Here is a 72,089-nt window from a genome sequence, read left to right on the forward strand (position 1 = left end):
CCTGTACGACCAGAGCTCCACCACCAGATCCACCTCCTCCTCCATTAGACGGCCCTGGCTCGTGGTTTGAGGGTTATAACCGACCCTAGCGCATCCCCTAACCCTAACCCTCACGTCTCTCCCTTCCTAGCGCCGTCGGGGCGAGTCCCAGAGCTCCACCGTGCCATGGCCGGCTCCGGTAAGAAGCCGATGCTGTGGTGATCCGTCGCCCTCTCCTTCCCCGTCTGGACCAGGAGCACGCGGAGTGTTCTGCGATTCCATTTTCTTGGACTATCAGCGCCAGGAGCTGCTTCCTCGATGCCCCCGACGTCCTCTTCTTCGGCTACCTCCGGCGAGCACCTCTGCAGCACATCGTCGACGCGATGTTCTTCTCCATCACCGTCCAACCTCTTCTTCGACCCTAGGTGAGCAACGCCTCGCTTCCCTTGCCCTCTCTCCGTGTAGTCTCGCCGTTCCGGCAGCTGTCGTCGTCGTCCTGTGCAAGCAGAGCAGCCGCATCTTTGCGCAGTTTCAACAGCCGCGGCTTTGCGCAGTTTCAGCGGCAAGGCCTCGCAGTTTCAGCAGCAGCAACATAGTTCCAGCGCGCAACCTCTCCGCTAGCCGTGTGCCCGTGTAGTGCGTTCGTGTGCGTGCGTGTGTTGCACCGGCGAGCTACCGCCGGCGTCTCTGTGCTCTAGCAGGGGAAGACACCCTTTTATTAGACATCTGCGGTGAATCCCGACTTAGTGCAGACACCCCCTCCTAGCCTACTGGTTGAACAAGCGCGCCTTGACCGATAGGTCGTGGGTCGTGGGTTCTATTCTCCACTCGCGCAGTGATTTTTTTGGTGATTTGTTCTCTGTTACGGTAGGTAATAGGATCAGTACCTATCCCGTTAGCACCCCAGTAGTAGCAACTACACCTGTGTAGCCCACTGGTGCGGTGCTGTCACCAGGGGTTGTGGGTTCGATTCCAGCCGTGACCCTTTTATTTCTTTGTGTATATTTTACTCTGTGTGTGTAGGTGCCACCTCACAGGTGGGCCACAGGGCCCACATGTCATACTAGGTGGCTCTGGTGCCTACTACCAGTGGGACCCCCTCTTTATTTATGTGTTTATTATTGTTTGTGATTTATTTTCCAAATCTGGAATATTGCAGAAGAGGAATATGCCAAATCTGGTATATGCAAAATCAACCTGTGTGGTTGGTATATAGTGTTTATGATTCCGCCTAGATTTTCTTTACAATTTTGTGTTGTTGTAGATTTTCTTTACAATTTTGTGTTGTTTTTATGCATGCAAGTATGACAGTATGATATATGGATTTGGGGTAGAAAAACCCAAGGAATCTAATGGTTGCACTCGGTTTAAGTTTTGAGCAATTCTGCAAAAGTGGCCCACATGTCATACTAGGTCGCTCTCGTGCCTACTACCAGTGGGACCCCGTGTTTATTTATGTGTTCCAAAAGAGGAATATGCCAAATCTGGCATATGCAAAATCAGCTTGTGTGGTTGGTATATAGTGTTTATGATTCCGCCTAGATTTTCGTTACAATTTTGTGTTGTTTTAGATTTTCTTTACAATTTTGTGTTGTTTTTATGCATGCAAGTATGACAGTATGATATATGGATTTGGGGTAGAAAAACCCAAGGAATCTAATGGTTGCACTGGGTTTAAGTTTTGAGCAATTCTGCAAAAGTGCCATTTGTGATGAGGTGGCACTTTGTTATTTGTGTAGGATTATTTGTGTGTGTTCTTTGAAGTGTGTGCCATGCATGCATCATATTGTCTGTTGCATTATCATTTGCTGGTGTTTATTTGTTGTTTATATCTTTAGGTAGCATCGGGTGCGGGAAACGAGTTCGAGGAGTCCGGTGAGTTCATTCTGGAAGATCAGGAGCAGTCCCACTCTGGAGATTTCACTCGCAAGATGATTGTGACCTTGACACCGTTTCTAGCTTTGTTATGCTTAGTTGATTTGTTTTCATCGTTATACTCCGCTGCCTACCACCTGATATATAGGCCATCAAACATTGCCATGAAACCTCTAACACTTCCCTCCTAACAAATATTGTTTGGCTAGGTTAGGCTTGCTGAAACCATTTTATTAGCGTTGCTAGTTGCATGTGCAAGCTAGTCCATGTGATAACATGTGCAATTGATATCATCGTATGTTAAATGCTATTTAACTAATGCACCTATCTACTTGGTAAAGGGCGGAAGGCGTGGCCTTTTGCCGGGTAATTTGTTCCCCTTTTGTCGCCTTACTTTCGGCTACCGGTGTTTTATTCCATAACTGAGCGCTCCTAGCACGTTCGGGGTTGTTAGGGGGACCCCCTTGGTAAATCGTTTAGCGTTAAGGCTTGTCTAGCAAGACCCAACTTTGGTGTTAAATTTGCTAACAACGTAATAAAAAAGTATAGGGAATAGCTACCCCAAGTAATTAGTCAACAACCCGGGCTAGTGCTCCTCATGAGTGTTGATCCAAACTAGAGTCGTGTGCGGGGCCAACCCGGGGCAAATCGGGATATCTCTATCATGCCACTGTACGTTGCGCTCATACGGTCGTGTCCTGAGAACAAGATACACGACTCTTATCATGTTTGTCAACACGTCAGGTTGTCTTGCTGGATTTGTCTTACCTTAACGATATATCTTGTGCGTTGCGATTCCGGTGAGACTTTGGGTCTTCTCAGAGTTGAGGCTTTCCTCTAAGGAATCCAACGAGATCCCAAGCTTCGTGGTCAAGTATTTCTATGCGGCCTGTGGTAATTTGTGATGGATTAGTTGGAGCACCCCTGTAGGGTTAAATCTTTCGGAAAGTCGTGCCCGCGGTTATGTGGCAAACATGGATATTTTTGTTAACATCTGGTTCTAGATAACTTAAAGTAACTTAACTAAAACCTGCCAACTGTGTGCGTAACCGTGACTGTCTTCTTCAGAGTTCCTTCTCTGATCGAGAACATGGTGGGCTTATGACTGACGTAGGTAGGGGTTCAGGATCACTTAGTCATTATTATTAGTTAACGAACGTCTTGCATAGACCACTATATCTTTAATTCTTGTTTAACGTAAGTTAGCCACCATAAATGCTTAGGTTGCTGCAAACTCAAACACGTACCCCAACCTCACCTAATAACTTAGTTAGATTTGATACCAAGGTCGTGAGATTGTTGAGTCCTTCTGTCTCACAGATTACTACAACCAGCCACAGGTACAAGTACCCCAGATACAGATGCTTCTGAGGATACGCAACTGAAGTGGGAGTTCGATGAGGACAGTGGGAGGCTGTACGTGACGGAGCCCGAGGACTAGAGGCACTTGGTCGTGATCATGGGCCTAGCAAGGCGGGATAGCATTAGCTTTTGTTGTTTATCTTGTCTGTAGGCGGACCCTGTTTTCCATTTGATTAATGTATGACTGTGTGACTCTGTAATCTAGCTTGTGGCGAGTGTAAGCCAAATATTATTACTCTTCCATCTATTATGTATTGCAATGTTTATCGTACTTGTGAAACTCTTAGATGCGCCTCTTTCCCCTTTTGTGGCCTCGCCCCCAAATAAGGAAAGTGCCGCACCTTAGTAATCATAGGTTGGTATTAGAGCCAACCCTTGCGGTTACACGGATATTTGCAGACAGGTGTGCAGTCATGTTGTTCATGACATTTGTGACCCGTCGTGGCACACGACATGGCACATGTACTGGACTGAATGCATAGACATTTGTGCCAAGTGGGAACGGTCATGTGGCACGACGAGGACGTTGGTTCCTCTGAGTGGTGGTGTATGTCATAGCCTGGCTTATTAGGGATGATAGACTACTCATATCAATAAGGATTTCCTTCTTTTCCGGGAGCCCATTCAAACTGAACTCCCAGGTTAAGCATGCTTGGCTTGGAGTAGTTCTAGGATGGGTGACCGACCGGGAAGTTGGTCCCGGGTGTGCATGAGTGAGGACAAAGTGCACATAAAAGACTAGTATTGATCTATGGTGCCAGTCTAGATCTCTCAAGGAGTAATGACCACCGATGGGTGTGACCGGGGTGTTACACATACGTCCATGTTGATGGAGACTTCAACCCATGAAGGGTAACGCCCATGAGAGTCAATGGAGGGCTCCACCCACGAAGGGTCCACGAAGAAGCAACCTTGTCCATTCCACTATGGCTTACATCCACCAAGGACAAGCCTCACTCACGATAGATCTGCAAGAAGTAGGTGATCTCCTTGCCCTTACAAACTTCTTGGTTCAACTCCGCACGAAGCCGGAGGCTCCCACGAGACACCTAACCAATCTAGAAGACACCACTCTCCAAAAGGCAATAGATGTGGTAAGTACGATGAACTCCTTGCTCTTGTTCTTCAAAAGGTAGTATCCTTAACACTCAATCGCTATCTCAAATATTTGGCTTGGTTAGAAGAGATTGATTGGGTGCAAAGCAACTTGAGGAGGCTAGAAATCAAGATCCATATGGTTGGAGTGGAGTATCTTGACGTCAACACGCGAGTAGGTGGTTCTATCTTAGAAAATGAATGGGGCAAGTGTTTGTATGTTCTGAGTGCTTCCTCTACGAATGAGAGGTAGGTGGAGGGGTATATATGGGCATCTCCAAAATCCCAACCGTTACAACATTATTGCCCAACTCGGTGAAACCGAAGCAAACACTAGGTTGTACCGACTAGTGCCAAATTTGGCAATTTTTGGCGTTTCAGTGAGACCGATATATAAATCTGGGTGAGTCTGATTTGGCTGATGTAGGGAGTTACCAAACTCGGTGGCACCGATTTGCAAAAATCAGAAATTCCAATTTGCAACAAATGGTAATTACGAAGTTGGCCATTGGTTTTCGGTTGCACCAAAATCAGAACTTGGTAATACCGAGATTGCCGAGTTGTGTGTGGATTCTGTGTAGGGTAAAAGTCGGTAGGCCCGATTTGGAAATATAGTTGGCACCATATTTTTGTGTTTAGGCTTTGGATAGAATATTTGTGGGTGAATTTGATGAGTGTTTTGGTGGATAACTCTAAGCACTTGAGCAACCAGATAATCATAGCTACCTCATCCCCTTTTAATAGTATTGGCTTTCCTATGGACTCAATATAATTGTGATTTCTCACATAAAATAAAAATGTAGAGTCTTGAAGCTTGTTGCCAATAGATGTTCCTTGCATCTATGGAGACTCCTTACAATCCTTGGCCAATCCATTCATTGATCTTTTGCTCAAATATACCTGGTAGAATCATTAGTACAATGAAATATATGTTGTTATTAATTACCAAAACCACCTGGGGAGAAGTTGTGCTTTCATTCTGCGAACTATCTATATAGGTCATCACCAAAAACATCAACCTTTAGGCGAACCTGTAACACCTCGCAGGCTGCTAGTGTTGCTGCCGCAATTCCTACGTCAACTTCAAACCAGTTTGATGATGTAGTTCCTAGAGATCCTCCTAGGTCAATTACAAAAGGAGGGATAAATATAGGCGGTACCCGATGACCCACTAGTATAGGGGATCAATCGTAGTCCTTTCGATAAGTAAGAGTGTCGAACCCAATGGGGGGCAGAAGGAAATGACAAGCAGTTTCTAGCAAGGTAATTTCTGCAAGCACAGAAATAGCGGTAACAAGATGTTTGATAGCAAGATAATTGTAACAAGTAACGAGTAGCAATAGTAACAATAAGTGCATCAAGGTAGCCCAATCCTTTTGTGGCAAAGGACAGGTCAAAACAGTTTCTAATAATAGGCAAAGCATTCTTGAGGGCACACATGGATTTCATCTAGTCACTTTCATCAGTTGGATTGATTCGTGTTCGGTACTTTGATAATTTGATATGTGGCTGGACCGGTGCTTGGGTGCAGTTCTTACTTGAATAAACCCCCCACCTATGATTACCCCCGTCACAAGCATCTGCAACTACGAGAAAAGTATCAAGAATAAATTCTAACCATAACATTAAACATAGGGATCCAAATCAGCCCCTTACGGAATAGCACATAAACTAGGGTTTAAGTTTCTGTCACTTTCGCAACCCATCATCTAATAACTACTCCACAATGCATCCCCTTAGGCCCAAAGATGGTGAAGTGTCATGTAGTAGATGTTCACATAACACCAATAAGGGAATCATGACACTTATACCATCAAAATATCAAACGAATATCAACTTCACATGACTACTTGCAACCTCACTTCTCACTTGTACTCAAGAACAAAAGTAACTACTCACAAGTGATGAACATCCTCATGACCAGTAGGGTATTAAATATCATATTGGATCGGAACATATGATCTTCCACCAAATAAACTATAAAGCATCAACTACAAGATGTAATCAACACTACTAGTCATCCCAGGTACCAATCTGAGGTTCCGATACAAGATTGAGCACAAGAGATGAACTAGGGTTTTGAGAGGAGATGATTCTCTTGAAGATGTAGATGAAGATTGGTCTCCCCAAGATGAGAGGGTTGTTGGTGATGACGATGTCCTCGATTTCCCCCTCCACGAGGGAAGTTCCCCCGACGGAATCGCTCCCCTAGAGGGCAAAAGTGCTCCTGCCCAAGTTCCGCCTCGAGACGACAATGCTCCATCCCGAAAGTCATCTCCTTATTTTTTCTAGGTCAAAACTGAATATGTACCAGAAGGTGGTTGCCACAAGTGGGCCAGGTGGCCCACTACCCACCATGGCACGCTAGGGGGCTGGCACGCCCTGGTGCCTATTGGGCACCTGGCAGCCCCCCTCTCATACTTCTTTCTTCTAGTATTATTTTATTTATTACAAAAATATCCTCCGTGAAGTTTCAGCCCATTTAGAGATATGCAAAATATGTATCTCTGACGTAGCTTTTTCAGGTCCAGAATTCCATCTATCGGCATTCTCCCTCTTTGTGTAAACCTTGCATATTATGAGTGAAAAGACATTAGAATTACTCCATAAAGTGATATAATGCATAAAAAAATATAAATAACAGTAGAAAAACATGATGCAAAATGGATGTATCAACCCCCCAAGCTTAGACCTCACTTGTCCTCAAGCAAAAGCCGATATCGAAAATCATGACCACATGTTTTGAGGGATAGGTGTCGATAAAACAAAATACGAACATAGTAGCATCATGCTCATTATTATAACATCAATTGAACTTCATCAAATACTTCATCACAAAGCTTTATCATATAAATTTCATCATATATGTTCTCATAAACAAGTAACAATTCATCACGACGTTGAAGTATGAAGCATAAACTCTATTGAAAACTAAGAACTATGTTCTTAGTCAACTTTGCAACACAATTCATCACATTTTCTGGAAGGGTCTTCTATCAGAGCCTTTAGGCAAGTCTATATACTCAACCATAATTTAAGCTTCTATGATTGCTAACATTCACTGCATACATATGAGCAAAAGGTTTTAGCCAAACACATAGAAAGATAGGGGCTTATTGTTTCGCCTCCCAACATATTCACCTCAAGGGTGATGTCAACAATAATAAGTCAGGACCACCCACATTCAACTGGATATATATGCCTAGATCTTTCCCCACCACATGATGCTTGCAAATTAGAAAATAAAAAGGAAGAGAGAAGAATACTTTGACACTTGCATAAAAGTAAATACATAGAAGTAAAACATAGGCCCTTCACGGAGGGAAACAGAGGTTTTCATGCGCTTTTTGGCTGTATGCCAAATCCCTTAGTGCAAAGGAACGGTACGTTATATTGCCCCTTATGATTGCAACCTTTATTATGCGGTCTGTCGCTTTTATGATCACCATCACAAGTTCGTACAATGATTAATTTCCCTTACACTAAATGATCAAACACATTTAGAAACAATTTTTATTGCCTTTTTGCATCGATGACAAGTTACTTGAAGGATCTTACTCAATCCATATGTAGGTATGGTTGACTCTTAAAACATGGATTTGACTTTAAGGTTTTGGATGCACAAGTAGTATCTCTACTTAGTGCGAAATTTTGGCTAGCAAAGATATTTGGCAAGCACCAGATCTCAGAGGATCTATAACAATATATATCTTCCATGTCCAACGTCAACAGTTTTGGCATATTATAATTAATAGGGGCTCACAAGCATAAAAGATGTCAAGGATAGTGTATTTGCATGTAAATCTTCTCTTTCCTTATTAATTCTTTCATGTGTTGCATCACTGACCAATGCTATGTTTGTCAACCTTCAACAAATTTTACCACTTATACTTTTCCTTATGTGATGTCACTACTTACTATAAGATTGGCATATGAGGTTTTTCATTATTTTACTCTAGTTTGATTGCAGCAAGAAAGTAAAGAAGCAAAACTCAAACTAAACTTTATTATATAACTCTCACTTGATTACATAGATAAATAGATCATGAAACTAGCACTCAAAATATGGATCGAACTAACCTTTTATTTGACTAAATCATGAAATAACTAGGGATCGAACAAAGATGGAGAAGTATAATAGAGAGGTGATGGTGATACGATACTCGGGCAACTCCCCCAAGCTTGGCATAAGCCAAGGGTAGTTCCTATACCCGTGTACTCAAGTTTCCCTTTTTGGTGACGATGATGGTGGTGGTGGTGGTGAGGTAGCTCCACAATGTAGCCTCAAGAGGTTCTCCAGTCGTCGAATGATGCTCCGGAGGCCGATGATGTGCTCCTTTAACAAAATATTTTCACGATTAAGATATTTATTCTAAACACGAATCGTTTGAAGGCACTAAAGGCTTCGATTTCAGTAGGGATGAGGTGCCCGTAGTAGGATTGGAGGTAACCTTCTTCCTCCTCTTCTCCTGTTGACATGGCTTGCCCTCCTTATAGAGCTTGATCTCCCTTGACCTCCTCACCCTTGTCTTCCTTGGTGGCTTCTTTTGGTTCCTCTCTCTTCAGTTCCATCTTCATCAGCCAAGCATCTTCTTTTACATGGTTGGATGAGGGAGACGACATGATGCCCGACTTGATAAACTTGACAGTAAAACATCATGGAACAGGAACAAAAAATTTCTCTGTGGTACAGACATCAAATCATCTGGGGGTATATACAAAGATTTTTTATACAAGGAAATACGTATCCCACAAGAAAACGGAGTCAGGAAATACGTATCCGAACTTTAGCTTTGTCCACCTCAATACCTCGCTCAGAAATTTTATGACCCAAGACAATACCTTCATTTACCATAAAGTGACACTTCTCCCAATTCAAGACAAAATTAGTTTTCTTACATCTCTACAAAACTCGATCAAGGTTTCTTAAGCAATCATTAAAAGAAGTTCCATAAATAGAGAAATCATCCATGAAAACCTCAACAATCTTTTCACAAAAATCAGAGAATATAGCAGTCATACATCTTTGAAAGGTAGCAGGTGCATTGCATAAACCAAAAGGTATACGTCTATAAGTATATGTTCCAAAAAGGACAAGTAGAAGTCATTTTCTCTTGATCAGGTTGTGACAGAGGTATTTGAGAAAAACCAGAATATCCATCTAGAAAGCAAAAGTGTGCGTGCTTCGATAGTTTTTTGTAGTATTTGATCTATGAAAGGTAGAGGGTAATTATCTTTTCTAGTAGCTTTATTTAATTTTCTAAATCAATTACCATTCTATAGCCAGTCAAAATTCTTTGTGAAATGAGTTTATTTTATCATTAGGAACAATAGTAATACCTCCTTTCTTAGGAACACAATGAACATAACTTACCCATCTACTATCAGCTATAGGATAAATTATGCCTACTTCTAGAAGCTTTAATATTTCATTTCTTACCACTTCTTTCAGTTTTGGATTCGGTCTTCATCCGTGATCAACAACTAGTTTAGCATCTGGTTCCATATTAATCTTGTGCTGACAAAGAGTGGGACTAATGCCCTTAAGATCACCAAGAGTATACCCAATAGCAACTCAGTGCTTCCTTAGAGTTTTCAACAATCTTATTTCTTCATGCTCTCTAAGGTTAGCACTGATAATAACATGATATATCTTCTTTTAATCAAGATAGGCACAATTCAAAGTGTCAGGTAATTGCTTTAATTCAAACACATGATCAATCTTTGGTGGATGGGGACCTCCCAGAGTTTCAACATGCAAGTTGTGTTTAAGGATAGGTTGTTGTTCAAAGAACATTTTATCTATTTCATTTCTTTCACGCCTATGCGTGTCATTTTCATTGTCTAGAAAATATTGTTCTAATGGATCAGTAGGAGGAAAGGCAATAGAAGCAAGACCAATTATTTCATCTTTACTAGGAAATTCTTTATCATGGGGTTGCCTACTGAACTTCGAGAAATCAAACTCATGAGACATACCACCAAAATTAACACTGATAGTTTCCCTTTTGCAATCTATTTTAGCATTGACAGTGCTCAAGAAGGGTCTACCAAATATTATGGGACAAAAATCATCTTATGGTGAACCAAGAACTAGAAAATCAGTAGGGTATTTTACCTTTCCACACAAGACTTCAACATCTCTAACAATCCCAAGTGGCATGATGGTGTCCCTATTATCAAGTTCAATAGTAACATCTATGTCTTCCATTTCAGCGGGTGATATCTCATGCATAATTTCTTGATATAAGGTAAAATGAATAGCACTAACACTAGCACCCATATCACATAAACCATGATAACAATGACTTCCTATTATCTATGTCTTCCATTTCAGCGGGTGATATCTCATGCATAATTTCTGGATATAAGGTAAAAGGAATATCACTAACACTAGCACCCATATCACATAAACCATGATAACAATGACTTCCCATTTTAACCGAGACGACAGGCATGCCAACAACAAGTTTATTTTTATCTATAGTATTAGGTTTGCCAATTCTAGCAGTTTCATCACAAAAATAAACAACATTCCCATCAATATTATCGACCAAGAGATCTTTAACCATAGCAATACTAGGTTCTACTTTGATTTGCTAAGAGGATTTAGTTTCTCTAACATAAATTTTGTTAACCACTGTTGAAGCTTTAGCATGTTCCTTTATCCTAACACGGAAAGGTGGTTTCTCGATAGAAGGAGTGGGAACAATTGGGTCAATATTGTAAATGATAGTTTCATCTTCAACTTTAATTAGTGCTTCAACTATTTATTTGGTAGGTGGAGGATATTGGAACCATTTCTCTTTAGGGAGATCGACATGAGTAGCAAAGGATACACAAAATGAGGCTACTATCTCAGAGTCAAGTCCATATTTAGTTCTAAAATCATTGAAATCATCAATTTTCATAAAAGATTTAACACAATCAAAGTCCAGTTTTATATGTGACTCTTTACCTCCGTCGAGTTCCCAATCTTCAGAGTTGCGTTTAATTCTTTTCAAAAGATCCCATCTGAATCCAATAGTCTTCTTCATAAAAGAACCATAACAAGAAGTATCGACCATGGTTTGATCATTACGAGGAAGCCTAGCATAAAAATTATGAATAATAATTTCTTTCTGGAGCTCATGATTGGGGCATGAATATAACACCGACTCAATCCTCCCCCAAGCTAGAGCGATACTTTCTCCTTCACGAGGCTAAAAAATAGATATAATTCCGATGACAATGGACAACATGCATAGGATAATTATTTTCGTGAAACTCCAAGTTCAATCGATTCTAATTCCAAGATCGTGTACCATCACATAGCCTGTACCATGTCAATGATTTTCCCGCTAAAGATAAAGGGAAAACCTTTCTTCTTGACTTCATCTGGGATAAGCCTGCAAGCTTTAAAAATCCAGAAACTTCATACACATAGATTAGGTGCATATCGGGATGTGTTGTTCCATCTCCTGCATAGGGAATAGCTAGCAGTTTCTGTATCATACCCGAAGGTATTTTATAATAAATATTTCAGTAGTTTCAGTAGGTTGAGGGACAACTCTTTGTGTTTCCAGTCGAGGTGAATATACCCCAAACAAACCCCTCAAAGGATTACTTTCCATAGTGACAAGTGACAGTAAATTTCAGCACGTAATATAAATTTTTCTTACCAAATGTGCTTCACTCCCCGACAATGGTGTTAGAAAAGAGTCTTGATGACTCACAAGTATAGGGGTTCAATTCTAGTCCTTTTGATAGGTAATACTGTCGAGCCAAACGAGGAGCAGAACGAAATGACAAGCAGTTTCTAGCAAGGTAATTTCTGCAAGCACTGAAATAGGGGTAACAAGTTGTTTGATAGCAAGATAACTATGACAAGTAACAAGTAGAAATAGTAAAAATAAGTGCAGGAAGTTAGCCCAATCCTTTTGTGGAAAAGGACATGCCGGAATGGTTTCTTATAATAGGCAAAGTGTTCCTGAGGGCACACGGGAATTTCATCTAGTCAGTTTCGTCATGTTGGATTGATTCGCGTTTGATACTTTGATAATTTAGTATGTGGATGGACCTGTGCTTGAGTGATGTTATTACTTAAACAAACCTCCCACTTATGATTAGCTTCCTCGCAAGCATACACAACTACGAGAAAAGTATTAAGAATAAATTCTAACCATAGTACTAAACATAGGTGTCGGGTGACACCTATGGGAACCTCCACGGATCCCTTGATCGTTCGGCGGGGAGAGGGGTGGAACCAAGAGAAGAGCTAGCGATCGGCACCGGGAACATTTTTACCCAGGTTCGGGCCGCTTAATGCATAAAACACTACTCCTGCTTTGTGTGTTGTATTCGATGTTTGCTGCAGGATTGCTTGCTATAGTGTTTGCCTACTGGACAAGGCCCAAAGTGTCTAACCCCTTAAAACTAAGCCTTGTGCCTCCTTTTATAGGCAAATGTGTCACTAACAGTGATCAACAGTGGATTCACGAGCTATACAGTGAACAAAGTTTATTATTATCCATCTACCGCGGTGTTAGATGAAGTAAATGCTTCGTCAGTCTCCTGACCTGCATCAGGACGGTACCGACACATACCCAGGTGTTTCGACACCTTGGTGTTGTGCTGGCGCATAAGGGATGCGCTGGCGCTGTGGTAGTCGGTGGCACTATGGCAGGAGGGAACACGTGGCGAGCGAAGTGGGGCTTGCCGGGCTGGTGCCCTCGCCAGTGGCCTAGTCTGCCTTCCCGGCAACGAAAGCTTGCCGGGGCCTTGTCTACCTTGCCGGCAAGGAGGATTTGCCGGGGCCTTGTCTATCTTCCCGGCAAGGAGGACTTGCCGTGGCCTTGGATGTCTTCTCGGCAAGAAAGGCTTTCCGGGGCCTTGTCTGATCTTCCTGGCAAGGACTTGCCGGGGCCTTGGATGCCTTCCCGACAAGAAAGGCTTGCCGATGCCTTGTAGCTTAGACTTGTTCCTCACACCCTTGGGGGTGTGGCCCTGGTGAGCTTGGGGAATAATCTTCCTGCCAGCCTTCGTCATGCCTTGCCATCAAAGGGGTTGCTGGCGTGTGATGACCGGTATCCAAATAAAAGAATTAATTGGAAAGCAACCATCGACAAGAAAGAATTAATTGGAATTGCCATCAGAGAAGAAAAAAGTTTCTCACTGATAAAGCCATCTTGATACAGAAAACCAGTAGTACTTAATATTATACAAGCAGAGCAAGGTTTGCTCTACAATAATCACAACATATCCAAGTCTTAGGAAAAATGGAATGTTAGAGTGGTCTTAGGGTGACTCTACTGCTTGTGAAAATAAATGGGGCACATCATGTCAGAGTAATGTGACATGACAAGTACTACTATACGTTAAGCATCAGAGTGGAGCTCAACGATTTATTCGAGGTGGCGGAACCGTTGGAATAAAACAGCGGAGAACTCCAGGATCGCAAGACTGACTGGGACTCCTGTGGACAGCGGACTCACTATTGAACTCTTCATCCATGAGATCTCCTTCGTCCATATCTGGCCACAACAACAAGCCAGTGAGTACTTCAAAAAGTACTCGCAAACAGTTTGCACAAAAGATGAGATGCATGCGGTTGATTTTAATATGCATGGTTATATTCAGGTTATATATAAAATATAAATGCTGAAAGTAAATTAAGTTAGTGGATAAATCAGGTGGTAGTCCTCCCGAGATATCCTTAACAGAAAAGTAAAATACACCGATCGGGTGTCTGGAGCGACACCTCGAAAGGTTAACAGGGGATAGTAAAACCACCGTCGAGCGTCTGAGCGATACCACATACAGGGCATAACATAAATGAAATAAATAACAAGCCACAAACGGGCGTCTCTACGACACCACAGTAAGGGCAAAAATAAATAACAGGCCACAGTCGGGCGTCTCAGCGACACCACAGAAAGGGCATAATAAATAAATAACAGGCCACAGTCGGGCGTCTCAGCGACACCACATACAGGGCATAATAAATAAATAACAAGCTGTAGTTGGGCATCTCAGCGACACGACAGAAAGGGCATAATAAATAAATAACAAGAAGTATCCAGGCGGTACAACCAACCTTTAGGATAATTCTTGAACCAATAATAATATTTGATCATGTTCCACAGTTTAATATAGTACTCCACAACCATTATTATCATCATTACTTATACTCCAAAGACCGACTCTAGGACCGACACTGGACTCGTCAAACAACATCCTTGACCGGGGACATGACTACTCAAATAGTTTTGACTCTGCAGAGGGTGTACTCTTTACCCATAGCTCACGGTTTTCGATAGTCATCATGACTAATCCCGCGTACGACAATTTAGAACTGGACACTCAGAACGAACACACACCCATTTTACCTCCGCGAAGCCCGGCTTCACCCAGACTACACTGCCAAGGCAAAACAATAAGACGGGGAGGCTCCGACCTCGACTAGCAAGGGATCAAAAATAATTTATACCGCGCGCTCACGGGGAGTGCCCTCCCTTCCGGTCCCAGACCGGAAACACCATGCCCCCTGATCGGATGACTGGATTTAGTCCACGACCATGGATGCCTTCATACCGGCCCCTCTAATGGTGTGTGACTCATAATAGGTCTACAACTGACTATAGCGAATCCATTATCCAGGAAACTCTGGTAGCACGATATAGAAGCATGACACGGACAAGACTCGGTCTAGGTCGATACTGGAGTTTAACCAAGTTTTTACCAGCACCATCGTGCAAATGTCATGACCAGGCCATAACCTATCATGTTCCACGTGACTAGGCTATTCCACGACCTTTCATAACTACCACTTGCCATCATCATATTTTACCATTGTTGAAATACATGTAGCATGTATGAAATATGCAAGGTGATGAATAATAAATATGAGTTAGTTAGCAAACAACACATCTTCAAACATGCTTGCCTAGTTCCACATAGTCGGGATCAAGCTCGATGCAGTTAATGTCGGTGTTCTCGGTGTCGGGATCTATGGTATGAAGAAAACAATGGCATAAGTGGTACTGCCAAGATACTGGTTCCAAAATATCTTTAGAAAAATCATAAAATAAACTAGGCATTACCAGGATCATTTTGTAAAAAGAATCACCGGAAAAAAAGTTGTGGATCAAAAGTTATAGCTAAAACAGTTTCAGGGACTAATCTATAATAAGAAATATTAGAAACAGGGGCTAGCTTGAGATATGTCAAAGCGCCCGAGGGGAAAGACGTTTCCCCGCAAGGAAAACAACTTTTAGCCGAATACGCTTCCTACGAAACGCTTCGGAGGAGAGCGGGACACTGACAAGGGGGGGGGTCCCCCTGTCAGGTTCCAAGGCCTCACCGGTGCTAGAAGCACACGGTGATCGCCGGCGATGATAGGAGGGAGGAGAGAGCCAACTGAGGGTGCGGCAGCACTCACCGTAGACTCGCCCATTCGATGGAAGAGGATTTGTCTGAGGGTGAAGTGATGACCCACAAGTATAGGGGATCAATCGTAGTCCTTTCGATAAGTAAGAGTGTCGAACCCAACGAGGAGAAGAAGGCTGTGATAAACGGATTTCAGCAAGGTAATAACTGCAAGCACTGAAAGTAGCGGTAATAGGTGATTGTGTAGCGAGGTGAAACATAGCAAGCAAAGAGTAACAAGTAACAAGTAATAGCAACGGTGCAGCTAGTGGCCCAATCCCTTTTGTAGCAAGGGACAAGCTTGAACAAAGTCTTATAGGAGGAAAAACGCTCCCAAGGACACACAGGAATTTTTGTCATGCTAGTTTCATCATGTTCATATGATTCGCGTTTGTTACTTTGATAGTTTGATATGTGTGTGAACCGGCGCTTGGGTACTGCCCTTACTTGGACAAGCATCCCACTTATGATTAACCTCTCTCGCAAGCATCCGCAACTACAAAAGAAGAATTAAGACAAAGTCTAACCATAGCATTAAACTAGTGGATCCAAATCAGCCCCTCACGAAGCAACGCATAGACTGGGGTTTAAGCTTCTGTCACTCCAGCAACCCATCATCTACTTACTACTTCCCAATTGCTTCCTCTAGGCCCAAATATGGTGAAGTGTTATGTAGTCGACGTTGACATAACACCACTAGAGGAAAAACAACATACAACATACCAAAATACCGAACGAATATCAAATTCACATGACTATTATTAACATGACTTATCCCATGTCCAAAGGAACAAAAGTAACTACTCACAAGACATAATCATAATCATGACCAGAGGTGTAATGAATAGCATCAAGGATCTGAACATAAACTCTTCCACCAAGTAATCCAACAAGCATCAACTACAAGGAGTAATCAACACTACTAGCAACCTTACAAGTACCAATCGGAGTCACGAGACGAAGATTGATTACAAGAGATGAACTAGGGATTGGAGAGGAGATGGTGCTGATGAATATGTTGATGAAGATGCCTCCCCTCCGACGAGAGGAGTGTTGGTGATGACGATGGCGATGATTTCCCCCTCCGGGAGGAAAGTTTCCCCGGCAGGATCGTCCTGCCGGAGCTCTAGATTGGATCTGCTCAAGTTCCGCCTCATGGCGGTGGCGAAACCACGAAAATGCTCCCCCTTGATTTTTCCAGACCATGAGGCTTCATATAGCAAAAGAGGGGGGCTAGTGGGCCTTCAGGCAGCCCACAAGCTTGCCCACCGCCACCAGGGAGGGTGGTGGCGGAGTGGGGGCTTGTGGGGCCCTGGTGGCCCCCCTCCGGTAGTTCTTTCGCCCATTATTTTTAATATATTCCGGAAGAAATCCACGTAAATTTTCAGGGAATTTGGAGATGTGCAGAATAGTGGACTAGGATTTTCTCCGTTTCCACTCCAGAATTCCAGCTGCCTGAATTCTCCCTCTTCAAATAAACCTTGCAAAATAAGAGAGAAAAGGCATAAATATGGTACCACAAGTAATATAACAGCCCAAAAAGAAATACATATCAACATGAAAGCATGATGCAAAATGGACGTATCAACTCCCCCAAGCTTAGACCTCGCTTGTCCTCAAGCGAAAACCAAGTTCCATAAACATGTCCACATGTTGAGGGACGAAGGTGTCGATAAAACATAATACGGACATGAGGGCATCATGATCGCACATAGAACATCAATATATCATAAATATTCTTATGGGAAAGTAACAATTCCTTCACAAAGCAAAGCATGAAGCAAAAACCTTACCGATAAGTAACCAACAATAGTCCATAGTCATTGAAGCAATTGCAATTTATCACAACATCAGAAAGAGTCAAATAAGAGCTTGTAAGGCAAACCCACATACTCAATCATCTCTTTTGTTTTCCACAATTTTACAACTCACGTGGTACTCATGATGTCAAAGTTTCAGCTGGACACAGAGGAAGATAGGGGCTTATTGTTTTGCCTCCCAACGATTTACCTCAAGGGTAAAGTCAACAACAATAAAGCATGAGTACTCAACTCCAAGTTGATATATGAATATAGATCTTTCCCAAGCATGTGACGGTAGCCAAGACAAAGGCAAAAAGGGAATTGGTGATGATCACCATGACTCTTACAAGGGTAAAAAGTAAAGGTACAAGATAGGCCCTTCGTAGAGGGAAGCAGAGGTTGTCATGCGCTTTGAGGTTTGAGTGCATGTCCTCTTAGTGCGGAGGAACATCACTTTATATTGCCTCCTGTGACAAAGAACTTTATTATGCAGTCTGTCGCTTTTATGTCTTCCTCATCACAGGTTCATACAAAGCTTATTTTCCACACACTAATTGATCATACATATTAGAGAGCAATTTTATTGCTTGCACCGATGACAACTTACTTGAAGGATCTTATTCAATCCATAGGTAGGTATGGTGGACTCTCATGGCAAAACTGGTTGGAGGTTTAAGGATGCACAAGTAGTATCTCTACTTGGTGCGGGAGTTTTGGCTAATATGAGGTGGAAGCAATCGTCACATGCTAAGGGATCTCTAATCATATAACATTGTTTGGAACCAAGCAAACACAATTCATTATGTTGTCTTCCTTGTCCAACATCTACTCCTAGGCATGTAATAGTTTGGTGAGTGCTCACAATTGTAAAAAATGTCTAAGATGATATATTTATATGTGAACCTCTCTTTCCTTATTACTTCTTATTAATTGCAAGAATGACTGAGGTCTATGTTGATTTATTCTCAACAAGTTTCAATCATCATACGTGTCATAAGTGAAGTTATCACTTTCCATAAGATCGTCTCATGATCTTTCATGCTATCGTTCTTTTCATAATTTTGATCATGGCACAAAGCAAAGCCCTTTGACTAAGAAACTCTTTACTATATAGCTCGTAAGCTTGAATACAATGGGGGAGAGATAAAAGCAAAAGACTCAAACTAAAAACTAAAGACTTATTCCTCTAAAAGAAGAAATAAAAACTGAAAAGGAAAGAACTAAAACAAAGGTAAACGCAAAAGATATAAAGGTGATACGATACCAGGGCAAATCCCCCAACCTTGGCATAAGCCAAGGGGATTTCCCATACCAATGCTTAGTTGTCTTCCTTTGGTGGTGATGGTGGTGTTGTTGTCGCCTTTGATTCCAAGAGAGCTATCAATCTTTGATTTATACCTTTGAGATCTGTGACATGGTTTTCCAGCAAAACAACTTCACGAGAAAGAGAAATATTGCGAGCACGAGTTATTTCGCAAAACCTCAAGAGTTCAATCAAGGATGGAGACATCACATGGAGGAAGGGTTGGAGAAAATCTACTCCTTCAACGTCTTCAATGTTGAACATAGGTTGAACTTCCTCCCCAGCTTGGGTTTTCTCCTTAGATTGGTCCCTGGCTTCCGTGACTTCTACTCTTTTCAGATCAGCATCTACTTCCTCATGAACTTGGTGAAGATCATTCTCCCCAACAGATTCCTGAGACATCTTTGCTCTAAATCTGCGGCAGACAACAAGCTCGAAACGAAAACAGAGGAAAACTACGCGATACGGAGATCAAAACCTTCGGGCGACTATATATTGATTTTTTCTGGGCCAGAAGGAGTCTTCCACAAGAAAACGGAGTCCGGGAGGCACACGAGGTGCCCACAAGCTTGCCCACCGCCACAAGGGGTGGTGGTGGCGGAGTGGGCCCTTGTGGCTGCCTCGTTCGCTCTCCGGACTACTTTTTATTTTTCTAATTTTCCAAAAATTCCAAAACTGAGAAAATTTCCTGTTGGAAAAGTATCGGAGTCCAATTTCTTGCTGAAACAGATACATCTTCATTTTCAAGGTCTGAAACAGGCTGATAAACATCCCTTATGTAGTCCTCTGGAGTTATGACATTGATGATATTGGTCTCAACATTTATGGGAGTATCGGAGATGTAATGCTTGATTCTTTGCCCATTTACCACTCTAGGAAAATTTCCTTCCGTGTTATTGATTTTGATGGCACCGGAACGATATACTTTCTCGACAACATAGGGACCTTGCCATTTAGAGAGAAGCTTGCCTGCAAAGAATCTCAAACGAGAATTGTATATCAAGACATAATCACTTACATTGAACTCTCGTTTCTGTATTCGTTTGTCGTGCGATCTCTTAACCTTTTCCTTGAACAACCTGGAATTTTCATATGCCTAGGCTCTCCATTCATCCAACGAGCTGATATCAAACAACCGCTTCTCATCGGCAAGTTTGAAATCAAAGTTGAGCTCTTTGATTGCCCAATAAGTTTGTGTTCCAGCTCAAGAGGTAAATGACAGGCCTTACTGTAAACCATTTTATACGGTGACATGCCCACGGATTCTTATAAGCAGTCCTATAAGCCCGTAGTGCATCGTCAAGTTTGCTAGACCAGTTCTTTCGAGATCTATTGACGGTCTTTTGTAGGATCAACTTGATCTCCCTATTACTCAACTCCACTTGACCACTAGACTGAGGATGATAAGGAGATGCAACTCTATGGTTGACATCATACTTAGCTAGCATCTTGCGGAAAACACCATGAATGAAGTGTGAACCGCCATCAGTCATCAAGTATCTAGGGACTCAAAATCTTGGGAATATGACTTATTTAAGCATCTTAATAGAGGTGTGGTGATCAACATTTTTAGTGGGGATAGCTTCTACCCACTTAGTAACGTAATCCACAACAACTAAGATGTGAGTGTACCCATTGGAACTCGGGAAGGGTCCCATATAATCAAAGCCCCAGACATAAAATGGTTCAATGACAAGTGAATAGTTCATAGGCATTTCCTGATGCTTACTGATGTTCCCTATCCTTTGGCATTCGTCACAAGACAAGACAAACTTATGGGCATCCTTGAAGAGAGTGGGCCAATAGAAACGTGATTGCAATACCTTATGGGCAGTTCTATCTCCAGCATGGTGTCCTCTATAGGCTTCAGAATCACACTTCTGCAGGATCTGTGCCTGTTCATGTTCGGGCACACAACGTCTAATAACACCATCTACTCCTTCCTTATAAAGGTGAGGATCATCCCAAAAGTAGTGTCTCAAATCAAAGAAGAATTTCTTCTTTCGTTGATAGGTGAAACTGGGTGGTATGTATTTGGCTACGATGTAGTTTGCATAATCGGCATACCACGGTGCACTATGTGAAGTGCGGATGACAATTAATTGCTCATCAGGAAAGCTGTCATCAATAGGTAGTGGGTCATCAAGGACATTCTCTAGCCTAGACAAGTTATCTTCTACAGGGTTATCAGCACCCTTTCGGTCAACGACGTGCAAATGAAATTCCTGTAGCAGGAGAACCCATCTGATCAGCCTAGGCTTAGCGTCCTTCTTCTCCATGAGGTACTTAATAGAAGCATGGTCAGAGTGAATAGTGACTTTAGAGTCAACTATGTAAGATCTAAACTTTTCACATGCAAACACGACTGCTAAAAATTCCTTCTCTGTGGTGGCATAGTTTCTTTGGGCATTGTCTAGAGTTTTACTAGCGTAGTGAATGACATTCAACTTCTTGTCAACTCTTTGTCCTAGAACAGCACCAACAACATAATCACTAGCGTCACACATGATTTCAAAGGGCAAGTTCCAGTCAGGTGGTTGAACAATAGGTGCGGTTATCAAAGCCTTCTTAAGTATTTCAAAGGCTTCCCCACAATCCTCATCAAAAATAAAAGGAACCTCCTTCTGCAAGAGGTTAGTAAGAGGCCTAGAAATCTTAGAGAAGTCTATAATGAACCTTCTATAGAAACCAGCATGACCTAGGAAACTTCGTATACCTCTGATATCTATGGGGCAAGGCATTTTGTCAATTGCATCAACCTTAGCCTTATCAACTTCAATGCCTCTTTCAGAGATTTTTTGTCCTAAGACGATACCTTCATTAACCATAAAGTGGCACTTCTCCCAATTCAAGACGAGGTTGGTTTCTTCACATCTCTGTAAGACTCGATCAAGGTTGCTGAGGCAATCATCAAAGGAAGACCCGTAAACGGAGAAGTCATCCATGAAAACCTCGACAATCTTTTCACAAAAGTCAGATAATATAGCGATCATACATCTTTGGAAGGTGGCACGTGCATTACATAAGCCAAAATGCATACGTCTATAGGCAAAGGTACCGAAAGGGCACGTGAAAGTGGTTTTCTCTTGATCAGATTGTGCAACAGGTATTTGCGAGAAACCTGAATAATCGTCTAGAAAGCAGAAGTGTGTGTGTTTTGATAGCCTTTCTAGCATTTGGTCGATGAACGACAAAGGATAATGATCTTTCCTGGTTGCCTTGTTCAGTTTCCGGAAGTCTATCACCATTCTATAGCCGGTAATAATCCTTTGTGGGATTAGTTCATCTTATCATTAGGAACGACGATGATACCTCCCTTCTTAGGTACGCAATATACTGGACTTACCCAATCACTATGAGCAACAGGATAAATGATTCCTGCTTCCAGAAGCTTTAATATTTCTTTTCTAACGACCTCTTTCATCTTAGGATTTAATCTCCTTTGATGATCAGCAACTGGTTTAAAGTCAGGATCGGTTTTAATCTTGTGCTGACATAGAGTAGGACTAATACCCTTAAGATCATCAAGAGTATATCCAATAGCAGCGCGGTGCTTCCTCAGAGTTTTTAGTAACTTCTTCTCTTCGCACTCTGAGAGGAGAGCACTAATAATGACAGGATATATCTCCTTCTCATCAAGATAGGCATACTTAATAGTATCAGGCAACTGTTTAAGCTCGAACACAGGATCACCCTTTGGTGGGGGAGGATCCCCAAGAAGTTCAACATGCAGATTATTCTTGAGAATAGGATATTGTTCTAAGATAATTCTATCTATCTCATCTCTCTCCTCCATATGCATATCATTTTCATGCTCAAGCAGATATTGCTCTAAAGGATCCGTAGGAGGTACGGCAATAGAGGCAAGAGCAATGATTTCATCTCTACCAGACGACTCTCTTTCATGGGTTTGTCTTCCAAACTTGGAGAAGTTAAATTCATGAGACACTCCCTCGAAACTTACTGTGCAGTCTGCTTAATGCAATCAATGTGAGCATTGACAGTGTTGAGAAAGGGTCTACCAAATATGATGGGACAAAAGCTATCTTGTGCAGTACCAAGGACGAGGAAATCAGTAGGATATTTCGTCTTACCACACAGGACTTCTACGTCTCTCACAATTCCAAGAGGGTAGATAGTGTCTCTATTGGCTAGCGTAATAGTGACATCAATGGGTTCTAACTCAGCAGGTGCAATCTCATCTTTGATTTAATCATATAGAGAACGGGGTATTGCACTAACACTAGCTCCCATATCACATAAACCATGGTAACAGTGATCTCCTATCTTAACAGAAACAACGGGCAGGCCAACTACAGGTCCGTGTTTGTCTTTCGCGTGAGGTTTAGCAATTCTAGCGGAGTCCTCACAGAATTTGATAACATGCACGTCTATGTCTTCGGCTAAGAGGTATTTGATAATAGCAACACTAGGTTCAACTCTAATCTCCTCAGGGGGTGCTAGTGGTCTAATGTAACCCCTACGTATCACAGTTGGAGCTGTAGAATAATCCTTCATCCTAGGAGGGTATGGTGGTTTCTCAGTGTAAGCACAAGGAACAACAGGATCACTAAAAGCTATGATTTTCTCCTCAACTAGATTGGTTTTGGCTATGTTGCTTTCTACAGGAGGATGATATTTAAACCACTTCTCTTTGGGAAGATCAACATGAGCAACAAAAGATTCACATAGAGAAGCTACTATCTCAGAGTCAAGTCCATACTTAGTGCTAAAATCTCTAGAAGTGTTTGTCTCAACAAAAGATTTAACACAATCAAACTGGAAATTCATACCTGACTCCTTACCTTCCTCCAGCTCCCAATCTTCAGAGTTGCGTTTAATTCTCTCCAATAAATTCCACTTGTGATCAATATCCCTCTTCATAAAAGAACCGGCACAAGAAGTGTCGAGCATGGTACGATCTTCATGAGAAAGCCGAGCATAAAAGTTTTGAGTGATGATTTCTCTCGAGAGCTCATGATTGGGGCATGAATATAGCATTGATTTAAGCCTCCCCAAGCTTGAGCTATGCTTTCCCTGTCACGAGGCCAAAAGTTATAAATAAAGTTCCGATCACGATGTACTAAATGCATAGGATAGAACTTTTGATGAAATTCCAATTTCAACCGATTGTAGCCCCATGATCCAGTATCATCACATAGCCTATACCATGTCAACGCCTTATCCTTCAAAGATAAATGAAAGAATTTCTTATTTACCTCATCCTCGAGCAAACCTGCAAGCTTAAATAAACCACAAACTTCATCTACATAGATTAGATGCAAGTCTGGATGCGAAGATCCATCTCCTGTGAAAGGATTAGCTAGTAGTTTCTCAAGCATACCCGAAGGAATTTCATAAAACATATTTTCAGTAGGTACCTCAGGTTGAGGAGCAACTCCTCGTGCTTCCGTTCATGGTGAAGATACCCCGAACAAACTCCTCAAAGGAAGAGTTTCCATAGTGACAAGTGACAATAAATTTCAGCACAATATATAAATGTTTCCTTACCAATTTCCACTTACCAAAGGCGCTTCACTCCCCGGCAACGGCGCCAGAAAAGAGTCTTGATGACCCACAAGTATAGGGGATCAATCATAGTCCTTTCGATAAGTAAGAATGTCGAACCCAACGAGGAGTAGAAGGCTCTGATAAACGGATTTCAGCAAGGTAATAACTGCAAGCACTGAAAGTAGCAGTAGTAGGTGATTGTGTAGCGAGGTGAAACATAGCAAGCAAAGAGTAACAAGTAATAGCAACGGTGCATCAAATGGCCCAATCCCTTTTGTAGCAAGGGAAAAGCCTGAACAAAGTCTTATAGGAGGAAAAACGCTCCCGAGGGCACACGGGAATTTCTGTCATGCTAGTCTCATCATGTTCATATGATTCGCGTTCGTTACTTTGATAGTTTGATATGTGGGTGGACCGGCTCTTGAGTACTGCCCTTACTTGGACAAGCATCCCACTTATGATTAACCTCTCTCGCAAGCATCCGCAACTACAAAAGAAGAATTAAGACAAAGTCTAACCATAGCATTAAACTAGTGGATCCAAATCAGCCCCTCACGAAGCAACACATAGACTGGGGTTTAAGCTTCTGTCACTCCAGCAACCCATCACCTACTTACTTCTTCCCAATGCCTTCCTCTAGGCCCAAATATGGTGAAGTTTTATGTAGTCGACGTTCACATAACACCACTAGAGGAAAAACAACATACAACATATCAAAATACCGAACGAATATCAAATTCACATGACTATTATTAACATGACTTATCCCATGTCCTCAGGAACAAAAGTAACTACTCACAAGACATAATCATAATCATGACCAGAGGTGTAATGAATAGCATCAAGGATCTGAACATAAACTCTTCCACCAAGTAATCCAACAAGCATCAACTACAAGGAATAATCAACACTACTAGCAACCTTACAAGTACCAATCGGAGTCACGAGACGAAGATTGATTACAAGAGATGAACTAGGGATTGGAGAGGAGATGGTGCTGATGAATATGTTGATGAAGATGCCTCCCCTCCGACGAGAGGAGTGTTGGTGATGACGATGGCGACGATTTCCCCTTGCGGGAGGAAAGTTTCCCCGGCAGGATCGTCCTACCGGAGCTCTAGATTGGATCTGCTCAAGTTCCGCCTCGTGGCGGCAGCGAAACCACGAAAAAGCTCCCCCTTGATTTTTTCCAGACCAGGACGCTTCATATAGCAAAAGAGGGGGGCTAGTGGCCCTTCAGGCATCCCACAAGCTTGCCCACCGCCACGGGGGGGGGGGGGGGGGGTTGGTGGCGGAGTGGGGGCGTGTGGGGCCCTGGTGGCCCCCCTCTGGTAGTTCTTTTGCCCAGTATTTTTAATATATTCTATAAAGAATCCACGTAAATTTTCAGGGCATTTGGAGATGTGCAGAATAGTGGACTAGGATTTGCTCCTTTTCGAGTCTAGAATTCTAGCTGCCTGAATTCTCCCTCTTCAAATAAACCTTGCAAAATAAGAGAGAAAAATGCATAAATATGGTACCACAAGTAATATAACAGCCCAAAAAGCAATAAATATCAACATGAAAGCATGATGCAAAATGGACGTATCAGGAAGTTCCACGTCGACGACAGCAAGTCTCCGGCGGACAGCAACTCCGGTGAGATGCGGGGATCAACGACAAAGAGCTCTTGTGATCAAATTGAGCGATGGGTAAGAAGGGGAGGAGCTCGTGGACGCGAATGTGAGTCTCTGGAGGTCCTACCGATCCTTACACGGCTCGGAAATGGTCGGATTCCGAAGCGGATTGGGGCGGCCGGAGCTGGGAATGAAGGTCCCTCGAGGGCCTCCTCCTGGATCGGATGGTGCCGAGGAGTGAAGGTGGAGTGTGGAGAGGTGCGAGATGGGTTCCGAAGCTCGGGGGAGGGACTCTACTTATAGGCGCCACGGGGGGAGCTTCGGCATTAATTCCGGCGAGCAATTTCGGTAAAGCAGAGGCTCGGGTAGGCGATTAGGTGGCGTGGTTCGAACGAGGGTATCATTTTTGACCAAAGGGGAGCTGGTCATCGAATGAGACAACACGGCGACAACAGGACCATTGCTGAGCTCTGCGGCGGCAGAAACTGCACTCTGAGCAGCTAGGTGCATGGCGATGGCTTTCACGGCGTGCACTGGTGATGGGGACATGCGGAGGCTGCATAGGCGATGGATGGTGCCGAGCGGCACGGGGTTGCAGCAGGGAGATGCTGCAGCTGTTGCAGAGCCGCTGCCGAAGGTTGGCCGGCTCTGTCAACTAGCCACCGACGAGGAGAAGAGTCCAGGGCGATGCACGACGCGGGGATAAGCTCTACGCACAGGATCGACGGCTAAGGCGACGACACTCACGAGTTTGACGAGGGGGAGAGGACTGCGGCTTTGACTGAAGTTGGTCTGAATTAAATGCAGACAAGCATAGTTCGGAGTGCAGGTGAGGTGCTCGACGATATGAAAAAGATAGCTGCTGGATGAATTTGGAGCTGAAATTTTTTGGGGAGCACTCTCATTTGAAGGCAAAGCATTGGACAATTTTTCAGAATTTTTGGAGAAGTTTGGGACAGGTTTGTAGAGAAAATAATTTTCTAGGGTCAAACGTCAGACAAATAGAATTTGAAAATTTTAAATTTGGCAGCTCAAGGTTTCTGGTGGAAATGATAGAAGACACTAAGGGCTTCAAACTGCAAGGGTTTGGGGTCAAGACTTCAAAGGAATAGAGGAGTTCCTTTGTAAAATGGTAGGGATTCAAACTAATTACAGAAAATCCCTTTTATTCAAATAAAATAATTAAGGGTGATCCATCCCTTCTAATTTTTTTGGAAAGCATTCAAAGTAAAACCCTAGGGCTAGGGATGGTAAAAAAGATTTAAAACAGAAAGGTGATGAGCAAATGTTTTTGAAAGAAAGAATAGAAGGTTTATGGAAAAATTTCCAAAGGTGCAAAAGAAAGAATATTTTTCAAACCAATTCATTTTGAGAAAGGGCCAAAAGAATATCTCTAAAACTTATTTAGTAGAAAAATAAGCTCCAAAGGTTTTCTCAAGAAGGTTAGCAAGAGAGCTTCAAAGTTTTTTTGTCAAGCTAAAATTTAAAAATCCTAGGAAATCAAGGAAATCAAAATTTTGAAAATCTTGGGTGTTACAACGCCTACCCCCTTAAGAAAAATCTCGTCCCCTAGATTTCAGCCATTCTTCAAGAAGTTGAGGTTGCTCTTTCTGCAGGTAATCCTCTCTTTCCCACGTGGCCTCATCCTCTGAGTGGTTTCTCCATTGTACTTTGAATAGCTTGGTGACTTTTTGTCGTGTCCTTCTTTCTGATTCCTCTAATATTTTCACGGGGTGTTCCTGATAGGATAGGTCTAGTTGCACTTCTATGTTGTCATGAGCTACCTGTTTCTCGGGGTGTCTCACACACTTTCTTAGCTGAGAAATGTGGAACACATCGTGTATGTTTGACAATTCTGCTGGTAGGTATAGCTGGTAGGCAACTTGTCCTCTACGAGCAATTATGCAAAATGGTCCGATGAAACAAGGTGCAAGCTTGCCCTTGACTTTGAATCTTTGTATCCCTCTCATGGGTGATACCTTAAGATACACATAATCATTAGGATTGAAACCGACATCACGGTGTTTTTGATCGTAGTAGCTCTTCTAACGGCTTTGGGCTGTTTTGAGTTTCACTCTTATTACCTTCACCTTGTCCTCTGCCTCTTGGAGTAGTTGCAGGCTGAAGATGTGGCTATCTCCGGTTTCTGACCAATTTAGAGGAGTGCGACATTGTCTTCCATATAAGGCTTCGAAAGGCAACATCTCCAAGCTTGCTTGATAATTGTTGTTGTATGAGAACTCGGCGTAGGGCAAACTGTGTTCCCGAATCTTCCCATATGTGAGCACACAAGCCCTGAGCGTATCTTCGAGGATCGGATTTACATGCGCGGTTTGTCCTCCAGTCTGAGGGTGATAAGCTGTGCTGAATACTAGCCGTGTTCCTAAAGCTTGTTGTAGATATTCCCAAAATCTTGAGGTAAACTGGGTGCCTCTATCGGATACAATAGTCTTGGTTATCCCATGTAAGCACACAATATGGGCGAGGTATAGTCTTGCTAGCTTCTGAATGGATACGTAGTCTTGACTGGAATGAAGTGAGCCAATCCATGATCACCCATATAGCATTGTGTCCATGTCGTGACCGGGGTAGTCCAACAATAAAATCCATTCCTACCTCATCCCACTTCCATTCGGGAACCTTCATAGGTTGTAACAGCCCTGCTGGCTTGTGATGTTCTGCCTTAATTCAGTGACATGAATCACAACGGACAATGAAAGAGGCAATATCTCTCTTCATTCCGTGCCACCAATATTTTGTCTGGAGGTCCTTGAACATTTTTGTGCCTCCTGGGTGGATAGAATAGGGCACGTTGTGAGCTTCTTCCAAAATTTGAGTTTAGAGGTCTTCTTGGTCCGGTACACACAGTCAGTCTCTGTACCATAGGATCCCTTGCTCGTCAATAATAAACTCGGGGGCCTTCCCAAAACTCATGTTTTACTTTATGCCTTCTATGCTGGGGTGTCCTTTATGAGCTTCCTTGATATTCCCGTACAGAGTGGGTTGTACTTCAAGTTGTGCCACTGTACCTTCTAGAACGAGGAGCAGGTTTAGCAGATCGAACTCTTTTGCAAGCTTAGGTCTCATCTTTGGTACGGGGTTCTTGCCTGAGGTGGGGTTCCGGCTAAGAGCAACTGCTACTATGTTAGCCTTACCAGGATGGTAATGAATGCCACTTCATAATCTTTAATTAACTCCAACCAACGTCGTTGTCGTAGGTTGAGATCTGGCTGTGTGAAAATATACTTACGACTCTTATGATCCGTGTATATTTTGTAGCGATTTCCAAGCAGAAAGTGTCTCCATTCCTTGAGAGCGTGAATCACGGTGGCCAACTCCAAATCATGAGTGGGGTAGTTCTCTTCGTGTAGCCAGAGTTGTCGTGAGGCATAAGACACGACCTTCCCTTCTTGCATGAGTACGCATCTGAGGCCTTTCCTTGAGGCATCACAGTATATTTCAAAATCCTTGTTTAAGTCTGGCATAGTCAATACTGGAGCTGTAGTCAATCTCTTCTTCAATTCCTGGAAACTTCTTTGACAAGCTTCGGTCCATTCAAACTTATTTTCCTTCTTGAGCAACTGGGTCATGGGTCGGGCAATAGTGGAATTTTTTTCAATGAACCTCCGGTAATATCCTGCTAATCCGAGGAAACTCCGGATGTCTTTCACATTGGCTGGTTGCAGTCATTCACTTACGGCCTTGACCTTCTCTCGGTCTACGGTTATGCCATCTAGTGTCATCACATGTCCCAAAAATCCAACCTGTTTAAGCCAAAACTCACATTTGCTGAATTTTGCATATAGCTGATGTTTACGGAGTTCTCCCGACACAATTCTTAGGTGTTCCGCATGCTCTTTTGGAGTAGACAAGTATGTCGTCGATGAAAACTATGACAAACTTATCCGTATACTTCATGAATACCTTATTCATCAAATGTACGAAGTAAGATGGTCCGTTGGTTAGTCCGAAAGGCATTATTGTAAAGTCGTACAATCCGTATCTTGAGGTAAAGGTTGTCTTTGGAATGTCTTCTTGACGAATTTTGAGCTGACGATACCCTGACCTCAAATCGACCTTTGAAAATACCCTTGCTTGAGCTAATTGATCAAACAAATCATTTATTCGGGGCAGTGGATATTTGTTCTTGATAGTGGCCATGTTGAGTGCTCGATAAGTGATGCATAGTCTCAGTGTCCCATCTTTCTTCTTGGCAAACAGTACTGGTGATCCCCAAGGTGAAGAGCTTGGTCTAATGTACCCTTTGTCCAATAGTTCTTTTATTTGCTTCTTGAGTTCGACTAACTCACTTGGTGCCATGCGGTACGGCTTCTTATATATTGGGGTTGTACCAGGTGCAAGCTCAATAACAAATTCTATTTCTCAGTCTAGCGGCATACCTGGTAGCTCATGAGGAAATACATCCGGAAATTCACATACCACTGGATCGTCTTTCAACTTACTGGGTTCTATCTAATTTAATCCTGCTTTGCTTGATTTTTCCCTCTGCAGGGCTGCAACTGTTCCTCTCTTACCTTGATGGTGAGTGAGGGTGACCGTTCTATTGAAGCAGTCAATAAATCCCTTGTTGGTGTTTAGCCAGTCCATTCCCAAAATAATATCCACTCTGTTGCTTTCAATAACAATAAGATTTTCCCAAAACACAAAATCCTTGATTTCAATAGTAACATCCTTGCAATATTCTTGAGTAGTTTGTTGTACCCCGGGGACTTGATGGTCATTGAATTTTCCAAGGGGAGGGTTGAAAAGTTGTGTTTCGAAACAAATCTTTTCGAAATGAACGAGTGGGAAGCTCCAGAATCAAACAAAACCATGGTAGGAATTTTGTTGACAGGAAACTTACCGAGTACAATTTCAGGTGTGTTCATAGCATCTTCCTTGGCGACAAGATTCACGTGACCCATCATGTGATTGTTATTGGGGTTGAAGTTGTTGCGCTTTGGTGCTGAATCAAAGTTGGAAGTGTTGGTCTTGCTTGCACCATTTCCGACCTTTGGGCATTGCCGGGCGTAGTGTCCTGCTTCTCCCCATGGAAAACATGTGATACTAGTACGAGGAGTAAAATCTTTGTTCCTTACGTAAGAGTTGTTGTTGAATTTAGTTGTTGGTGCTGGGGTGCATGGAGCTTGACACTTTGAGTCCTCTGTCTTGTTTCTGATGTTGCGTACTGGGGCAGAATTATTGCGACGACGTGTGCGAATGTCATCCAGGCTGCGACGTTCAACTTCTAGCATATTGGCTTTGTCTACCAGTGTATTAAAATATGGGAACGTGTGAATGACCACTTGGCATTTTAATGCTGGAGCAAGTCCATCCAGGAATTTCTCCATCCTTCTTTCCTCGGTCTTATAGTCCTCACTTGCATAATAGGATAGTTGATTATACTGATCTAGGTCTTCCATCACGCTGCAACTTGTTTGCTTCAGGTCTTCGAATTCTCTCTTCTTTATTTTCATGACACTTTTGGGTATGTGCGCTCCACGAAAACTTTCCTTGAATTCGGCCCATGTGATACTGTGCTCGTCTGGATGCACGCGGATGATATTTTCGCACCATGTGGCTGCAGCTCCAGTTAAATAGTGGGGTGCATAAAGTACTTTCTCATGATCCGAACAGTGTGCAATTGTCATATTTCTTTCAATGTCACGCAACCAATCGTCTGCTTCCATTGGTTTGTCGGTGTGCGAAAATGTTGGATGACGTGTCTTTTGTAGTTCAGCCAGTCGGGAGTGTTGTGGGTGCGGACCACGCTGATTTCCCATATTCATCAGTTGATTCATCATTTCGTGATGTTGTTGTTGGCTCTGCTCGTATAAACGACAGACTTCTGAAAGTGCTGGCCTGCTTTCATGTTGGCTGGACTGACCTTGAGTGAAGTTGTTTCCTGTCTCAGTGGATTGATTTTCTCCATTGTCCCTTGGCATGGAGCGTGTCCAGGGACGGCTCATTTTCTCAAAGCTGGGTTAATGTTGCAAGAACCAATAACAAAAATGAAGCTCAAATAAAAGATTTAGAAATATTTTCCAAGGAAACACTGCAAAGATTTTATCCATAAAATAACCGTCATGTTCGAAGAGGGAGTGTGGTACATCTTACATCGCACATAATTATACATACCACTCAGGTCGTACTCTGGTATGCCTGACTTGTTATTTAAGCTAGTGCACTTCTCCTGCCCTTCATGATGCAACACGACTACTTTTCTTCGGCTAGGAGCACATCATCATACATATCATACAAGCGTACTAGCGATCTGCTGCACCATCTCTAGGTGGAGTCGGAAGGAAGATGGATTGGCTGACCCAGGGAAAGTCCCAGATGAGGAGCTGGGGAGTTCACTTCCTCCTCTACTAGCTCTAAACGGACTGCGCGAGACGGTGAAGCATGCACATGACTAGCATGCATAGCAGCTCTAATGGGGGCAAGATCAATGACTTCGTTGAACTCCTCAATGATAGGCAGCTGACGGCGTAGCTGAGCTGGCGGAGTGCATGAGGCAGAAGAATACGAGCATGACCGAGGCGGTGCGGGACGAAGGAGCTCAGTCCTGTGGTGAGGACGAGTAAAGTGCTCCATGCAAGCAGCCACCAAGTCATCCACTAAGCCATTAAAGGCTGACTCCAGGGCTCTAACATACCGCACGAGCATCCCAAGAGCATCATCTTCCTTTCCTTTGGGGAATGCAAAGGCATAGTGACTGGTGTACGACACGTGGCAAGGCATGTAATAATAAGGACGAGTCTTCATTGCTGGAAGAGTGTCCCGGAGACGAGCAATCGCCTCCCTGGTTGCCATCTGAATAGCTTGCCTCTCTGTAGGCTTGGCTCTCCCAAAAAAGTGAAGACGATGGATCTGTCATCGACCACCAATAAAATGCACCGACGCCTGATGCATAGTCAGGGAGTCGCTGATCTTGTGACGGTAAAATGTGTACTCGGTACGAGTCGTTGGTCCAATCACGATCTTAACGATGACGAAAAGAAGTCACGAAAATCCCGTCGGCTTGTTGGCGAACACGTGCGGCGGGAAACCACTCCCAGCCATCTACACAAAAAACAAAATTTTCATATAGTCATAACATAAATATATGTTGACTAAAATAAAATTGCTAAAACAAGCAGGAATTAAACACGACTAATCGAGTTAGCGATTGTGTCTAGGGGTTTCCTACAGTTAGCCTCGCTCTGGTACCAAGGTTGTCACGACTGGTTTCCAAATAAAAGAATTAATTAGAAATCAGCCATGTACTTCCTCCATGAAGAAAAATGTTTCTCACCGACAGACTCATCTTGATACAGAAAACCACTAGTACTGAATATTATACAAGCAGAGCAAGGGTTGCTCTACAATTATTACAACATATCCAAGTCTTAGGAAAAATGGAATGTTACAGTGGTCTTAGGGTGACTCTACTGCTCATGAAAATAAAAGGGGAACGTCACATCAGAGTAATGTGACATGACAAGTACTACTACACGTTAAGAATCAAAGTGAAGCTCAAAGATTTATTCGAGGTGGCGAAAGCGATGGAATAAAACAATAGCAGACTCCAGGATTGGAAGACTGACTAGGACTCCTCTAGACATCGGACTCACTATCGAACTCTTCATCCATGAGATCTCCTTCATCCATATCTGGCCACAACAAGAAGGAGTGAGTACTTCGAAAAGTACTCGCAAATAGTTTGCACAAAAGATGAGATGCATGAAGTTGATTTTAATATGCATGGTTATATTCAGGTTATATCCAAAATATAAGTGCTGAAAGTAAATTAAGTTAGTGGATAAATCAAGCGGTACTCCTCCCGAGATATCCTTAACGAAAAAGTAAAATACACCGATCGGGTGTCTCGAGCGACGCCTCGAAAGTTAACAGGGGTTAGTAAAACCACCATCGGGCGTTTGAGCGACACCACATACAGGACATAACATAAATGAAATAAATAACAAGTCACAAACGGACGTCTTTACAACACCACAGTAAGGGAAAAAATAAATAACAAGCCACAGTCAGGCGTGTCAGCGACACCACACAAAGGGCATAATAAATAAATAATAGGCCGCAGTCGGGCGTCTCAGCGACACCACAGAAACGGCATAATAAATAAATAACAAGCCGTAGTCGGGCGTCTCAGCGAAACCACAGAAAGGGCATAATAAATAAATAACAAGAAGTATCCGGGTGGTACAACCAACCTTCAGGATAATTTTTGAACCAATAAAAATATTGGATCATGTTCCACAGTTTAATATGATACTCCACAACTATTATTATCATCATTAGTTATACTTCAAAGACAGACTCTAGAACCGACACTTGACTCGTCAAACAACGTCGTTGACCGGGGACATGGTTACTCGAATAGTTTTGACTCTGCAGAGCGTGTACTCTTTACCCATAGCTCACGGTTTTCGATAGTCATCATGACTAATCCCGCGTACGGCAATTTAGAAGTGGACACCTAGAACCTACACACACCCGTTTTTCCTCCACGAAGCCCGACTTCACCCGGACTACGCTGCCTAGGCAAAACCATAAGACGGGGAGGCTCCGAGCTCGACTAGCATGGGATCAAATATAATTTATACCGTGCGCTCACGGGGAGTGCCCTCCCTTCCGGTCCCAGACCGGAAAAACCTACCTTCATACCGGCCCCTCTAATGGTGTGTGACTGATAATTGGTCTACAACTTACTATATCGAATCCATTATCCAGGAAACTGTGGTAGCATGATATAGAAGTATGACACGGACAAGACTTGGTCTAGGTTGATACTTGAGTTTAACCAAGTTTTTACCGGCAACATCGTGCAAATTTCATGACCAGGCCATAACCTATCACGTTCCGCGTGACTAGGCTATTCCATGACCTTTCATAACTACCACTTGCCATTATCATATTTTACCATTTTTTAAATATATGTAGCATGTATGAAATATGCAAGGTGATGAATAATAAATATAAGTTAGGGTAGCAAACAACACATCAAGAGTTCAAACATGCTTGCGTGGTTCCACGTAGCCGGGATCAAGGTCAATGCACTTAACATTTGTGTTCTCGGTGTCGGGATCTACGGTATAAAGCAAACAATGGCATAAGTGGTACTGCCTAGATACTGGTTCCAAAATATTTTTAGAAAAATCTTAAAATGAACTATGCATTACCAGGATCATTTTGCAAAAAGAATCACCAGAAAGTAAGTTGTGGATCAAACGTTATAGCTAAAACAATTTCAGGGACTAATCTATAATAAGAAATATTAGAAACATGGGCTAGCTTGAGATATGTCAAAGCGCCCGAGGGGAAAGGCGTTTCCCCGTAGGGAAAACAACTTTTAGCCGAATTTTTGGGGTCAAACTTCAGTCAAATAGAATTTGAAAATTTTAAACTTGGCAGCTCAAGGTTTATGGTGGAAATGATAGAAGACACTAAGGGCTTCAAACTGCAAGAGTTTGGGGTCAAGACTCCAAAGGAATAGAGGAGTTCCTTTGTAAAATGGCACGGGTTCAAAGTGATTACAGAAAATCCCTTATATTCAAATAAAATAATTAAGGTGGATCCATCCCTTCTAATTTTTTTGGGAAGCATTCAAAGTCAAACCCTAGGGCTAGGGAAGGTGAAAAAGATTTAAAACAGAAAGGTGATGAGCAAATATTTTTGAAAGAAAGAATAGAAGGTTTATGGAAAAAATTCCAAAGTTGCAAAAGAAATAATATTCTTTCAAACAAATTCATTTTGAGAAAGGCCCAAAAGAATATTTCTAAAACTTGTTTAGTGGAAAAAGAAGCTCCAAAGGTTTTCTCAAGAAGGTTAGCAAGAGATCTTCAAAGTTTTTTTTGTCAAGCCAAAATTTAAAAATCCAAGGAAATCAAGGAAATCAAAATTTTAAAATCTTGTGTGTTACACGGCGCGCGTGCACAAGTCTGTGGCACAGGAGACCCCAGTATTCAGTGCACCGACAAGAGCCCCCGGTCCTGGGCCACACACGTGTGCGAGGTGTTGTTGGGACAGGCCCAAAGTGGTGCATGGGCATGTGTGACAGGGTATCTTGTAGGCTGGAGCCGTTGCTAGTGGTCTTTCCCCACGTTGCGCATTGAACGCATGAAGCGGGGTGGCGTGCGCACATTGGCCGAGATGGCCACGCATGCACAGAACCGTTGGTTTGGTACGCAAGGGTCGGCCCACGCCCCCATAAGAGGAGGAAACACATGCGCACGATCCTATTGCCCCCAGTTCCTTTCAATCTCGAATCCGCCGCCGTATCCTTCATTCAGCTAGAGCTTCCCCCCTCACCTTCAAAGCTGTGCTCCGGGCAGCCACAACTTTCGCCGCCGCTATGGTGCCGAAGGGAGCCAAAGGAAAGAAGTGGAAGACCGCTGTCCCGGAGAAGGAGCTGGCAAAGATGCGGAGGGAGTTCGCCTATTTCTCCTCGGGTCCCGATGCGCTCACTCTGAAGCAACGCTACCAGTTCATGTGGGAGGCTCAGACGACCGCGCATCCGGCCACCTACGTGACCCTGGGAGAGGTCGGCGGTGGCCCAGACTAGTATCCTTTCTTCGTCACTATTTATAATGTGAGCTTTGCCCGCCTTGCTCTGAATTCTTCGTCGACATCATGCACACCTACGGCTTCCATCTTCTAGACTTAACGCCAAATGCGGTGACATGCTTGTCCATATTCGCGTATCTCTGCGAGAACTTCGTCGGGATCACCCCCAACACGACCCTCTTCCGCCATTACTTCACTCCTCGCATCCAGGGAGGGGACGCCCTTTCGGGCTCCATTACCTGGATCCCAAGGCCCGGAAGTAAGGAGATATACCCAAACGGGGCCCTTCGTGAGAAGTGGGAAGAATGGCTGGGGAAATGGTGCTGGATCCATGAGGAGGGGTATCTGCCCTTATGTGAGCACATGACCACCAAGATCGACTCCCGCGGGAAGCATTGGAGTAATCTCGCCCCAGACGATGATAAGCTGACCATCGCCGTCAGCAGGATCTTGGTCTCAAGGTCGCAGGGTTGATGATGGAGATGGTGGGTGCTGACTTCGTCCGCAGGCGCATCACCCCCTCCAGAACAGGGGACCAAGGCCAGCCTCGGCCTTTCTGAATGACGCGGATATCATGCGACTGCGGGCGGGTTTGAACAACAACCTGACGATGATGCAACATGCATTTGTTTGCTAGAAGTCGTTCAAATTTGATTCGAGGGCCTGGCTGCCGCCGAGCGTCATACCCTTGTGCAACAACTCAGCCTTGAGCGCATTCACGACAATTATGTTGGAGTGCAATGCTCATGGCGTGGTCACAACCTAGATGGAGCCCAAGGAGGAGGATGCTTTTATATTTCTTCGACCGCTTGCCGGAGAAGCCCATCAGGGAATAAACCAGCCTTGTCCACGACACCACCCCCAAAGAGGTGGCGTACATCGCCAGCCGGGCCAAGGAACGAGCCCTTGCTGAAGTAGCCGGGAGCGTTGGCTTTTACGACGAGGGGGCGTTCGAGGAAGGGACGCTGCTGGAGGGAGAGCTTGCCGGGGAGCCTAGCAGCTCAGCAGCCGGCGAACCCAGCAGCTCAGAGCTGCTGGGGGCCCTTCGGAGGAACAGGCGCCCGACGAAAAGGAGGAGGAGGAGGAAGAGGAAGAGCCTCCAGTCCACCGGAAGTCTAAGCGAGTGCTTCGACATGCCAGCTCCAATCTCTCCGTCCAGCAAGCTCCGCCCGTCGCGCCCGTCAAGCGTCCCTGGTCCGCATCCCCTTCAGAGGACGCCGATGCAGATGTGGACTTCGATCTTTCATCCTTCAACTCGGGGGAGGAGGAAGAGTATGTGCCTGGCCCTTTACCTCCTTCAAACCCCTAGCTTCATATTCTTGCTCATCTTGTGTCGGCTCTTTTCCGCAGGGACACGGAAATGCTGGCCCAGAGGATGGCGAAAAGGGCCAACGTGTCGGCAGGCGACGGGCCCTCGGCAAGTGCCTCGGAGGTGCCGCCGGCGGCTTCGGCAACTCCAGTGCCCAACCCCCGGCAAAGCCCCCAGCGTGAGTCACCGAGGCCCGCGACGCCCGAAGACGAGCCCCCGGTAAGAGATGTTGCCGGAGGGGGGACAACTACACCTCATCAGCTTAACGAGGGTGAGTGTCCCGACAAGGAACATCTGCGAGCTTTTATTTTGTTTTCTTGAATATTCATCTTGTTTTGATCATCTTCTTCCTTATCCTGTGCCCTAGATCCCTCTCTTATGGAGGAGATGAACGTCGACTGCGTCATCGAGGAGACCGCCCAGGACGCGTGTCTTGGTTTTTTCACGGCAGATGTCCTCGTGAAAGGACTTAGTACTGGAGCCATCGCACCTTGCTGGCGACTCAAAGGGGTTGAGCGAGAGAGACACGGTGATTTACCCAGGTTCGGCCCCTCGAGAGGAGGTAATAGCCTACGTCCTGCTTTGTGTGTATTGATATGGATTCGATTACAAGGAAGGCGTAACTCGCCTTAACCTAGCACTTGATGATTTCTAACCCGTCCCTGTCCCCCGGGACCTCGCCTTTATATATAGGTCGATTCCCTAGGGTTTACAAGGATTCCTTCCTTTCTACAACTCGTGACCAATGTGGTCTCTGAATCGCCATCTTCCAAAGCTGGTAGACCCGCCGAGACCCATACTTGTCGTACAACTTTGATTCGGCCAAAACGAGGCCCAACTAAACATTTAGATGAATCGCCCAATGGATAACCCGGCCCAACTAGGGCGGGTCATCCACAAGTTACATCCCCAACATTAGGCCCCAAATTGACTTGAACCTTTCTTCTTCACGCCAATGCCTCTGCTCCATTGAAGGTGATTCATTCCCTATTTTTCTTCATCTGTCAAAAAATTGCACACCCGCCATCACCTTCGGGCACTGACAATCCGTTAAGTCGCCAGATCATTATTAAATGGCCTTTTCTTACTCCTCTTTTTTCGGGAAGATCACCACAACTCCAACGGATCTTTAGCGCATTGTTATCCCGAAATTTTCGGCACACATTTATAGCGAATCTTTTATCCCCCGACGGTTCCCGCTCAGGGCGCCTCGATTCCAGCACCTGCCTTGATAAATAGGCCGGGGGGGGGGGGCGACAGAAATGGCGCTTCCCACCTACCAATCCTGTCACCTTCCTCCCCACCGGCGCAGCGAGAAAACCGCATCGCCCCGAGAAATCCGTCGCCGACCGTGCTTTCGACCTTCACGCGAGGAGCTTCGGTGCCGCCTGTGGGCTTTCGCCGTCGTCCATTCTCGTGCCGGAACCAACACATCCGCCATCGTCATCGTCGACTGCATCGCCGTCGGTCACCTCGCCATTCACCATGAGCTTCGCCGCCGCCGGAAACCTCTTCGCTCGACGGGACGCATGTGCTCTTCCAGCAAACCCCATCACCGTCGGCTCTTCTCACCCGATAGCATCAGGTTAGGCTCCCACCTATTTTTTAGGAGTAGATTTACTCCTCGCTTGAATTTCCGCCATTGCCGTATTCTTGAAGCTCCTTGCATATAGACGCTATCTGCCCTGAATCGATTAGCACGAGTGTTGGTAGGATAGCTAATGTTCCGAATACTTTTACTTATCCGCTGTACTCGTGAATCTTTGAAAATAATGTTTTCACCAAGCAAAGGGCATCATCTGATAACAAGCTGTCGCGACCAGTCATTTTCTCTAGAATTTCACGTCTGTCTGGTAGATCCATTCCTTATTTACTGTTTGCGAAAAGTTGTTTATAGTCTTCATCTCCTGGTACTTTAAGTGAAACGCCTTTACCATCTTCAGAACGTAGTCCTTGGGAATAGCCACACTTCCATAAGTCGCCATAGTGACCCAACTCGACCCTTTTGATCTGGCGAGTCAAAAACCCTTCCTTAATCAAAGTACTCAGTGGGTTTAAACGAACTGATTTCATCCCATACAGTAGGTGTCCAAGGCTTGTAATATCATACTTTACTTATTTGTAGCATGGGCGCCGTCTTCAAGAGTGACTGGCTTCCTACCAAGGTCGATGACTCCGTATTAGCCGATTATGTGAAAACGGGCAGTTTGGATCCTCAGGACGTTATTGGTTGGCGTACCGGCTTAGGAGAAGATCTCCCTAACCCCAGAGAAGGGGAAATAATCGTTTTTGTTGAACACCTGGAGCGAGGTTTTAAGCCGCCCGGATCAAAGTTTCTTAGGGACGCCTTGACTTTCGTGAACGTCCGTCTCCAGGATCTGGGACCCAGTTCCATAAGTAATTTGTGCCAATTCCAAGTTCTCTGTGAGGCTTATCTGCGGATCGAGCCTTCTGTCCCCTTATTCTGGCATTTTTTTCATCTGAATCGCCAAACGGAATTCCATAACGGCCCCAGCTTGGAACTTGGTGGCGTCAATGTCCAGCGCCGCAGGGATAGCCCATTCCCCTCACTCATCATGCCTAGCCATCCCAAAGGCTGGGGCGAGTCTTGGTTTTACTGTCAAGAGACGTCTCATGCTGGCGAGAACAAGCTTCTGGGTTACAGGCCAACTCGCCTTCTGACCAACTTCAAGCTCCCAGACAAGCTTACCGAGGAGGAGGAATCGGAATTCATCCCAATACTATCTGAATTAAGATCTTTGACGAACAACGGCCTTACCGGGGTCGACCTAATCCGCTGCTGGGTTGAATGGCGTATCCTCCCTCTGAGCCGCCGGGATGGTCTGATGTGTGAATTTGATGGCACCCTGGATCATCCTCAATGCTATTTTTGCACAGCTTTAACGGAAAAGGATATTGTTACCATTATCAAAAAGCTGACTGGCGAGCCTGCGGGAAAATGCGGCCAAATCGGCCTTAAGCCTTTCTGCAAAATTAACCCGGCGCCCAAGGTAAACAAACCTAACCCGCCTTTGGTCTTTATTCCTTATGCTTCATTTGTATTGTGGTTTCGTAATATATGCCATTTCAGAAAGGCGATAAGTTGTGGTCCAGGAGGCCCAAAAAGCAAGCCATGAAAAATGTCAAGCCGCCCTCAAAGAAAACCAAGGGTAAAGGCAAATCTGCTGCAGCTGAACCATCTGAAGTTGACGAATCTCAAGTCGGCGATGCACATTCAGAGGTAAAAATTCGTCCTCTTTTCACTCGCCACCTGTTACTGTTAACCTTTATATTTATATCTCTCCCTTTCCTTGAAATAGAATGAAGATAACGAAAGCCAGGAGGACTCTGTTGAGGTAATTTCTGCTTCCTCCGATTCATCTCCTTCTGCACCTAAGCCGGCTAGGCGAATTTGTGGGTAAGTTCCCTTCTCACATCCAAATGCTTATCTGGACCCAAATTTCCTACTGAAGAAAGCACAACATGTCTCAAACCGGAAAACACGAAGTCACTCCGGCGACCTGGTATCTGGCTTACCAGCAACAAATAAAAGAAAACCAAGCGAGGTACTCTTATGAGTAGCCATTCTACATGTCTCTTTGGATCATGCTCGTAACCCGCCTGTATTATTGACGTATAATTCTTTTGCAGATCTCTCCTCCCACTTCCGGCGACTCGGTGATGTCGACAATTCCACCAATGATTCGAGTTCCGGGGTAAGTCTTTTGATAACCTTGCCTTGACTTTTGAGAATAACGAGCTTTTCAATTCCTTAACGTGCTTATTCCCTTTTTTCAGGGCACAAGCCAAGAAGAGGAAAACCAGTGGATCAACTCCTGACGCGACTTCAGAACCCACGACAGAATCAACTCCGATTCAAGACAATCCAGATTAGACTGAGCCTGCGACTCAAGTGGATCTTCCTGAGTCGCCAAAGGAAACAATGGATGCCCCTAAGCCGCCGAGCCCATTGACAACAACAGAAGACCCAGATGCTGTGGTTATTACTGGTTCTGGCTTTTCTAAGTCGGCGGCGACAGTTTTATCCAAACATGTAGCATCCTCCTCTCAAGCCATTCCCGAGTCTGGGCTCTCCAAGGCAAAACTTTCCGAATATGCAAATTTGGAGTTTAAGGAACTCTGCTCTGGCTTTGCAAGTCGCCTGGAAGCGAGCTATGAGATGGAGAAAAACCTGCTGCAAATGTTAAACAAAAGACATGAGGTAAATCTTGTTTATACTATGTTATTCCCATTAACCCCCAAGGGCCGGGTCATCAGTAAAAAGATGAGCCGGGTCTTAAAAATTTAGAAAAAACTTCGCGACCAGTAACCCCCAAGGGCCGGGTCATCAGTAAAAAGATGAGCCGGGTCTTGAAAAATTTAGAAAAAACTTCGCGACCAGTAACCCCAAGGGCCGGGTCATTAGTAAAAAGATGAGCCGGGTCTTGAAAAATTTAGAAAAAACTTCGCGACCAGTAACCCCAAGGGCCGGGTCATTAGTAAAAAGATGAGCCGGGTCTTGAAAAATTTAGAAAAAACTTCGCGACCAGTAACCCCCAAGGGCCGGGTCTTGATTTTTGTATAATTTCATCTGAAAAAATTATACATTAGCCCCCAAGTGTCAGGGATATTGCTTTGCAGTAGTTCTGAGACTTGCTCTTATTTTGAACTTTCAATAGGAAAACCTTGCTCAGACCGAATCGGCGCTGGGCGATTTAAGAAAAAATTTAGCTGGACAACAAGACGCCCGAGCTAAGTCGGAGGAAAAATGTCAGTTGGCCTTGACCGAACTGGTAAAACTCAAGGCCGAATTGAAAAAAACTCAGGCTGACCAAAATGCCGCCTTGAAGAGAGCAGAGAAGGCTGAAGCTAGGCTAGCAACTGTTCAACAAGAATTGTCCGGCTTAAAGCGTCATATCTCCAACATGACGCAAGCCGTCTTTGGTAAGCTTTACTTAAACCTTTGATCTCCTCCTTTCTTTTTTTTAAAATAACACTTATGTTAAGTCGCTAACCATCATGATTCAGGTCCGGGAGTCGCCAACCTTCAAGAAGACTGTGTGTTGATGTTGAAGGCGATTTATACGCTGACAGAGCAATTGTACACAGGCAGTGTCTTGACTGTCAAAGCTGTGATGGGTGCCAAAGAACCTATCACTTCCATCAAGAAGGTGCTTGGCTGCTTGTCTACACTTCCCCCTCAGATTGGCGAGTTAACTCGGTCAGCCGCCCGGAAAGGTGTTCTGACTGCCCTGAGTCGCTGCTTGGCGTACGCTCCAGAAATCAATTTAGAAGAAGTAGCTGCAGGCTTTCCTCAGCTCAAGGACGATGGATCAGAATTTGTTGAAGAGGACTATCAGCGAGTCGTCAAGGACTCTCGGCTGGCTGCAACTCAACTTGCCGCAAGCCTTGATTTAACAAAATACCAGGCGGCTTATGATAGCAGAAACAAGAAAGTCAGCCCGCCAACCTTCGTGACGACCAGCCTAACTCCTCGGCGACCCAAGAATCCCTTCAACTTGGAGGCAGACTTGGCATCCATTCTGACTGATGAAGATGACTTTGCTGCTTTGGCCAAGTGCAATTGGGTATTGGGCGACTTGCAAATCGAAGTCGGCCAGAGCTCACATCAGGATGATCCCGAGGCGCCAGTGAAGTAAACTTTTATTGAATTTGGCCTGAGAGCCATGTAATAGGTCCTTTTTCCGTAAGTCAGTACTGTTTTTGATGATACCTTCTACGAGAACCTTTATGTCGCCCTTAAGGCGATTTGAAATATTTGACCCGCCTTTATAAGAGTCTCCTATAATGCTTAATTTGCCATGGATGAAACAATTCTTATCACCCTTCTGTCTTAAGTTTTGAGAATAGCATATGTGAAAACAAACAAACTATAGATATTTTCAACAAGCGTTAGAAAGAAAAGGCTTAAAACCTTCAGGGCTATGCCATAGCAACAGTAATTTTGTCGGCTCATAAGGTCGCGACAGGGGGAGGCGAGTCAGAAAGATCGTGCACCCACCCTAAATGCAGGTTTCGTCGGCTCATAAGGTCGTGACAGGGGGAGGCGAGTCAGAAAGCTCGTGCACCCACCCTAAATGCAGGTTTCGTCGGCTCATAAGGTCGTGACAGGGGGAGGCGAGTCAGAAAGCTTGTGCACCCACCCTAAATGCAGGTTTCGTCGGCTCATAAGGTCGCGACAGGGGGAGGCGAGTCAGAAAGCTCGTGCACCCACCCTAAATGCAGGTTTCGTCGGCTCATAAGATCGCGACGGGGGGAGGCGAGTCAGAAAGCTCATGCACCCACCCTAAATGCAGGTTTTCATCGGCTCATAAGGTCGCCACAGGGGGAGGCGAGTCAGAAAGCTCGTTCACCCACCCTAAATGCAGGTTTCGTCGGCTCACAAGGTCGCGACAGGGGGAGGCGAGTCAGAAAGCTCGTGCACCCACCCTAAATGCAGATTCTGTCGGCTCATACGGTCGCAACAGGATGACACAATTTGCTTTTTAATGAAGAAGCCCCCAAGTCGGGTAGTATTTTATTACTTCATAATGAAACTGAAAAACTTACAAAGCGTGAAGCTTAAGAGCTCAAGTGTAGTAAGGCCGTAAATGGGCAATATTCCAGGGGCGAGTTGACTCAGCCTCCGTGGTCGGTCGATTAGGCCGAGGATCCACCAAATAATAAGAGCCATTGCAGAGGTTCTTGCTGACGACGAACGGCCCTTCCCAAGGGGGTGACAACTTGTGCATGCCTGCTCGATCTTGTATTAGACGAAGCACTAAGTCGCCTTCCTGAAAGGTCCGACTCTTAACCCGACGACTATGATAACGCCGCAGATCTTGCTGATAGATAGTCGAACGGGCCGCAGCCAGGTCACGCGCCTCCTCCAAGGCATCCAAAGAATCTTGACGCGCCAGCTCATTATCTTGCTCCACATATGCGGCGACTCTAAGAGAGTCATGCCTTATGTCAGTAGGGAGAACAGCCTCTGCTCCATAGACCAAAAAGAAGGGGGTGAATCCCGTGGATCGGTTCGGGGTGGTCCGAATACTCCATAGTACCGAAGGTAACTCTTCAACCCAACACCCTGGAGTCCTTTCCAGGGGAACCATGAGTCGGGGCTTGATCCCTTGCAAGACCTCCTGATTCGCCCGCTCTGCTTGCCCGTTGGATTGCGGGTGAGCGACTGCAGAAATATCAAGTCGGATATGTTCTCGACGACAAAAATCCTGCATCGCCCCTTGGGACAAGTTAGTACCATTACCCGTGATAATACTGTGCGGATATCCAAACCGGAAAATCAGCTTCTTCAGAAACTTGACCGCTGTCTCCGCATCGCAAGCTCCAACAGGTTCCGCCTCAACCCACTTGGTGAATTTATCAACTGCCACTAATAGGTGGGTCTTCTTGTTGGAGGATATTTTAAAAGGACCAACCATGTCCAACCCCCAGACTACAAAAGGACAAGTAATGGGAATCATTCTCAATTCTTGAGCCGGCACATGAGCGTGCGTCCCATAACGTTGGCACCCCTCGCACCGACGAACTATGTCTTCTGCATCTGCATGAGCCGTCAGCCAAAAGAAACCATGACGAAAAGCCTTTGATACCAAAGAACGTGACCCGGCGTGGTGTCCAAAGTCTCCGGAATGAATGTCATTTAGGATCGCGCATCCTTCTTCAGGGGAAACACATCGCTGAAAAACCCCAGAAGCGCTCCGTTTATATAACTCGCCATTAATGATGACCATGGATTTGCTGCGCCGAACGATCTGGCGAGCCAAAACTTCGTCGGTGGGTAACTCGCCGCGAGTGAGATAAGCCGGATAAGGGAGAACCCAATCCGGAGTGACACGGAGAGCCGCCACGAGCTGAGACTCGGGATCTGGTATCGCCAATTCCTCCTCTGAGGGTAAAACCACGGATGGTTTATGCAAGACATCTAGAAAAACATTAGGGGGAACCGGTTTTCTCTGAGAGCCGAGTCGCGAGAGGGCATCAGCTGCCTCGTTGAGGCGCCGGTCAATATGGTCCACTTGATAGCCATGAAAATGACCCGCCACATGAGACACAGCTCGTCTGTAAGCCGCCATCATGGGATCCCGAGAGTCCTAGGTACCCGAAACTTGTTGCGCCACCAAATCGGAATCACCAAAACACCTGACTCGTGTTAGGTTCATCTCTTTTGCGAGTCGCAAGCCATGAAGCAAAGCTTCATATTCCGCCGCATTATTAGTGTAGGGAAACATGAGTCAGAGAACGTAACATAACTTATCTCCTTGAGGGGATACTAACACCACACCAGCCCCCGAGCCTTCCAACTGCCTAGATCCATCAAAGTAAATAGTCCAGTAGGTAAGGTCAGGCCGGTCTTCCGGAGCCTGTAGCTCTGTCCAGTCGTTAACGAAATCAACTAGTGCGTGGGACTTGATAGCTGTGCGGGGAGTATATTGTATGTGATGAGACCCAAGCTCTATCGCCCATTTGGCGATTCGCCCTGTTGCCTCCCGATTCTGGATGACGTCACCAAGGGGAGCAGAAATGACCACTGTGATCGGGTGCTCCTAGAAATAATGCTTAAGCTTTCGACTCACCATAAACACCCCATAGACCAGTTTTTGCCAATGCGGGTATGGCTGTTTGGAAAGAGTTAACACCTCGCTGATAAAATATACTGGGCATTGCACTAGGTATTCCTTCCCTTCTTCCTTTCTTTCAACGACCACAACGACACTTACTGCCTTGGAATTTGCCGCGATATACAGAAGCATAGGCTCCTTTTCAGTCGGGGCCGCCAGGACCGGTGGGTTAACCAGTTGGCGTTTCAGGGCCTCGAGCGCCTCGTCTGCCTCATCTGTCCACACGAATCGATCGTACTTCCTCAATAATTGATAAAGAGGAATCGCCTTTTCCCCTTGGCGACTCACAAAACGACTTAAAGCCGCAATGCGACCCGCCAGCCGTTGAACTTGATTAACATTCGCCGGTTTTCCGAGAGAGGTAACTGCTTCAATTTTGTCCGGGTTAGCCTCGATGCCGCGCTCCGATACCAAGAAACCCTGCAATTTTCCTGCAGGTACACCAAAAACGCACTTGGTAGGATTTAGCTTCATCTGATATACCCGTAAATTATCAAAAGTCTCCTTAAGGTCTTCCAATAGTGTCTCCCCCTGGCGGGTCTTGATCACAATATCGTCGACATAAGCATGGACGTTGCGACCAATTTGGTTATGAAGACAATTGTGGATGCAACGTTGATAAGTCGCCCCCGCGCTCTTGAGTCCGAAAGGCATGGAAACATAGCAAAAGGCCTCGAAGGAGGTTATGAAGGCCGTCTTCTCCTGATCCTCCACGGCCATCTTGATCTGGTGATATCCTGAATAGGCGTCCAGAAAACACAATCGTTCGCATCCCGCCACCGAGTCAATGATTTGATCGATGCGGGGAAAAGTGAAGGGATCTTTGGGACAAGCTCTGTTGAGATCTGTATAGTCAATACACATACGGAAAGTGTCGTTCTTCTTGAGTACCAACACCAGGTTAGCCAGCCATTTGGGGTGAAAAACTTCCACGATGAACCCGGCGGCTAAAAGACGGGCGACTTCTTCTCTAATCGCCTTGCGTCGTTCCTCGTTAAATCTGCGAAGGTACTGTTGGACAGGTTTGCATTTTGGGTCAACGTTAAGATGGTGCTCAGCGAATTCTCTCGGTACACCAGGCATGTCAGAAGGTTTCCATGCGAAGATGTCCCGATTCTCACGGATGAATTCGATGAGCGAGCTTTCCTATTTGGGGTCCAAACCCGTCCCAATGGTGAACTGCTTGGATGAATCGCCAGGCACGAAATCGATTGTCTTAGTGTCATCCGTCGGCTTGAATTTGAGGGGCGACTCAGAATCTGTAGTTAGCTTCTTGAGTGGCGACATGTCCGCCGGGTCAACATTGGCCCGATGGTGTTTGAGCTCTTCCGCCGCAGAGGCGACTTCCGCATAAGCCGCGTCCCTTCTTCACACTCCTTTGCGATCCTTCTATCTCCCTCAACTGTGATGGGTCCTTTAAGACCAGGCATTTTGAGCTTGAGGTAGACATAGCATGGGCGGGCCATGAAACGGGCGTAAGCCGGTCACCCGAACAGCGCAAGGTAGGGACTTTTCAGTTTGACCACCTCAAATATTAGAGACTCCGACCTGTAATTATGCGTAGTTCCAAATTCCACTGAGAGCCTGACCCGGCCTATGGGATAAGCCGACTTGCCCGGGACAATTCCGTGGAAAACCGTGGTTGAAGGCATCAAGTCTTTCTCCAATAGATTCATCCTCTAGAAGGTGTCGAAGTATAGGATATTGATGCTGCTGCCACCATCCATTAATACCTTTGACAGGGTGTATCCCCCCACTTGGGGGGCCACGACCAACGCCAGATCGCCCGGATTATCTACTCTTGGCGGGTAATCCTCCCTGCTCCATGTTATGCTCTTCTCAGACCAATGGAGATATCTGGGGATCGCCGGCTCAGAGATGCTGTACGCCCGGTGATTTACCTTCTTATCACGCATGCAAGCATTAGTAGTGAAAACGTGGTACTGCCCATTACTTAGTTGTTTGGGGTTGCTGCGGAAGCCCCCATTATCATCCTGGTCATGCGGAGCCCCCTGTGGAGGCGGCTGCTGGAAAGCTCCCGGCGGGTTGTACCGCCGCTGGTGGTGCACCGGGTACTGGCCGCCGCCTGGCTGCGGGCCTCCCTGAGCCCCCTGTTCGGGAAAGCCACCGAAGGGGTTTGTCTTTGGTTGGACGCGGCGAGTTGGTCCTGGTGCCGGTCTGGATCTTCGTTTTGACTCTTCTTGATCGCCTCCGCCCGAAACTCTCGCATCACGAAACAGTTCTCCCAAGAATGACTCGTCGGGCCGTCAGCCGTGGCGTGGTGCGGGCAAGGGCCCTTGAGTAACTCTTCATAGTTACGCGGCCTTTTCCCACTGAAACCTCGATTCTTATTCTTGCCATCATTAGCATTGGTGTTGGCAACCAAGTCCGAGGGCTCCTCCTGCGGTCTACGCTTTCCATTGATCCCCTAACTGTGATGGTTGCACCCCTGGAAACGGGCATGATTTTTGGATGACTCGCCCTTTTTGGGCGAGTTAACCTTACCATCTTCGTCGGGATCCTTAGTATCATCGGCCTCGGCATATCTAGTGAGGGTGTCCATTAGCTCACCCATGTCTTGGACCTTCCGTTTGAGTCACCCCAACTTCTGCACTAAGGGCTCGTAATGACAATTGTGCTTGAGGATAAGCACAGCTTGAGCTACCGTAATACCATCTGACGAATGAATAATTTCTGCAACCCGTCGTGACCAATGGTGGGCCGATTCATCCGGGCGCTGAACACAGTGTTGTAGATCGACAATCGTCATCGGACGTTTGCAGGTTCCCCGGAAGTTTTTGATGTAACGCTCTTTTAATTCGGACCAGGACTGGATGAAATTGGGAGGCAAGTTTTTCAACCAAGTGCGTGCCGACCCCTCGAGCATCATCGTGAAGTATCTCGCGCAAACAGCCTCGTTTACGTCGAGCATCTCCATGGCAATCTCATAACCCTCGATCCATGACGTTGGTTCGAGATCTGGTGTATAATTAGGCACTTTCCTTGGTCCTTTGAAATCCTTGGGCATCCTTTCGTTCCGAAGGGCTGGGGACAAGCATGGTACCCCAACTCGCCCTCCGCCCCTACGAGGGGGGCCGGGGCGTCTTGGATGTTCGGGAGATCTCGGCCCGGCGGGTTCCGCTCGGGCGGGTTGTCCTGCGGGAAGTGTCGCGGCCCACTGTTTACAGCAGGCTGGTCCTCCGGCCTGCTCCTGGTATAACTTGCCTGAGGGGTGGAGTGCAACCTTTCGAGGCTATGCGAGAACTGGGCGTTTTGAACCACCGCCGTCTTCAACATCTCGATGGCATTCCTTGCTTCTATATCAGCTGGGGTGTTGCCGTGAATCGGAAGAGACTCCAGGTGGCGAGTTGCGGCAAGCACGTTATCCACCGGGTTGGAGAAGTGGCCTTGAGGCGTCCGGAAACGAGGAATTTGACCCTCAATCGGCTGATCCGGCGGGTTAGGTGGGCGGCCCGGTCCTCCTGCCTGGGCGGCTCCGATCTTGGGGGTTCGTGGAGTGTCGAATAGACGGGTCGGATTGAGGTCATGGGGCAGGCGACCCTGGTGTCTCCGCTGATGGACGGCGTCGGACGGGCGCTGCTGTCTCTCGGGCCGCCAGTTGTCAGTGTTTAAGAGCATCCTTTCGGCCGCAATTTGGGCTTGTCGAGTCTCGATCCTGGCGGACTCCATCTCAGCATCCTGGTGGGCCTTTGCCACCGCCTCTCTGAGCTTTGTTAACTCTGCGTTTATCTCCTATTGGTTCTCTGGCGTGAGTGGAGTCGCCATTAGTCTCGTGATCTCCGCCGCTAAATCCACCAGGACTGCAGCTGGACTTCTGGACGTCTCGCCGGTCCCAGCACCTCCAACAAGGTTTTGTGTGGGTTGAGTCTTCCCGGACATGTAGATGACGATCTGGCGGCGGGTTCGGTCAAGGACTTCCGGATCCATGGCCAGCGACAAGCCTCCGAGACCATCCCCATGAAGAGACCGGATGGAATCTGAGTCGTCCATGGATGATTCATCGTCCGAGTTGACCGGGGTAGTTTCCTGCGCCGCCAATTGCTCTGGCTCCTCGGATCCCTGCGTGAACCCCATAAAGACCGGGCAAGTTAAATTTTGCGTTATGACTGGGCGGACGTACCTGGACGGCTCGACGATGTCGGTGGAGATGTCCGGCTCAGGAACGGATGATCCGATCATGCCGATGAAGACGTTGATCTTGCCGAAGGGGACCCTGTAGCCGGATTCAATCGAATTCGCTTCAGGTCCCCATCGCTGGTTGTCGATGTAGGTTATCCCGCGGTGGCTCCGAGACATGAGCGCCGTCGTGTAACTCCCAAACCCTGGTAGGGCTCCCTTTGAGAACTCAACTCCACCGTGCGTAGGCCCCATGGTGGGCGCCAACTGTCGTGGTTTTTTCACGGCAGATGTCCTCGTGAAAGGACTTAGTACTGGAGCCATCGCACCTTGGTGGCGACTCAAAGGGGTTGAGCGAGAGAGACACGGCGATTTACCCAGGTGCGGCCCCTCGAGAGGAGGGAATAGCCTACGTCCTGCTTTGTGTGTATTGATATGGATTTGATTACAAGGAAGGCGTAACTCGCCTTAACCTAGCACTCGATGATTTCTATCCCGTCCCTGTCCCGGGGACCTCGCCTTTATATATTGGTCGATTACCTAGGGTTTACAAGGATTCCTTCCTTTCTACAACTCGTGACCAATGTGGTCTTTGAATCGCCATCTTCCAAAGCTGGGAGACCCGCCGAGAGCCATACTCGTCGTACAACTTTGATTCGGCCAAAACGAGTCCCAACTAAACATTTAGATGAATCCCTAATGGATAACCCGGCCCAACTAGGGCGGGTCATCCACAGGTTACATCCCCAAAAACGCGGCTGCTGAGGCCGACAAGGTTGCAGCGAGCGAGGCCGCCGTGGAGGCGCGGGAACGGGCCACTCAGGAACCGACGGAGGAGTCCATCGAGGGACCTGAGGCACGCGCCGACGACTCCTCTGCTGTCGGGGTTGAGGAGGCCGTACTGGATGAGGAGCCCCCTCTTGCCGGTGAGGACGTCGACGACAACCATCCTTCGATGTTTGAGCCCGCACCAGCCAGCGAGTACCTTTGCGCCGCCAAGGGTCTGTTCATCAACCCGCCCGGGGTGGATTGCACACGGACAATCACGGAGGGGGAGAGCTTCGACCCTGAAATCTCTGCCGACGCTGGGCTCGAGATCATGGGCGGATCAGAGACCAGCGGCGGAAAACTCATCCAAGAGCAGCTCTTCCAGTTCATGACGAACAACGTCAGCCAGCTCCACGCTCTCTATTGGGCCCTGTGACGCCCTCGATTTAATCGTACGCTAAACATACACGCAAATGCGTACGATCAAACTCAAGGACTCACGGGAAGATATCACAACACAACTCTAGACACAAATAAAACATACAAGCTTCATATTACAAGCTAGGGGCCTCGAGGACTAGAATACAGAAGCTCGACAAACACACGAGTCAGGAGAAGCAACAATATATGAATACAGACATTAAACATAGGGTGCCTTAGAGAGGGCTAGCACAAAATAAACACGATCGAACGAGGCGAGGCCTCCTGCCTGGGAACCTCCTAAACTACTCCTGGTCTTCAGTGGCCTCCACCTAGAAGTCACCATCGGGATGGCACGCGTCGTCAAGAAACTCCATCTCCTGGGCTCCATCATCTGGTCGCAGCAACAAATCATGGGGACAAAGGGGGCGCAAAGCAACGGTGAGTACTCATCCAAAGTACTCGCAAGACTTATATCAGAACTATGCTAAATATGCAACAATATCAAAGGAGGGGGGTTTATATGTGGACTGACTGCAGCAATGCGAGAAAGAGAGAGAAGGCCTAGTCCTGTCGACGACTAGGATCTTCAGGGTCTTGCAGCAATAGACGAGAGAAGAACATATAACACAAATAATAGTCATATTGTTGCAGCAAAGTTAATATGAGGTCACGCCCAGAGATCCTCCCTCGACTCCATGCGAGGAAGCAATCCCGGGGCAACTAATTCTAGTTAAATAACAGTTGTAGTTGTATAAGATCAGGGCACAACTCCAAGTCGTCCTGTAACCGTGGACACGACTATCCGAATAGTTAATTTTCAACCCTGCAGGGGTGCACCAAGTTTCCCGTCACGCTCGATAACACTCTGGCCAAACACACTTTTCTGGGTCATGCCCGGCCTCAGAATATCGACACGTTGTAGCCCCAACTAAGCTCAATAGAGAGGCCAGCCCGCCGGTCTAACTCCTAAGCACAAAGGGGTCATGGGCCCACTTGCCCTCTGCGCTCCTGCATGATGTGTGGGTGGCCGATGTCAGTCCTAGCACCCCTTATAACAAGTGCGATGTATCTCGGGACCACTCGGGCGCGCACCGCTCCATCGCTGACGTTTGAAGAGCTTCGGCTGATACCGCGATGTCGACTACCCATAATTCTTCCTGCGTAGCCGGTTAGTGCGAAAAGGTCTCCGACCAACCCAGATCAAATGCCCAAATTCATTATCATTTTAATTATGTCATCGACACAAACACGAGGGAATTCACCCGCCTAATATCTATTCATCAAAGATCCAAGTAACATGGTCAAGTAATTGTGTGGTTGTAACATCGGGGGTATTCTGAGGTATCACCCTCATTGGATTCTGAATGATGTAACCGTCAAGGTGGACTTAGATGAATCACCCTCGAGGGACCCACACTTGAGGGGTTGCACGACAGAGACATCATCGGGAGTGGTGAAGGAGGAATCACCCTCGATAACCACGACCGACTAGCTACACTACAGAGGTATCATCCTGAGTACTTCGTGAGGTGTCACCCTCGGTACCCGATAGTAGCTCTGTAGCGTCGCACAACTGAGGGGGTGTGAGTGCTATGTCGGATCTGGCTCGTCGATCAGGGATCGAGACTTAACATTAAAGAGGGCAAACTAGACTAAGGGGTCAGAGGGATGACTGCTCCACCAGTACTAAACAGTTTTAAAGATGCAGTACTGAAAGTAGCAGTTCATCAAAAATTAGGCTATGCATCAGATATAGGAGCTAACTACAATAGTAGAAATATAGTAATGCAAGCATGAGGGAGAAAGAATAGGCGATATAGGAATGATCAAGAGGGTTTGCTTGCCTTGTTGCTCTGCGGCAAATGGCTAGTCATCGGGAGGGTAGATGTACTAGCAGGACCGTCAGTCTCGGGGTGTCTACCAGTAAGAAGAGGGGGGGAGAAACAATAAATAACAACAACATGTGTAACACTAAGCATGACATGGAAATATACACGCTAGGCATGAGCTAACGCAGTAACATCCGTCATAGATGGGTCGGGAAAATATCAGACGGTATTTCCCGGGTCTCTCGCTACTACCGGTCAGACTGAAAACGATGGAGAAGTTCCACTTTTGCTATGCTAGGGACGCGTGACACACGAATGAACAACGTATCCGGGTTCGTCTCGTTCTGCTGATCAACTTTCATGTTGAAAATATATTTATCTGAGCTACGGTTTATTTTATACATATTAATTTTCAAAGTTTTATTAATATTAGGAATTAAAAACACATTTAATTAATCCAATTAAACGCTATTATGACATCAGCATGATGTCATGGTGACATCACCAATTGACTAGTCAACTCTGACCACTGGGTCCCACGTGTCATAGACATAATTTTTTTATTAGGGTTAATTATTAATTAATCACATTAATTTAATGGGTACCCACATGTCATATACTCTAATAGGATAATTTAATTAGCAGAATTAATTAACAACCTTTAATTCAATTTTCTATTTGATCTAAAAACATCATTAACTAAATAACATAGTAGTTAACTAGTATAACTAATACTAAATTATCTATTTCATTATTTACCTAATTAATTAATTAATATAACTAGTTATTTATTTACTTTATTATTGTTATTATTATTTTACCAATATGTGTATATATTTATTATTATTTTATTTATTGATTTATATATTATTATTTTTCTAACATTTCTTTTGAGGGGGAGGGGGGGTTCCTCATGCCATTCACGAGGGCCCCCCCCTAAAAAACTCAAACACACGGGGGGGGGGGGGGGCTAATCCCCGTGGCTTACATGAACGGCTCCAGGGGGGCTCGATCCCGAAGCCGCTCGACGTGGGGTTGAAGGAGGAGGAGGAGAGCTTCATAGTGTCGCGGCAGGGGGCAGTGTGCTCGGGTGGGGGGCTGGTTAGTGCCCGACGATGTAGGGGTGCCGGCTGTGGTGCGGTGGCGTCGGGGGCCGGTGGGGCGGCGTCCGTGTGGGAGAGGCGCCGGCGAAGGAGAAGTCGGGGCTCGTGGGGGAGCTCCGGCGGAGGGCCAGCATCGGCGTGATGAGGGGAACCAAGGGAAGGCAGAGAAGCGAGGCGGGGAGGGTCGGCTGAGGGGGCCCCTGCCGGCGGTGATCGACAGGATGGAGATAGCGGCCGTCGGGGCAGCGCGGGGCGGCGCACTGGATTCGGCGACGGGGCGGCGCGGCGACCTTCGGGGTCATCGAGGGAGGCTGGCGAGGAGGCCGGTGGTGGGGGGCTCGAAGGGGCCGGCGCTGGTTGGTGTGAGGCGGGGCGAGGCGAGCGCTAGGGGGCGACGGGGAGAGGAGTGCGGGGATCTGGCGAGGGAAGGGGTAGCGAGGGAAGGGGTGACATGATCCAGGGGCGTGGGGATCGTGGGACTTGGAGATCGAGGGACTGGGACCGAGGGAGCCAGCCCTCGTGGCTGGCGGCGGGGTGGAGGAACTCGGGGTGCTGGGCGCTAGGGTTTTTCCTGGGGGTCTTATTCTCCCAGGTGGATGGGCTGGTGGGGTTGGGCTAGCTAGGTCGGCCCAAGAGGGGTTTCCCTTTTTTATATAGTGTTTTCTGTTTTTATTTCATAGGTTATTTATGTATTTAGATGCTCTAGATTATTTCTAAAAATACACGATCTAATTTTATAAAATCTTAGCTACTACTTGTAACCCATCCAACATTTTTATTTTCAGATTCGTAAAACTTTTAAATTCTATTTTTCAAACAAATCAAATTTGTAATGAAATTGAGCGGGGTTTGAACCGACGCGAGTTTAACAAAAGAATCACGGTGACCAATACTAATGAGGGGCACTGGCCCGGGGGTTGATTAATTATCCACGGGTTAATCACTCCCTATGCGGGTTTATTAATTATTAGGCAAATGTAGTACCAAAATTGGGCCCTATCGTAAGATTTTTAATCCAAGTCGAATTATCAAGGGGGTCCCGATAACAACCCCAATCATGCTAGGAGCGCTCAATATGGAACATAACACTAATACACAAGTAACTAGGGCGGAAAAGGTGGAAGAAAACACTAAGCAGAAGACCAAGCCTTCCACCTTTTACAAAGTATATATGTGCATTAAATTAAATAGCAATAATATAGTGATATCTCAATACATCCATGTTGTCACATGGAAAGAACCTGCACGTGCAACTAGCAACGCTATAAGAAGGGTTGAGCAAGCGGTAACATATCCAAACAATGGTTTGCTAGGATGTGGAGGGGTTAGAGGCTTTTGATGGCAATGTTGGGAGGCTGGACATTCAAGTGGTACGTAATGAGACAAAACGATAGAAGCGAGTCAACGAGAATATCAATGATAGTAGTGGTATCCAGGGACATGGTCATCTTGCGTGAGATTCTGCTTTGAAGAAGAACGAATCCACGAAGTAGACGAACGGGCGTAGTCGAACGAATCCTCACACTCTGAATCGGTTTCAGAACTCTATCAAGAAGAAACAATCCAGAAACAAACAATCAACACACGTAAACACCACAACATCTTCAAGATATGATGTGCAAACTAATATGATGCATGCCCATTTAATTATGCATGATATGGCAAAGCACAACAATCAACTTCTACACATTAAGTGAAGCTCAATATGCAACGAGTTGCCTATTGACGAAACTCCACAATTGAATCATTTAATCCCTCTTGTTTATTTACACGGCAAGCTTAAATGCTGTTAAACATGCTGTTAATTCCTCTTGTTAATATAGCTACACAGCACAGAGGCGACAGAAAGCTCGGGTGTGCTCACTAAATGGCCTTCGGGCCGACTCGGTGATGACGCCAACGGCAGGCCGGACACGGCAGGGCCGGCGCGTGGGTACAGCTTGGATGGGCCATATACGACCTGGGCGCTACTAGGCCTTGCGGGAGGAGGTGGACCATGCAAAGACCAGCACAGCGAGCGAGCGACATCTGCTCCCGCTAAATTGAGTGAAGAAATAGGGAGCGGCGGCACTGATGAACTCCAGCGGGCGGCGCGACACTCCCACGGCTTGGCTGGGGCGGAGGTCGACCGGGATGGTCGTATCTAGCCCTGCACGGCTGGATCCAGGCAACGGCAGCGGCAGATGGAGCTCTTGCTGCGAGTTGCGGATTCCATGGCGGCGGGAAGCTCCTCCAAGAGAGAGAGAGAGAGAGAGAGAGAGAGAGAGAGAGGAGAGAGAGAGCAAGTGAGCTCAGAGAGGGGTGATTGCTGGGAAACAAGAAGATGGGCAGCGAGGTGCAGTGACTGGTGGCTGCTCTGGCGAGGGTGCTGGCCGCCGTTGATGCAGCGGTGTGAACGTCACGAGGCAAGGGCATCCATGGGAGGAGCGTGAGGCACGGGCCGTCTGGGCGGCGGCAGCACAGTCTCGGATTCGCTCGGGCTCAAATGGGCTCATCCACACTCACATATGGGTCGTGGGCCCATGCAGGAGGAGGGAGACAATGACGGTTGGACAGAGGTGGTGCATAGGAATCAATGCAAGGACTAGGGTTAGTCAAGGAGGAGGATACGTTCCTTTCTATAGTGGGGTAACTAGGTTTAGGGGGGAAGGGGGGGGGTAGACCATTTTCGAGCCGTTCGATCGTAATCGGATGGTTCCACTCGTGGGGATAGGGTAGGTTGGGCTAGGTGGCTGTGTAGATGGGGTTGGGCTGAGAAGAGAGGGAATATGGAAGCCGATGAAAAAGTTTTTAAGCCATGAAAACGTTCGATAATTAAACCGATGACGGTGCCGCTATATGCTTAACAGTTCGGGTATCAAACTACCTCCGAATGCGACAAAATTCGGCAAGCGATCTACTTACTCTAACTTAAGACTGCTCAACAAGTTCTAACCTATTCCTAGAAATTTTTATACATATTTTATAAACAATATTTAATATATGCCACGAGCGCATGCATGTGTGGTTGGTCATAAAACGGTCAAGGACACGAACAATGAGAACTGGCAACTATGAATGGATGTGAGTTTTAAAAAATGACGACAAAGGAGTGTTGATGCAATGCGGATGATGCGCATGATGCGATGATGAATGCGACAACCAATTAAGTCAACCCACGATAACGAAATAAAAAGGGAATCTTCTGGAGCGTCGGTCTCGGGATGTTACAACTCCCCTCCACTAACAAGAGATCACGACCCGAGATCTTAGAATGAGAAGGGGAAGAGGGAGAGGAAAGGTAGAGGTAAAACTTAGTTGCTTCTTTGACAAAGAGTGAATTCAGTGAACCTTGAAGGTGCAAGGAGATGGAGAATGAAAAGAGGTACAAGCAAGAATTCAAAAGAAATTTTGGCATCACTTCGGTAAAAAATAGAGGCAAAAACTGATAAGATGGACGATCATGAAAAGAAGACACAATACTCCGATTAAATGGATAAGCAAGGAAAGAACTTGATATTGACAAACAAGATAATGGATTGCAGAGAGCAACCTCCGGAACAAACAATGATCAAAAGAAATGAAGGTTGAAAAGAATAAGATTATGACCTTGCAAGGTTTAGATGGAACTTCGCCAAGAGATACTTTAGAAGACTTGGAACTCGAGAAAAGAAAAGATGAACAACGTGGAATTGATAATTGATTTCATGAACAACTCTAGGGAAGGAATTAACAACTAGATGAAACAAGAATAAGAATTATGTGATGTTTATCCTTCATAAAGTTAACTGATGACAAGCAACAGATTTAGCATACCACTTATTCCTATAAAAATATTGAAGAGGGATAGTACAAACTTAAACAAGTCTTCGATGAAACACCGATAATAATTCACAAACGAATGGGGATACCCAAATGAACGGAATACATGACAACCAAGTGACCATTAGCCGTCTAGCAGAAAACTTTGACAAGGCACTAAAATAATTGAGATACGAATGAAGAGACAACAATTGAGAAGAATTTGAGAACGAAAAATGAAATCTAAGAATGAAGAAATCTTCTACAATGATGATTTTCGGAGGATCGAGAAATGAAAACAACTCTGAAATGCTTCGGATAGGTATGCAAGAAATTTCCCATGATCGAATATAATTCAAGAGGAGGGAAACAACGTGAGATGCCGAATCTTCAGAAGAACGAATGAAGATTTAATAGAAAATCTCCTTCGATCTTAAACATAGGGAATGATGGTGAGAAACACCACCATGAATTACCGAGACACTCCAGAAAACTGTATAAGGAAAGGTTGAGACAACGAGATTTAGAAGTGATCTTCCAGAAGGAATATGTCTGATGAAATTCATTCTTACATCATATTGAAAAGAGATTGAGGACATCTTTGAAAAGATTAGAAGATCCAGGTGATATCCCGGGACAAGCATGTGGGTTATGGGCCCTCTCCAAGAAAACACCGTTGAAACAATTGCTTAGAAAAAGAGATTGCACCGGTACAATAAAATTGATGGTGTGAGAACCTTGAAATAATTTGAAAGGATTTGAATGGAAACACGAATCTTCTAGGATATCTACAACACCGAGGATAGAATAGAGATCGATGAATAAACAAGAGAGGTTTGACTAAGAATTTCCCAGATGGGAAAGTATTAACCGACGAAAAGACATGGTGGACCTCGAAATCTTGAATTGAATCCATCGGAGAAAAAAACAAGAACCAATACGAAAGAAAATATAGCGGAAGAATCAATGAAAGGGAAGACACTAGGATGATAATTTAATCATTCAATAAAAAGGGCGGGAGGGCTGGAAAAAAGAAAGACAACTTGGGACAGATGAGACGATCTCCGGAAAGAAATATGAGGATGGCTCTTGCAAATATTGAAAAGGATTGAATTAACTTGAAGAGAAGCACATCGGTTGGAAAAGACTTTCATGAAAACTCCGGTTGATCAAACGGGTTAGCATTCTCATAGAAATATGAGAACACCACTAGGGAAAGATATGAAATCAACACTTGACATCGAAGCAACTCGCATTACCATACTCCAACAAAATAAAGGATGCGGCTTGCGAATTAAACCAAAAACAAATACATAACCCATTATGATTTTGTTGGAAGAATAATTCTAGGTAAATACTTGAATTTCCACCTGAGAACTCCCAAAATCATTATGGTTATGCAATCTAGTCCAACGGATACACGGAGCAATTACTGAGTAAGTCACTCAACTCCTAGCAATAATACTAGAAATCCAGTGTATAACATTCGTCAACACATAACCAGTGGTCTCGGAAACTCATATACCTCAGACCCTCGTAATCTCAATGATACCAATTATGGTAGTACATCTGGATGCTCTCCCGAGTACCCGATGACGCCAAACTCCTCTCGTCACAAATAGTTTTCATGCAATTTCGAACATCCGCATCCTGAGATACCAAGGAAAATGAATGATAACGATGTGTCGGGAACCTCTTGGAGCTCCACTCCCTGGAAACACGAGGCACCAAGTATAGAATTCCGTCACATCGACATCATAGAGATTCCAAAATACTCGTGTGATCCTAAAAAGTTGAGTTAGAAGAGGGTAGATTTAAAATTCTTACATCAGGATTTGTCACCAAAGCGTAGAAGAGGAGGAAAAATACTCCTACTCTTCGATATATAACTAGACTCAAAGTAGTTTTACACTAGACTCGACCCAGCCAAGTTTGATCAATCAAGGAGGCTCCTAGGTTGGTACTGCTCAGATACCAACTCTGACAACTTAGATGAGATCCTATCCTTATTTTGGCTCGAGGTCTCGACAGGGATAGAAGCACATCTCATCGTTTCGCAAGAATGGATATCGTTACAAGTACATGTATATAAGAGATTAGTATATGGAATTGGCTTACACCTGCCACAAGCTAATCATGATCATCTCAATAGAAATATACATTCAATCACCATTCAGAAGAGCAAGGTCCGACTATGGACGAAGACAAACAATAAAAATGTTGTCCATCCTTGCTATCCTAGGTTGCAAGCCTGGAACATATCCTAGATAGATGAAGAAGAAGAATAGTAACTCCAAATAAAATAAGCATCACTCTCACATCAAATCATCACATTACCTGTACCTTCAACTCTTGTTGTAGTAATTTGCGAACCAAAGGGACTTAGCAATCTGATTTCCAAAGGTATCAATACTGGCAAAGCTTAATGGGTGAGGCATGGTTAAGTGTTGAGGCTGTATCAAGCACTAATCATTTATTTGAGTGGCTAACTTACGAGTACAAGAATAAGATGGGTGATATACAAATAAACTGACGCGGACTAATAATAATCAAGAAGTGATACTGAACAACTACTTACGAGTCAAACACAACACCACCTTGTTGTCTCTTAGTTTAGAACTTACGAGCAGAGACAGTCACGGTTACACACAAGGTTGGTGTATTTTAATTGAGTTTACTTCAAGTTTTCTATGACCGGGTGTGTTGAACAAATTTCCAGGTTGCCACATAAGCACGAGCACGTCTTTCCAAAAGATCAAACCTACAGGGGTGCTTCAACTCATCCATCACAAACTAGCCGCAGGCTACATGGAAATATCAACCACAGAAAACCCATAGTCTCCTTGGAATACCGGTAAAGAAACCTCAACCTCAAGATATTTCGGTGCACAAGATATTTCGTAGAAGGTAAAACAAATCCATCAAGGCCGCCGACGTGTTGACGAACCCGATAGGAGCTGCTTATCTGCTTCTTAGGACACAATTGGATAAACACAACATACAGTGGCGTGATAGAAATCTCCCGAGTTGTCCCGGGTTACCCCACACACGACTCTAATTTGGACCAACACTCATGAGGAGCACTGGCCCGAGGGTTGATTAATTATTGAAGGGTTAATTACTCCCTATACGCGTTTATTAATTATTAGGCAAATGTAGTACCAAACTTGGGCCGTGTCAGAAGTGTTTTAATCTAAAACAAATTATCAAGGGGGCCCCCATAACAACCCCAAGCATGTTCGGAGTGCTCAATATGGTACATAAAACCGATACTCTAGTAAATAGGGTGACAAAGGTGGAACAAAATACCGAGAAAAAGAATAAGCCTTCCACCTTTTACAAAGTATATATGTGTATTAATTTAAATAGAAATAATATTGTGATATATCAAGACATCCATGTTGTCACATGGAAACAACCTGCACCTGCAACTAGCAATGCTATAAGAAGGGCTGAGCAAGCGGTAACATAGCAAAACATTGGTTTGCTAGGATGTGGAGGGGTTAGAGGCTTGGCATGGCAATGTTGGGAGGTTTTACATTCAAGTGGTAGGTAACGATACATAACTATAGAAGCGAGACAACTAGCATAGCAATGATAGTAGTGGTATCCAGGGAAATGCTCATCTTGCCCGAGGTCCCGCTCAGAAGAAGAAAAAATCCATGAAGTAGTCGAACGAATCTGCACACTCTTCATCGATTCTGGAACTCTATCAAGAAGAAACAATCCGGAAACAAACAATCAATGCAGTATAAACATCACAATATATTCAATATATGATGCACAAACTAATATGATGCATGTCCATTGAATTATGCATGATATGGCAAAACACAACAATCAACTTCTTCACATTAAGTGAAGCTCAATATGCAACGAAGTCTGTATTGGCGAAACTCCACATTCGAATCATTTAATAACTCTTGTTTATTTACATGACGAGCTTAATTTGTTAAACATGGCAAAAGGTGAAGCATACATAAACTATCTATCTAGGCATTTTAAATGAGGTCGGAAACAACTTATAGTATTTTCGAAACGACCCCATATGTTAATTTCAAAACTGGCTCAGAACTTAACTAACTATATTTCATATTTATTGAAAAGGTAAAAATGCACCATGTTATTCTATATATCATTCTAGGCTATTTACCTATATACATTATCTAAAACGGCGTTCCGGTCTAAAAGATATGGCCAACACAAGATAATATGCCATTAATGCAAAATGCACCCAAACGGCAACCACAAACATTTTAAATCATGGATGCAACAATACATTATGAAACTATAAGAAATACTAAGAAAGTTTCATACATGGGATGTTCAAAATGGAGCAACGGTTCAATAACTACAACCAACACAAGTTATAGCTATAATCTGCCCAAAACAACAACATGGCATTTAGCACACATCAAATAAACAGGATGCAGGAATCTAAAATTCACAAACAATACATGAGACAATAGTTGTAATGATGCATAATAATTCATCTCGCATGAGCCAATTGAACAGAAGCATGGATCACTAGGAAGCGAGATGACAAGCTGGCTACTTGAACACAGATTTAGACTTCGTGAAAATAATAATTCCATTATGAAGGCATATTTTTGGCAATAAAAGATAAGCTACATGACATATAATGTCATGAAATTTTACAGCATGGTAGTAAGCATGATGCACTTTATTTCATTCCATACTAGTATCATCTAATAATGCACACAATCATATCTTGAATCAAGACAACATGGTAATCTAAACTAAGAAGTTTCTCCGACTTAGAAAATTAACATGGTGCAAGGAACAACAATCTTCATTAGATTGACATGTTTGACAACAAAATTAAATAGGATGCAAAACCTATACTTGGAAACAAATGGCACAAACTAACATATGATAACATGCTTTACAATTAACTCCATTTTGTCAACCACAAATGGGTTGTAGATTAATGGCAATGCATATGGAAACATAACAACAAAATATAGGAGATTCTAGACTTAGAATTATTTTGGACCCTTACAACAAAGACATTTTTATCGCAAGTTCACATGATGAAAAATATAGCTAAACATGACATCCATCGTGTGTCAAACCTACAAACAACAACTAGACATGGCATACTACAAATCACTCAATTGGCACCCATTCAAAAGAGGCATGATTTGCTTAATTCGAGCTTCACAAAATGGAACTTAACGTTAATAGATTAGCAATTCTAACATGATAGCACTTTAAAGCAATATATTGACATGATAGAGATGATTTACATGGAAACCGGAGGCATAGCTTCAAAGTAGTCATCACATAGAATAAATTCCATGAAGGTACCACATGCAAAAGACGTGCGGATTGGATGCAATCATCCACAAAAGTTTGCAAGTTTTAATAGTTTTCATCATTTACGATCGAATGCAATTTTATAACCTAGTTTTCAACAATAAAATGAATCCTAATGCACAAGAAAGTGCTACAAACATGGAGAGCACGGAAAGTAGATGTTTTTTCATATATTAAACATTTCAAACGGATGCACACTGTTGGGGGTATTACCTGCAGTATGACCCGCCCTATTGGGTCGGGTCAGGAAAGCGGCGACTCATACATACATGACCAATGTAAGCCTCGGTTTAGGCCTAAGGCATGTTGAGAGATCTTTGTCAGAAGACCGCCAGAGCCCATGAGCCGAATGGCGGTTTAAGATTAACAAAGAAGATAAGTCGCCAAGGAGTTTCCTTGGCTTGGTGAACACGACAACTTAGAGATAAGGAAGGCCACGATTTGTAACGTGGCCAGAACTTTGTAAAACCTAGGGCCACGACCTGTATATAAAGGGGAGTCTCTGGGGCAGATAGATCAAGTTAAAAATCATCGAGAGCTAGGTCAGGCGAGTTACGCGCTCCTTGTAATCGAATCCACCATCAATATACACAAAGCAGGACGTAGGCTTTTACCTCCACACGAAGGGCCGAACCTGGGTAAATCTGAGTCTCGCTTCCGCTCACCCCCTTTAAGTCGCCACCAAGGTGCGATGGCTCCTTCTCTAAGTCCTTTCATGAGGAAATCTGCTGTGACAAAACCACGATAGTTGGCACCCACCGTGGTGCTTGCGCACGGTGGAGTTAAGTTCTCAAAGGGAGCTCTTCCAGGGTTAGGAAGCTATGCGGTCGGCATCATGACGAAGAGACGCCGTCGAAAACACTACATCGACAACTCGTAGTGGGGACCCGAGGCCGATTCAATCGAATCTGGATACAGGGCCCCCTTGGGCAAGAAACACGTTTTCATCGGCAAGATTTGGGCACCCGTAACTGAGCCGGACACCTTCACCGACATCGTCGAGCCGGACCGGTACGCCCATCCCACCAAACTTCAGGTAAGGGGACGCCGCGTTTTCGTTGGTATTACGTAGGGAACCGACCTACCGGACGGGCCGGTAATCCAGGAGATCACCCCCGTCAACTCGAATGACGAGTCATCCATGGGCGAGACAAATTGAATCTACCCTCTCCATGAGGGACAACTCGGAGGGTAACCGCAGGCAGTAAACTCTGAGGACTTTGCGGGGCCGCACCGACAAGTAGCCATCTATATGGCGGGGGCAGCACCGCCCCAACCAAACCCGGCGGGTAACAATGGAGCTGGCCCATCGGGGAAGATTCTGGATCAAGCCATGGCTGACCTGGCACCAGAGGTAGCCAAGCTCATGGCAATCACTGTGACGGCGGAGAACCAGGAAACGGTCAACGCCGAACTGACAAAGCTAAGGGAGGAGATGGCCAAAATTTGGCGGGATGTAGAAGCGGAAGCTGCCAGGAAGGCACAACAGCAGGCCCAGATCGCCGCGGAGACAGGGCGTTTGAATACTGAAGGTTGGCGGCTTGAGCGACAACAGCGTGCCTCTGATGTGATCCACCAGAGGAGACATCACGGCCGCCTTCCGGCCGATTTAAACCCAACTTGCCTCTTCGACAGCCCGCACACCCCCGTGATGGAACCCGATCGACCTTGGCATGCCGCCCCAGGAGGCGACCCGGCTCGGCCACCGCTTAACCCGCAACCGCTTCAGCCAACGGAGGCCCGTGCACCCCGTTTTCAAACGCCACGGGGTCACTTCTCGAACCCCGTGGATAACATGCTGGCGGCAACCCGGCACCTGGAGTCCCTCCCAATTCACAGAAACTCCCCGGCTGAGGTGGAGGCCAGAAACGCCATCGAGATGCTGAAAACGGCGGTGGTGCAACATGCGTAGTATTCACATAGCCGCTAGAGGCTACACTCCACGCCCTAGGAAAGTCACACCAGGAGTCGCCATGATGACCTGCCTGCGGTGACCAGCGAGCAACGACACTTGCCGCAGACCAATCCGGCCGGGATGCTCGATACACGGGCTGAAGATCCTGTGGATGCGGCGGGAGCCGCCTGCTTGATGGAAACAACAGCTATGGCGGGTCAGGGCTATCCGGCTTACACCCTGCCGCCTCCCATGATGACTGAAATAGGCAGTAGGCACGTCGGGGTGCCCTGTCTAATGCCCGCCATCTGCAACGAGCGTATGCCGAAAGATTTCAAAGGACCACAAAAGGTACCCAATTACACACCAGACCTCGAGACAGGGTCGTGGATTGCAAGTTACAAACTTGCAATGGACATGCTCGACGTGAATGAGGCGGTCTGCGCTAAGTATTTCACCATGATGCTCGAGGGAACGGCGCGCACTTGGCTGAAAAACCTGCCTCCCAATTCCATCAACACCTGGGCCGAGTTGAAGGAACGCTTCGTAAAAAAATTCCGAGGAACCTGTAAACTCCCGATGACCATTGTTGACCTACAACACTGCGTCCAACGCCCGGATGATTCGGCCCATCATTGGACGTGGCGGGTTGCAGAAGTCATCCATTCATCAGATGGCATCTCGGTGGCTCAGGCAGTGCTAATTCTGGAGAAAAATTCTCATTACGAGCCTTTGGTGCTGAAGCTTGGGCGACTCAAGCGTAAGGTGCAAGACATGGGCGAGTTGATGGACACCCTGACCAGGTACACCGAGCCAGACGACACTAAAGATCCCGGGGAAGATGATGACAAAGTTAGCACCGCCAGGAGAGGCGAGTCGTCAAAAGGCCACTCCCGGTTCCAAGGGCGGAGCAACCACAACCACGCGGGACAAAGTAAAAGGAGACAACAGGAAGGCATCACGGACTTTGTCGCTAACACTAACGCTGGCAACGGGAACCAACGCCAGAAGAAAAGGGACTTCAGCGGGAAGAAACCACGCAACTATCACGAGATGCTCAAAGGCCCCTGCCCGTAGCACGCCACTGCAGAAGGACTTTCTACCCAGTCTTGGGAGGATTGCTATGTGATGCAGGAATTCCGAGCTGAGGCGCTCAAAAAAGGTTAAGGAGGTGACCAAGGTGGACATCAGGAACAGTTCGGCATGCCGGGGTCACACCGAAGCCCGTTCGGTGGGTTCCCAAACCCAGGCCCGCAGGGCGGGTCACAGTCTAATGTCGGGCAGTACCAGGTTCACAATAATTAACGGTACAACACGCAGGGCATGTTTCAGCAACCGCCCCACAAGGTGATCCCCAGCGGCAGGATGAAAATGGCGGCTTTGTGAATAATCCTAAGCAGTTGAACAGCGGGCAATATCACGTGTTCACCACCAACATTTGCAAACGGGACCGAAAGGTGAAACACAGAGCTTTTAGCGTGGTTGAGACGGTGCTCCCTAGGTACCTCAATTGGTCTGAACAACCCATCGTCTGGAGTAGGGAGGATCACCGTGCCCCGGGTTGATAATCGACGACTTGGCTTTGGTCGTGGCTCCCGAGGTCGGAGGTTATACCCTTTCCAAAGTCCTTATGGATGGCGGCAGCAACATTAACATCTTATATTTCGATACCTTTCGGCGGATGAATTTCTTAGAAAAAGACTTGATGCCATCCTCCACGGTTTTCCACGGCATTGTTCCGAGTAAGTCGGCATACCCTGTTGGGCGAATCAAACTTAACGTAGCTTTTGGCACGGAGTCTAATTACAGGAGCGAGTCCCTCATGTTTGAGGTGTCCAAGATCAAGAGCCCTTACCATGCGCTGTTCGGAAGACCGACGTATGCTCGATTCATGGCCCGCCCATGTTACGTTTACCTCAAGCTCAAAAGGTCTGGCCCTAAGGGGACTATTACAAGCCCAAGAATGCGAGGAAGGAGATGCGGCTTATGCCGAGTCGGCTTGCATGGCCGAGGAGCTCAAGTTTCACAAAGCCAATGTTGACCCGGCAGATATGACACCACTCAAGAAATCCCCAATTGACTCAGAGCCGCCCCTCAAGTTTAAACCGACGGATGACACGAAGGTGATAGACTTCACGCTTGGCGACTCAACCAAGCAGTTCAGCATTGGGACGGATCTGGTCCCAAATATTAAAGCGTGCTCATCGAATTCATCCGTGAGAATCGGGACATCTTCACATGGAAGCCTTCCGACATGCCAGGTGTACCGAGAGAATTCGCTGAGCACCATCTTAATATTGACCCCAAAATAAAATTGGTTTGGCAATATCTTTGCCGGTTTAATGAAGAACGACGTAAGATAATGGGGGAGGAAGTCACCCGGCTTTTGGCCGCTGGGTTCATCATTGAGGTTTTCCATCCTGAATGGTTGGCTAACCCGGTCTTGGTGCTTAAGAAGAATGACACTTTCTGCATGTGCATCGACTACACCGACCTCAACAGGGCCTATCCAAAGGACCCTTTCGCCCTTCCCGGCATTGATCAAATCATTGACTCTACGGCAGGTTGTGAGAGATTGTGTTTTCTGGATGCTTACCCAGGATACCACGAGATCAAGATGGCTGTAGCAGATCAGGAGAAAACGTCCTTCATAACCCCCTTTGGAGCCTTTTGTTACGTGTCCATGTTGTTCGGGCTCAAGAGCGCGTGGGCGACTTATCAACGTTGTATCCAGAATTGCCTGCACAGCGAGATCGGACGCAATGTTCATGCCTATGTTGACGATATCGTGGTCAGATCCTAGAAGAAGGAATCACTTTTGGAGGACCTTAGGGAGACTTTTGACAATTTGCGCGTGAACCACATGAGACTTAACCCTACCAAGTGTGTTTTTGGTGTTCCCGCCGGTAAGTTATTGGGTTTCCTGGTATCAGAACGAGGCATCAAAGCTAACCCGGATAAAATTGAAGCGATCACTTTGCTAGGCAAGCCGGCCAATATCAATCAAGCTCAGCGCATGGCGGGTCTCATTGTGGCTCTAAGTCGGTTCATAAGTCGCCTTGGGGAGAAAGCCATCCCTCTTTATCAACTCCTCAAGAAAACTGATCACTTTGTTTGGACGGATGAAGCCAAGGAAGCTTTTGAAGCCCTGAAGCAACAGTTAGCTAAGCCGCCCATGTTGGTTCCTTCAACTGACAAAGAGCCTATGATCTTGTACATTGTGGCCAATTCTAAAGCGGTAAGCGTGGCAGTGGTCGTTGAGCGCAAAGAAGAAGGGAAGGAATACCCGGTTTAACGACCAGTCTATTTTGTCAGCAAAGTCCTAACCCTCTCCAAACAATTCTATCCACATTGGCAGAAGCTGATCTTCGGGGTGTTTATGGCAAGTCGGAAGTTGAAACACTACTTTCAAGAGCATCCTATCACGGTGGTTAGTTATGCCCCCCTCGGTGATATCATCAGAATCGACAGGCGACTGGACGGATTGCTAAGTGGGCCATTATGTCTCAAGCACTGGTGGATTTCATCAACGATTGGACCGAGTTCTAGATTCCAGAAGATAGACCTGATCACACGTATTGTACCATCCATTTTGACGGGTCTAAGCAGCTGGAAGGCTCGGGGGCTGGCGTGGTGTTGACTTCGCTTTAGGGTGACAAGTTTTGCTATGTCCTCTAACTCATGTTCCCATGTACCAACAATGCGATGGAGTATGAAGCTCTCCTCCATGGGTTGCAAATCGCCAAAGAGATGAACCTCAACCGAGTCAGATATTTGGGCGACTCAGATCTAGTAGCACAGCAAGTTTCTCGCATGTGGGATTCCAGAGAGCCCTTTATGGCGGCTTATAGGCAAGCCATGTCGGACGTGGCGGGTCATTTTCATGGCTATCAGGTGGATCAGCTTAATCGTCGACTCAATGAGGCGGCGGATACTCTTTCACGTCTCGATTCACAGCGTAAGCCGGTTCCCCCTAATGTCTTTTTGGATGTATTGCATAACCCATCAGTAAGGCTGCCTTCAGAGGAAGACTTGGCGGTTCCTGATCCTGAGTCTCAACTTGTGGCGGCTCTCCGTGCTACCCCGGATTGGGCAATCCCCTGCATGGCGTATCTGGCAGGAGGCAAGTTACCTGCTGATAAGTTGTTGGCCCGCCAAATTGTCCGTGGATGCAAGTCCATGGTCATACAGAAAGGCGAGTTACACAAGCGAAGCACTTTTGGAGTGTTTCAAAGGTGTGTCTCTTCTGAGGAAGGGTGTGCGATTCTTAACGAGATTCATGCACGCGACTGTGGTCATCACGCCGGGTCACGCTCTCTCGTATCCAAAGCCTTTAGGCATGGGTTTTACTGGTTGACAGCTCATGCGGATGCTAAGGATATAGGTCACCGATGTGATGGCTGCCAATAATTTGGGCATCAGATGCATGTGCCGGCTCAGGAATTACGTATGATCCCAATTACATGGCCGTTTGCGGTCTAGGGGCTGGACATGGTTGGTCCTTTCAAAATGTCGTCCAATAAAAAGAGTCACCTGTTGGTGGCGGTTGACAAGTTTACCAAGTGGATTGAAGCAGAGTCGGTTAGTAGCTGTGATGCACACACCACCGTCAAGTTCCTGAAGAAGTTGATTTTCCGCTTCGGATATCCTCATAGTATCATTACTGATAATGGTACTAACTTATCAAAGGGCGCCATGCAAGAGTTTTGCGCAAGGGAGCACATCCAGCTTGACGTTTGTGCAGTTGCACACCCTCAGTCCAATGGACAGGCAGAAAGGGTGAATCAAGAAATACTGCGAGGAATCAAGCCCCGGATTATGGTACCTCTGGAACGTACCCCGGGATGTTGGGTTGAAGAACTGCCTTCAGTTTTATGGAGCATCCGAACCACCCCAAATCGATCTACTGGTTTTACGCCCTTTTTCCTGGTCTACGGGGCACATGCAGTATTATCAAGTGACATCATACATGATTCACCACGAGTCGCCGCCTATGTGGAACAAGACAACGAGTTAGCACTTCAAGATTCATTGGATGCCTTGGAGGAGGAGCGTGATTTGGCCGAGTCATGATCGGTGATTTATCAACAAGACTTGTGATGCTACCACAACCGCCGAGTCAAGAGCCGAGCTTTTCAAGAGGGCGACTTAGTGCTCCGGTTGATTCAAGATCATACTGGTATGCAGAAATTATCCCCTCCATGGGAAGGACCTTTTGTCGTCAGCAAGAATCTCCAGAACGGGTCATATTACTTGGTGGATCTTCGCCCGGATAGGCCAACAACAGAGGTTGAGAGAACCCGCCCATGGAACATAGCCCACTTGCGGCCATACTACACTTAGAGCCACTGGTCCTTACCTATGTTTACAATTTCGAATTTGTAATCCTTTATTTTATTTATAAAGCAATAAAGCCGGCACCCACGAACTTCGGGGTCTTTTGCCGTTTCAGCTTCTTGAAATCATGAGTCTTTATTGTTCTATAAGTCGTCCAAGCATGGACGCTATCAGCATCAAAGAGCATAAGTCGCCACGTTGCGCTTATTTCAAAACTCGATGTTGATACGCCAAAGAGGACCAAAGTTCCCACGCTCCACGGTTCAAATATGGGCACCTTATATGGTTTTGAGAATTAAGCCGGCTTACTTGGGGCTACAAGCTCCCAAGCCGTTTTGCAGTAAGAGCGTATACACTTCTGCAATCCTATGTCTGGCTTTTCCCCTAATCATAGGTCACTTGGGGGCTTCCACTCACTGAGTTCAGCGTGAATACCCACTTGGCTAGCGAAAAATTAACGCATTACAGTGGTTATACTGGACTGTGTGTTTGGCGACTCGCCCTATGGTCCCAGGTACTCTTGGCAATTCAATCCACTTTTGGACCCTGAACTTGCCTTGGTTAAAACATGAAAGGTACTGGCGAGAGCCGACACATGGAAACAGACAAACCATGGGTTCACTAATGAAAATGCATTATATCGACTAGGGGGGGGGGTGAATAGGAGATTTTTCGAATTTCATCACTGAGTAAATTCCTTTTGAAGAAAATTCCTCACTGATGACTAACTTACAGCGGAAACAGTAAAGGATTAGACGTGCAAACGTTCACACCAGCAGTATTTCAGAGTGAAGAATGTGAAAACAGATCGCACAGTAAGCAGGCACGCAGAATACAGTTGATGATTAACTATTGTGAAGAATTTGGGGTTGAGGAAATTCAGAGAAAGTCTTCAGCAAATTATTCAAATAGTCATAGTGAAAGTCATCAACACATAATACAGAGAAAGTAAAGAGTTGAGGAATTAGAACCCGATTCTCAGAGACGACAGTCGTTGATGACCCAGTTC

This window comes from Hordeum vulgare, chromosome 1H (assembly GCF_904849725.1).
Source record: "Hordeum vulgare subsp. vulgare chromosome 1H, MorexV3_pseudomolecules_assembly, whole genome shotgun sequence".
Lineage (NCBI taxonomy): Eukaryota > Viridiplantae > Streptophyta > Magnoliopsida > Poales > Poaceae > Hordeum > Hordeum vulgare.